Consider the following 72,089-nt stretch of genomic DNA (forward strand, 5'->3'; position numbering starts at 1 on the left):
ATTCCTAAAAAGGCATGGAGTGGCAAGAATCCCCCTTACTCTCATTTGTGTATATTTGGGTGTGAGGCATATACACATGTGCCAAAAGAGCTTCGGAAGAAGCTAGATCCTAAGTCTAGAAAATGCATCTTTCTGGGTTATCAGAGATGGGCTATCGTCTCTGGGATCCAAAAGCAAAGAAGGATCAAGCACTTCTATAATGCAATTTGTTAATTGCTCTAATTATCCCCTCTCACTTGATGCACTCTATAGGCATGAGATGCTTCACAAAGACAAAAAACTTCAAAGAAGGAAATGGAGAGCTCCATATCTCTTATTAAAATTATCGTTGAGCAAAAGTTTTAAGATAGCAACCTTATTAAGAATAAGACAACAAAAGGCTAAAGTAGTAGCTATGGATGATAGTAAAAGGAAAGCTTTATGACATAAAACAAGGAGGCACTATGGCAAGAGAGGTAGACGTACTATGGCTTTGATACCACATTAAAATATTGAGGGGAGAGAGAGAGAGAGAGAGAGAGAGAGAGAGAGAGAGAGAGAGAGAGATCATACAAGTCTAGGAATGGCACTCAATTAAAGTTATACACAAAAATCTGTTACGAGATCTATTAGGCTCTTCATACTTTGTACTTAAGCCTTTCTTTTCTAGCCTATTTGAGTACAATTGTCCATGTATGCACATAGTTTGATTCACATCTTCAACAATAAAGTATCCCTTACCCTTGCCCCTTCTCTCTATCCCCTTCTTTCTCTAATACACAAAGGGTATATTCCTAGGATGCGAATGTAAAATACAAAAGAAAGAACGAAATTGCAAGATGAATATCAATCAATATTACATATGCAAGCTTAGCATTACTATAGATTAACAAGAATTTTTACACAATATCAAAACTATGGAAGCTAATATATACAATGTTTTCAAACGACTAAATCTAGCACCACTTTCACTTGCACATGTTTTAAAGAATTATTTAAGGGAATCTTAAAACACACATCAATATTATGTACCCAAAAAGAAAGATTGTATTGTGTAACAACCATGATGACATACCTATCTTAAGACTTGTGGACAATTTGGGTCAAGGAAGGCACCTGCCAACTCAAAATATATTGCGGTTAGAAGCCAAAACTACCAGCTCCCATGGGGCCTAAAGTCTGCTGCCACATGTTCCACTTTCCTTCGGGTAGCTGCCTCCACTCCATGATATCCATGCACAACTCATTTTAGTTAAAAGTTATGTGTTTGAATTCGTACTTGTCTTTGTCAACATTTAGGGTTAAGAGAATAACCATAAAGGGGACACTACATAGATTGGTCTACATAAACTAGATAAATATGACTTCATTCATCAAACCGATCAAACTGGCAAGACAACGGCAAAAAACTAGACAAAGTTGTCGAAATTGCCCAACGAGTTAGACGACATTATGAAAACTGTTGAGAAAGTATCTCTGACAACTCCTGCTCCCCTACCTGTTGCACCCGGTGGTAGTCATTGACAATAGTTCGGAGACTCAGTCGTAGTTATTGACAATAGTTTGGAGACCCATGGACCAACCAGTTCCAAGTTTCACCTGCTTTTTACCGTAGAATGTCAATGACTTGGGTCAGTGGAGAATCCATCTGCACCATTCGATCAAGCTAGATCTGTAATGGTACTTTATAAAGATTGACTGGTAGATTGGCTACTTAACAAAGACTGATCAGTACATTGGTAGCAATTGATAGAGCAAAAGCTTTAGTAGTAGAGATTGATAGCCGCTCATACCCGTTGGGCGCAACTTGCGACACGATGATGAAACCTATACCATTAGATGTATCTAGATCTAATGGTCAAACAATATCGATGTTCCAACACCGTTTGATCTCAATGTTGATTATACAAACGAGAAACAGCACTGATCGAGTGCCGTTAGATCAACATTTTGATGGTAGGGTTGAAAATATAGTCTTTGCATCCACACGTTGAGATCAATTTTGGGATTTCAATCCATTGAGGGATGCACACCAAGTGTCGTGCTGTCTCCCTGAGTTGTTGTGAATTGCTAGAAATCTACGCTGGTGGGTTGGGTTCCCATCGGAAACTTGGGAAACTGGCTGCGACTTGGTCTCGCCGGTTTGACCGAGGTAAGGGCCACCCTTGGCTACTCCTAGTCAGCTCAAGAATCCGACTAGAACTCATTGCAACTCATCTTTGAAAACTCTTTCATTTAAATTTCATTCATTGAAAATTCTGTCATTCCAACTCCTCTTTGAAAACTCTTTCATTCAACTCATCTTTGAAAATTCTATCATTCCGGGAAATCCCAGCATGGAGAAGGTTGCTCGCATGCAGGACATTCTCAGAATCACCAGTCAGTCAGCCTCCTCGATCATTTCCTGTACATGATTCACATTTTACGATCAAATGCTGTTATCCCACTCCATTTTGTTCTGTACCTTTACGCAAATTCCTTTCGTAGATTCCTGGGAAGATTGCTGGTCGAAGGATGTCACCCCGTGGGATATCGGTGGAGTAACCCCAATCGTCACCGATCTCGTGCAAAAGAATGATCTTCCCATTGGCCCCGCACTTGTTCCTGGATGTGGCTCGGTACTGGTTTGCTCAAAGTACTCTCTCCAAACGATCGGTGCAGAAATTGTCTCTAATTTCTGCCGTATATCCGTCCAGGGTTATGATGTCGTTGCTTTGGCTTCTCCAGAGAGGCAAGTTGTGGGGTTAGACATATCCTCGACCGCGATTGAACGGGCTCGTCAGGTATGAAGGCGTCTTTGCTATGGGACGGTGTGCCCTTGCTACATTTTCAAATTGCTTATGTTGCTTCCTGCGTAAGTTTTACAGGTTGTGACAGAATTCAATAAAGCGAATTGGGTGGATTTTGTCTGCGGGGACTTTTTCACATACAGACCTGCCATTCCGTTTAATCTCATCTTGGATTACACGTGAGTACTTACTGTCGCATGCTTTGACCATCGTAGTAACAATTACCGCAGGATACCTTGATGGGCTCCTTACGTATGCACCCTTCGATCTCGTCTTGGATTACGCGCGACTAATTACTGTCCAATGCTGCATGCTTTGGTCATCGTAGTAACAATAATTGCAATCTTCTTAAAAATGTTGAGCTAACTCTTTAGACGTTTTGGCCTGGATGAGCCGAAAAGGTGCGATTAAGTACTCCGAGGGCTAAATCAAAGTCCTTAAACGCCCCTTATGCAAGCCATTTTCAATGGAAAAAGAGATATCAAGGCCTCATTAAAGGCCCATTTGGTTATTTTAAAAGCATGCTAGTGGTCGATAGATCCTCCTCTAGCAGGCTTTAAAAATTATTCTCAATTAGTGGGAAGATTATGCTCTAGAATCTCATTATGTCCAGTTATTGGGACTCTCTTTGAGCCCATGAAAGGAATAAAATAGGCTCTAGGAAGAGCAAAAAATATGACCAAATAGGGCTCTCAGGAGGCTGCTTTTTGTCATATTTTTTGCTCTGCATTGGCTAGCCATGCAAGGTGTCCTATTTGCTCTGAAGTCCCTAATGCCATATTTGCTCTGAACGCCCTAATCAAAGTACAATGATGTAAGTGCATTAGTGTCCTTATTGGGAGCCAAAAAATTGACCATACAGAGCGTGCAAGAGGACATGACATGGCGGCCTCTTGCACACCCTATTTGCTCATTGTTTTGCTCTGATAAGGGGTGCCAATGTAGAGAGCTTTGCACTTATTAAGCTTTAGTATTCGAGCATAATAATCCAGATGGATACCCTCAATTTTTAAACTGAAAGTTCTTTTCCAGTGGCCAGATGGGTGGTGAGTCATGGGGTTGACTGTGAACCTTTTGCATGGGTAATCTGCCATGTTACGGAGAATTTCAAGAACTCAAAACAAAACTTGAAGCTTGCAAAACGAGCAGCATAGGGGCCAGAAACCTAGCTTTGTGACATTGTGTGTACTTCACAATCTTTCACTCGTAAATGCAAACAAAACAAGAACATGACGTACACATTTGCATACAAGATAACTGTCATGCAATGCAGGTATAAATCAAGACAAAGACATGATGTTGGCTTGATCTCATCCTGACTTAGAATCTTGTCCTCAATCCAATCACAATCATAGTGCAAGCGCCTCGATCCTCCTGACCACCCCCGAGCACGTGGGCTACAGCTCGACTCATCCATAGGCCCATATCTAACCCAGGTGTCCCATACCACCTGAGCCCGTCCAGAGGACCTTTGATACACCACCTATGATTCGCCATGTAGATGGCCAGAGTTCCGGCCTGGGTCCAAGCCCCATCCATTAATTGAGGAGCGCTCAACTGATCTACACAATAGCATTGGCCCTCACTCTATATAGAAGGAAACCCGCTATACATAGCACAATGCTATGAATAACTCCCTCCATATAAAGCGAGCACTGTATATGAATCAATCTCTATATATAGCAATCTCGGCCAAATATAGCCGTCCAGCCCTATGCTATCCCGTAACCCACGTTCACCTGCTATCCAACCCTAGGTACACCATGCACATGACATACTCCCCTTCCTCTAAGAACTCACAGCTGAGTTCACCAGAAAGCCCGAAAACTCTCTATGAAGATGAGTCAATGCGAATAACTATACTCTGACTATCAGTTGGAGTGTGCTATACTTTCCATGAGATTTAAATCAAAGAGAATCTAAGGCCAAAGCTAACAAGCTTTGATAACCAACCCAAGGAAAGTAAATCTCTCAATCTAAACAAGGTTACGTGTCGTCGAGTATCCTCCTCCAGAAATCAAGTAACGCCTGAATCCACAAAGTTAGTTCCGTTGACATATCTGTACACAAGCATGGTAAAATCCGTACTTGAAGGTAAATGATTCTATCAACCTTATCTATTGAGTTCTAACAGGGAATTCACGAAAAAATATTCATCATGCTGAATACCGTTGAACTCAAAAATCTTAGGTTGAGATAGAGGAATCATTGTTCAAACAACCCCATCAATTGAGCCCTCGAGGTCAATTTCTGGGTTGCAATTTCTATCAACCCTAATCTCCTGAATTACTTAGTATTTCGAAAATCCCTCAACAGAATACCCTTGTAATTCAAACTCTTGGGTTGAAATACATGATAGACTTTCCATCGCAGAACAATTAGGTATTCGTTCATAACTCATGATGGAAGAATCTTCATGGAAGTATCAATGGGCAAAATTCTGACCAAAGATATGGTCCCCTGATTTATCCTCGGAATGCCCTACATGAGGAGAATCAGTAAAAATTCAGTTGGCTATATCCAGTCAATGGTACTATTCTAGACATGTTAATAGTCAACCAACATAGGAGTAACATCCTACGTGATCCAAAGAGTACGGAAATATACAATCTGAAATCTCTTAAAACAAGATCCACGATCAGATATGCTGTATAAACTTGTGCACAGTAAACCGCTCCTATCACAGGATGATCCAGTTTTTAGGTCTCTTATTGACACATCCCAGCACTCCTGAAACCCCTGATCTGCAAAATAACCACACACAACATCAGAACCGAGCAGGCTGCTCACCACCCAACCGTGACATCTACGGGATGTGATCCCGAATCAGAAGATGTCCCCCCGAGCCACGAGTTGAGCTACCGGCACGAACTCCCAATCAGATCCAAACCAGCCTGGTGTCCCATACCACCAGGTGGCGCTGTGAAGCCCTGGATCTGCCACTGGGCCTTGGGCTACGCTAAGATGCAGGCGCGCGTCCGCGACACAATCCAGGATCAGACCTAGCACCTGGGAACGAGACTTGCTCCCAACTGCGCACCGAGAACTGAACCCCCTGGGCCTCTTTTATAGACTCGGGCCCCGGCGCCAAAAATAGCGAAGACCTATAAATAGTTCGTACCCTTGCCACTCAACCCGAGAATCAAGCCTGCCTAGCTCTAAGCCTCCCCAGGCTAACCTGAGCTAGTTCTGTGTAACTAGTACACGTCAGATACCAATCCGTGCACATGACATACTCCCCCTCCTCTAAGAACTCACTCCTGAGTTCGCTAAGAAATCTGGAAATGTTCTTTGGATCCTTCCACTTAATCTTGTATTCCGTGATAGTACGATTTCGAATCTGTCTTTCACGGAATTCAAGAATAGATTCAGGTTCGTGAGGAATAAAAGTTAAATCTGTAACTTCTATAATCTCATGAGGAGAAACAATTTGATCATCTGCACCCAATACTTCTTTCAGTCTACTGACATGAAAGACTGGATGTACTTTAACATCAGGAGGCAATTCTAGTCGATATGCAACTGGTCCAATTCTTTTAATGACCTTGAATGGGCCACAGTATCTGGGGGATAATTTCGGAACCAAACCAGTACTTAGGCTCTTGGATTCCTTAGGAATTCTCAAATATACCATCGTTCCTTCAGAGAACTCTCTAGGTGAACGATGTCTATTAGCATAAAATCTGTCCCGATCTTGGGCACTTCTAATAGACTCCTTGGCAAACTGCAACATTTCCTGCATGTCTTGCAAGAAGTTCTTAGCAGCATCATTTTGAATCCCTTTTAATCCAACCATAACTGGTGACTTAGGTTGAAACCCGTACATAAGCATAAAAGGACTATAACCTGTACTAGAATGCTTTGCACTGTTGTAAGCAAATTCAATCATGGGTAGATAATCTTCCCATGAAGACTGTCTCTTAGATACATATGCCCGAAGCATGTCTTCAACCAAGTGGTTGACCTTTTCTGTACTGCCATCAGATTGTGCATGATCTGAGGAACTCATACTTAGAGTAGTTTCCAACTTCTCAAATACAAGTGTCCAGAAGTGGCTTGTAAACTTTGAGTCCCTGTCACTGACTATGTCAGATGGCAAACCATACAGCTTGAACATAGTTCTCTACGAATGCACGCATCTTAGGCCAATAAAAGGTATGCTTCACAAGAGACAGAGTCCTATGTATACCTGGATGTCCCGCACTAGGAGCATCATGACACTCCCAGAGAATCTTGGATTTTAGGTCCAGAACATCAGGCACACAAATCTTTTCATTCCGGAACAGCAAGCTGTTCCTAATCATCCACTGACCTCCCGCCGCCTGTATCCTAGGTGGCACAATCCCTGAGTCCTGGTCAACCATGGAATTCCCATTCTGGACTCTCTGCCAATAAGAACTGAAATGACTATCAGTTGCGTATAGCCCTCTCAAGGATTGAAATAGGTCTGAGGATATTTCCGTAAATGACAAAGCATTTACAAACTTAACTCGACTTAAGGCATCCGCCACACTATTCAACGAACCCTTACGATAACGTATTTCGAAATCAAAATCCTGCATTAACTCTGCCCATCTAGCTTTCCTTCCTCTCAAGTCTGATCCATCACACACATACTTAATTGACTGGTGCAGTCAATACAAGGAACTTTGAACCATACAAGTAGTGTCTCCAAACCTTGAGAGCATACACTACTGCATAAAGTTCCTTCTCAAGTGTGGGCCAACGATACTGAGTGTCGTCTAGCTTCTTACTCTCAAAAGCTACAGGTCTGCCCTCTTGGAATAGAGCTGCCCCAATCGCATAATCACTCGCATCGGCCTCTAAAACATAAGGCCGGGTAGGATCGGGTAATGCAAGAACGGGTGCTTCCTTGATAGATAACTTCAAGGTTTCAAAAGCCTTGTTCATTGCATCATTCCAAGGGATCGGCTGAGTAGACCTGCGTCCACGACCTTTCAATATGTTGGTCAAGGGTACCGTGATTTGTGAATAATCACGGATTGACTTCCGAAGAAATACCGTAAATCCTAGGAAAGAGCGAAGTTGTTTCACAGTCTGAGGGATAGGCCATTCTAAAACCTTCTGGATACGATCCAGATCAATGCTAATACCTTCAGAAGAAATCTTGTGTCCTAAGTAAATGATCTCCTTCATAAAGAAGTCACATTTACTCATCTTGGCATAAAGCTTATGCTGTCTTAGAACAAGTAAGACAACCCGGAGGTGTCCTATATGATCCTCAAGCGTTTTACTATATACCAAGATGTCGTCTAAGAACACTACAACAAATTTGCCCAGATAATCTCTGAACAAATCGTTCATCATCTGCTGAAAAGTAGCAGGAGCATTGGTCAAACCAAAAGGTAATACGAGGAACTCGTAATGACCATACCTAGTCCGGAATGCGGTCCTATCTATGTGTTTAGCATAGATACGGATTTGGTGATAACCCGTACGCAAATCAATCTTAGTGAAATACTTCGCTCCGGCCAAACGGTCTATCAAATCATCAGAACGAGGTAAAGGATAGCGGTTCTTAATTGTAACTTTATTTAATCGTTTATAATCTATACACATCCTCCAGGAAGAATCCTTCTTCTTTCTTAAGAGGACAGGTGCACCCCAAGGAGATTTACTTGGGCGGATATAGCCCATATTCAGGTAATCCTGAAGCTGGATAGCTAACTCATCCTCCTCTACCTGGCTCATCCTATACGGTGGTACACTGATAGGTTGAGCCCCTGGGACTAAGTCTATGCGATGATCTACTGCCCTTTCTGGAGGTAAACCTTTCGGCAGTTGAGCTGGGAATACGTCCTTAAAATTATCTAACAACGTTCTCAATTCTCGGTGTTCAAACACACTTAATTCATTTTTGTTAATTACCGAAACAATAAATGAAGAAAGTGGAATCAAAACACACTGATAGACATCATAATGAGAAGTGTTCAATATATTCCGAAGCTGCATCGCAGATACAATAGGCCCCTGAGAAGGGGAAATCTTATCACACTGAATACAAAATTGGGTGTCCTTGTCTACAAAAGAAAGCGTATGCTCCGTCCATCCGATCTGGATATTGTGGGTTTTAAACCACTCTATCCCGATCAGCAAGTCTACATGCTCTAGATGCATAACATAACATGTGAGAGCTCCTGTGTAGGCTTGAATCCGGATGGGAAGCGCTTTAACCTTGCGATCCCAAAACTGCTTCCCTGATGGAAGCTGCACCTCGTAGGTGTGGTCGCTAGGTACTGTGGACAGCCCCATCTTCTGCACAAATTTGTAATTAACAAAATTGTGAGAGCTGCCCGGATCAAAGAGAATGTGAACCTGTTGGTCCCTAACTTCTCCATAAACTCGGAAAAGATCATGGGAACCAAACAACGAAGTATTAAAGGTACAATTACAAGAAAGGGGGCAGGTAATGACATTTACTGAAATACCTGTCATCGTAACTTGGTTGGCTCCCTTGGCTGCGGTTCGTGGACCCGCCTGGAGCTTCGGTCCTAGCACCAACTTTTGGTTCTTCCGCTTAGGACACTCATTCTTCGTGTGGCCCCGCTCCTCGCAATAAAAACACCGGCCCTCTTTCTTGAGCCTGAGAGTGCGAAGGAAACGGGCCTTACCATTCGTCGCAGGAGTTAAGCTTTTCCTGGAGGCGTTGTCCGTAGACTTCGTCTCCCCAATGCCAGTCGCATGCTGAAAGAACTTGCGTTTGTTCTTTTCGCTGGTCTCGGTAACTGTGGTTGCCTTGGTACCGGCCATGGTATCATCATATATGCGCGCATACGTCATGGCCTCCTGCAATGTTGTGCACTTGTTATTCTTAATGTGTAACTTATAGGAGTCTGGCAAACCATCCACGAAAAAACCTAACAAGGTTACAGGATCCATTTTAGTGGCTCTGGTTTGCAGATCCCTAAATCTTTGAAGATAGACTTCAAAAGTTAGATTCAATTTTGACATATCGAGGGCCTTGAGCTTGCCGACGATATCGTAGTCATCTTCCTTCTTCAGGAACTCCTTCCTGAAGATACCCTCAAATTCTGTCCAAGTATCAGGCTTAGGCTGAAGTTCTTTCCACCAAAGCAAGGCTTTACCTGACATAAACCCTGCTGCCAGCTGAATCTTTTTCTCGTCTGGATAGGGGTGAAATTGGAAGTGTACTTGCCACTTGTGCAACCAAGTGTCAACCACCTCCTTTGTTCTTGATTTCTGGTCACCTGGAAAGGGATCCGGAGTGATATTCGGGCCTAGCACGGAGGCCATGGCATCCACATGCGTGAGTGCGTGAACCGTGCTAGCCAGAAGAGTCAAAGTAGCTTGTATCCCTTGGAGTTGCTGTGTCAACCCCGATTGATTAGCGTTGACCTGCTCAAATTTACCATCCAGAGCAGTCGTGAACTCACTGAAGGCTTTCTTAGTGATCAGGTCGTCATAGAGACCCTGATCATCCTCTCCCACTGGAGTGTAATCTAAGTCCTGCTCTCCCATAGTGAACTCGGGATTTGGAGCATCAGACATGGCTGAAATCTGATTTGATTACAAACGGAGAGAAATAACTGACTGAAACGAAGCACGGAGGGAGATGGAGCAGAAGAAAACCGTCCCAGATAAATCTGACAGAAGAGATGCTGAAATCTGGAAGACCACGAGTCGTGGTGCCTCCCCGAATCTGCTAACCGGATGCGCAGTCTGCAATAGGAGCTGTGCGGACTGCTGACGTGGCCTGTACGGCTGCTGACGCAGGCCGTACGGTGGCTGCTGGTGCTGATGCAACTGCTGTTCGGTACAGCAGCAGATACAAAAACAGGCAGGACAGTCCGTACAGGCTGTACGGCTGTTGCTGGAGCTATACGGCTGGTTCGGCAGCTTCGGGAGTTGCGCAGGGCTATCGCAGGCAAGGGCGGATGCAGGAAAGCTGTTCGAACAGGGCGCGGCTGAAGGGCGAAGCTGGCTGGCACAACTTTCGAGGTAGCTTCTCGAATCTTGGGCTGCTTGTGGGTTGCCTAGCACCCAGCCCCCACCTATATAGGGTGCAGGGCTGCCTGATTTGGAAGCTAGGCTTCCAAAAAAGGCTAAGCCCCTCCAGCTTTGGAGGGGTGCTTTTTCGAAAAAAGCACCTGAGCCCCTCCAACTTTGGAGGGGTGCTTTTTCGAAAAAAGCACCTGAGCCCCTCCAACTTTGGAGGGGTGCTTTTTCGAAAAAAGCACCCTGTTTCAGCGCAGGCTGCTCGCAGCCCTAGGCGCAGGCTGTTCGCAGCCTGTTGCGTTGGCTGTGGACAGCCTTTTACACAGGCTGTCCCGCCACACTGCCTCGCCTACAGCGCCCCTTCCTACGCTCCGCATCCCCTACTCCCTGGCTGTCTATTTCCTGCACTGCTCTCCTACTCCTCCCTCAAAACTTCTCTCCATAGCCTTCAGAAATCTCGATTCTATTTCACTCCTCTTCTTCTTCCTTTTCCAGATATTTCTTCACCCCTTCTACCCCAGGTAGACAGCAAAAACGCAGCAGGAAATCTCGAATTTTAGGGCATACCTGGAAGAGAAATCCGTCAAATTTCTCGCATCAGAAGTTCCTACCTCAGGAGTTGGCTCTGATACCAACTGACACATCCCAGCACTCCTGAAACCCCTGATCTGCAAAATAACCACACACAACATCAGAACCGAGCAGGCTGCTCACCACCCAACCGTGACATCTACGGGATGTAATCCCGAATCAGAAGATGTCCCCCCGAGCCACGAGTTGAGCTACCGGCACGAACTCCCAATCAGATCCAAACCAGCCTGGTGTCCCATACCACCAGGTGGCGCTGTGAAGCCCTGGATCTGCCACTGGGCCTTGGGCTACGCTAAGATGCACGCGCGTCCGCGACACAATCTAGGATCAGACCTAGCACCTGGGAACGAGACTTGCTCCCAACTGCGCACCGAGAACTGAATCCCCTGGGCCTCTTTTATAGACTCGGGCCCCGGCGCCAAAAATAGCGAAGACCTATAAATAGTTCGTACCCTTGCCACTCAACCCGAGAATCAAGCCTGCCTAGCTCTAAGCCTCCCCAGGCTAACCTGAGCTAGTTCTGTGTAACTAGTACACGTCAGATACCAATCCGTGCACATGACACTTATCTAGGAACACCAAGTTCCAAACAAGGCACTGACAGACCATCATCAAAAGAGATGTGGACCCTCCTTGAGATTGAGTCTAGACTATGGAGCTCCAGGGTTGAACCCAAAAAATACATGGCTTCTCTCAAGGGAAAGAATCTTAGTCAACCCCCTCCTAAAAAATCTAATCAGGTTGCCCCCAATTCAATTCGGCCTACTTGTACTTCACCCAAGAGGTCCTTGGGTATTGTTTCACGTTGGATTATACTACCACATCAGAGAATCTTAAATATAACATACCTTAGTAAACATACCTTAGTGTCCCATACCACCAAAGTATAGTGCAAATAAAAAACTCAGTGGACAATATGAGTGAATCAGGGTAGCCAATCCCTCTTTACTCAGACCATCCCAGATTGAGTTAGGGTGGCAAATCCGTTCTCAATCCTTTTCTTAATGTGATTATATTATCCCCTTGTGTTACAATACCCCAACCAATAGGTCAAAGAAGAAAACAAGCAGGTAGCATCCCTAACAACTCTTGAATCTTGACTATCCATGACCTCGGGCTAACAGAGTGAGAATCAGAATGACCCCGCCTTTGGACATGATTCAAAAAAGGTATCCATCAAGACTCATCCTAGTCTAATCAATAAGAACCTTCATATGTCCAAACGGTAACTCGAAGAAACGTCATAACTCACAATCACATCGAGATCAAAACTTCAAATAGAAACCAACAGGAATCTATGCATCAAGATTCGAGAAAGGGAAATCCAATTGACTTAGTTAAGTCCAGTTTAAGATGTAACAAAGAATCAAGCATCCTTAATGTAGCATATATAAAAAAAACTTCAAGATATATGGAACAAAAGTACACGTAATATAATTTGAAAAAACCAATGAAATTATAAATGCCACTTAGTTACAAATCAAAACCAAATTAAGCAAAACCCTATCAATTTAATAACAAGACAATTTAGAACATAGTTCATACAAAATTGGGGAGCTTCTTGAACCAAGAGTGGTTCAAAAGATCCAGTCAAGTAAAAAATAATTGGGTGTTGGTCAGAACTGAGGATGTCAACCTCTTCATCGCTTCTCAATAACTCAGAAGCGGTATAAAGACTCTAAACCAAGCTGTCTACATTTAGAGCAGCATGAGCCTTCTTCAATATATTTCTGGTACTGAGGGTTTTTATAGTAGTGAAGAGCTGCCCAGAGTTCATCCATCAAGGAATCCATCTCTTATAGCAGGTCATGAGGTTTACGAGGAATAATCTTCCATGTAGCCTCGTTCTCCATCTCAATAAAGAAATAGTCCAGCAATGGAGTTTGATTGCTTTGATGGCCTTCCATAGGAATAGCGAACCAGGTGTGAAGAGCAACGAATGAGGAAAGATAATGAAGAGGGTGAAGGGGAAATCGGGGTAAATAGAGCAAGGGTGGGAGTCTTATAAAGGTGAGAATCCCAAAAGCCTAATGGTTTGAATCAAAAAACACATGGGCTTTTAGGAAAAGCTCATTCACACTTTTCCAAAAGCATGCTGCCAAAAACACTGTTGCTTTTCTATTCTTGGCCGAATTAGATCAAATAGTGAAGCGTTGTGTGATGATCTCAAAAGCCACGGTCCCCTAAATGCCAGGCTCACATCGCCCATCTCCTACGTAGTAATCCATGCAACACACGCATGTCCATGTTGTTGCGCTAATACCTTGAAGAAGAAAGGCGCTCTTGGCGCATCAAATAGAGATGATCAAAACAGGGCGTTTGGACGAGATGTTAGAAAGCGTTGCTTTTTGTATCCAATCCTTGCGTTTAGCCCAAACAAGGAAATCAAAGCTATGCTGTGGTAGATCATAAAAAAAGCATCGCAGCCCACGAAAATTAGCAGTGAATTACTCCTTTGTCCCAATTCGTCAGCCCAATCCAGCCTTGGATAATCGCACCCGGCTTCTCCAATCCTATATGGCATAATCCTCCCCTTTTATCATCCCCATCGCAAGAGCTTACCTAGCGCTCATGGAATCGCATCATCCATCAGCCTCATCGAATCTCCTATGTTAGGTATCTTCCTCAAACAACTAGCTGATCAATGATTCCAAATTCTCATACAATAATCGAGCATCAAATTCCTTCTCTAAAGGCGAACACACAGGAATCCCAACTAGTCAAAGAAATCCAACGATTTCACTAGTTACCAGCGTAATTGCCAACCCCATATGTTCGTCTTGAACAGAAGAGAATATGGAAAATCCTACGCAGATATGAGAACATTCTCGGAAATCTCTTGTGCTACTTCACCTCTCGACCTAACGTGAAAGGGCGGCTCTGATACCCAATGACACGACCCCGCAAGATCTAACCCTATCACTGGCCTAGAATCTCGTCCTCAATCCAACTAGAATCATAGTGTAGGCGCCTCAATCCTCCCGACCCCCCCCGAGCACGTGGGCTATAGCTCGATTCATTCATAGGCCCGTATCTAACCCAGGTGTCCCATACCACCTGAGCCCGTCCAGAGGACCTTCGATACACCACCTATGATCCGCCATGTAGATGATCAGAGTTCTGGCCTGGGTCCAAGCTCCATCCATCAGTTGAGGAGCGCTCAATTGATCTACACAATAGCACTGGCCCTCCCTCTATATAGAAGGAAACCCCCTATAGATAGCACAATGCTATGAATAGCTCCCTCCATATAAAGCTAGCACTATATATGAATCAATCTCTATATATAGCAATCTCGGCTAAATATAGCCATCCAGCCCTATGCTATCCCGTAATCCAGGTTCACCTGCTATCCAACCCTAGGTACACCATGCACATGACAATAAGACCAACGCTGCTACTATCCTATATCGCTGATACCTTTTAGCCTAGCCTATTGAGAGTTTATGCATGGTGGTTCAACAAGTTGCTATCCCATGCAATCTGCCAGCGCAACCAATCAGCCACATCAGCCACCTCAAATGATGAAGTGCCACACTTCCACCCAATTGACTCACCACCATGCCAATGAGATGAAGCATGCATTGATGGTACCATCCTCAAATTGACAAATGTTCACTTGTTCGTTCCTTTGTGAAAGGAGCCAAAACCAGCCAAGCAGATCGCCCTGTGGTTATCAACTTGAAGAACCATCGGCCCTGACAAAACCCAACCTCACCACCAAAACAATGGAGCCGCACAGCTTCTTTCGCAGCATAAATAAGCTCCACATACTCAGACTTTACCTTGTGAAGTTTTTGTCTATGTTGCGGTTTATTGAAATTGCGATATATTCTTTCTATTTTAAGCGGTGGGTTGCCCTATTAGCTAGGTTGTCTAAGCATTTTTGGCTTAGAAATGCTCGTTTAGGAGGGACTAATGAAATTGCAGTCTTCACAAGTAGTTGTAGCTTGAATGAAGAGAATGTGGACTACTTTTTGATTACCCTTCTCCTTCAGTGCTAGCCTTTGTCACTGCTGAGTCTACCCTTCATCTTTGGAGTGTTGACAGAAAGTACGGATGCTCGAGCATGTGTGGGTGTATTGATATGTATGTGTGAGAGCATATGTTATACTATGGTCCACACCCACCGTTGGGCGGTGATGATTCCAATGGGGATGTCATAGTAAGAGAACTTGAAGCCTCTCCACTCGAGTCTAATCTGCCTCTGATAGGTCGGGCCCCCAGCAAGGACTTCCATACATACCCCGCATGTCAAAGTTTTTGGTGGTTCTAAGATGAAGATTAGTTTCCATTTTGATGTGCTTTCTAAGTTAGGAATGTAATTTTGCATCTTTCTAGGAAGCGTTACGTAAGTGTAAGTGGTTCCTTTAGTTTTTAATGTTTTAAGTAATTCATTCTTTCTGTAATTCTTTCTTTCATTCTTACACGCGAGAGAGAGAGAGAGAGAGAGAGAGAGAGAGAGAGAGAGAGAGAGTTTATTCGTGTTTTTGGTCGATTTTGTTCCTTGATTTGTTTGTTTATTTTTGCTTAGTCACCTTCTTCCTCTCTTTATTTCTATAGAGAGAGAGAGAGAGAGAGAGAGAGAGAGAGAGTTTATTTGTGTTTTTGGTCGATTTTGTTCCTTGATTTGTTTGTTTATTTTTGCTTAGTCACCTTCTTCCTCTCTTTATTTCTTGTTTCTTTCTCTTTTGTTTAATTGACGTATTTTAGTAAGCACTGGGTTTGCCCAAGAGACTCCGTGGGTCTTTAGAAACTCAGTATAGAGCTATCCTGTTGTGAATCTGTTGTATCATTACTAGACCTCATTGAATGCAAGAACAGGAAATGTGGTTGAGTTTGAAAGACTATCCTTGTCAAAATTCACACCGCTGAGCACAGATGATACAGCCGATACCCCTTCGAGTCCTTAGAATATCCTACAAAAATGCATTCAACACTTTAGTTTCTAGTTTGATCCAGTGCTCATTAGGCATATGAGAAAAAGTTTTACAGCCTAAGATCTGGAAGTACCTATGTTGGGTTTGCAACTAGGCCATATCTCTCCTGACGAGGCAATGGCCATTCCAATGATACTTTGTCATGAGATAATTTATTACATCTGCAGCTGTAGTGATTGCCTCTTCCCAAAAATCATTTGCATCGGATAACATACATCTTCCCATATCACTCAATGTGCGATTCTTTCTCTGCTATTTATATTCTTGGGCGAAATGCAGGAGTTAACTAATTTGTATATACCTTTCTGTTGACAATTATGGGGGTTAAAGGTCACTGTGCCTTTACCCCGGTTATGTACAATACTCAAACACATATATAAATGAATGAAAAAAGAAGATTAGGGTGGTTCTGCACCCACCAAACATGTGTGGCTCTCTGTCTCTCTCTCTCTCTCCTTTCGTTCTTGCTTCCGTTGAGAGCACTCTCAATTGGTATCAGAGCCCGGGTGATCTAGCTGAGCGTGCGTGAATGCTTGAAGCTCAGCAGCTCTGTGGGAGGAGGAGAAGCTCTGTGGGAAGCTCTGTGGGTGACTTTACTTGCATCCGAGTGTGCAGAGACCTTGGAGGAACCTTTGGAAAAGTCACTTTGGCTTTGCGAAGTGGTTTTGAGAGCCTGTTAAGTGGTTTTAAAGAAAGTCGTTTTTTGAGCTTTTTCCTGTTCCGTTTGATGACAGAGACTCCGTATTGACTTGTAGAGGCAACTATTGCTTGCTTTTAGTGTCCACTTCACTTCAGGAGCTTGGAAACACCTTCATTCTTGAATCTGGGGTCATTTCATTGGATTTCTGACTCACTGTGTCAATTCCTACGTTTTTCTGTCCGGGTATTGGAACTCAAGTTTGGAGCAACCATTTGCAGATCTGTCAGTTTCAATGAACTCAGGAGGTCCTAAAACTTCTATGTTGCTCATCATTCGCACTCCGGTGGAGTTTACAAACAGCTCTGTTTCAAAAAACGTTTTTTAGCCCGTGTGTTGGATCCAGTGATTGAGACCACGGTTTTTAAAACCGTCTGTCCCATTGCGTTTCGGACGCCCAAAAACCCCTACCTATCAGTTCTTGCGCGGTTCGGTGGAGGATTTTCAGAGTTATAGATCTCTGTGTATTCGATTTCATCTCTTTGTTATGCATTTTTCATTCTAAGGTTTTGAAACCTTAGATTTATGCCACATGGCAGTGGATAAGTGTTGATTCCCATTTCTCACTTATCGGTTGGGATTTTGGAGTTCAGGCAGAAGAGAGATATTTGCAGATTTTCTTGCTGAGTCCGATTATGCAATGGTACCCATGTTTTGAGGCATCTTAGGTTCTATTTCAGTAGTGGTCATTACCGTGGGACCATGATTTCTTGAGCATACCTTATGCAGATCACTCTGGTTGCAGTTTGAGCAGTGTGTGCGCTCATTCGTGGTGTGCATTTGGTTGCAGTGTGGATGATTTATAGGCCATTTGGATGCATTGCGGTCCTTATTGGATGCGCTGATAGGCCCAAATTGCCTTGTGGAATGCTATTTTTATGGACGCTTTGCACATGGATGCTATTTTATGCTGAGGGACAGCTTTGACACATTGCAGGTGATGCACTGATAGTGCTATGCTCTCTTGGATGAGATATTATTGATGCATATATCAGTGGACGGTGTTTATGCTTGAGTCATTTGGCACTTATTGGCATTTTGGATTGCCATTGCAGTTGGCATTTTCTTTTAGGCCAGATTTGCTCATATGGATGCATAGTATATGCACATGAGTCAGATGCATCTTTTGATGCTTTGAGCTTTGAGTTTTGGTGATATTTCACTCTATTGTGGCATACACATTTGGGTGCACTTGGTATTTGGTGTGATTCTCTCTTGCAGGCACTAGCATTTGGGATTTTGATTTATTTGCATTATGGCATCCTCTTCCATATCTGAAAAGAAGTTTTTCAACATTAAAAAGTTTGATGGGACAAACTTTTCTTTGTGGAAAGAACAGATAAGGGATGTGCTTATTCAAAAGAAGCAGATTAAACTCTTGGCAGGGATTGAAGCTAAGCTTGCAAATATGTCTGAGGATGATTGGAATGAGTTGGATGCATTAGCAAAGTCTACTATTAGACTTCATCTTGCACAGTCAGTTTATTTCACAGTAGTAAATGAGCAGACTAAATGAGCAGACTACAGAAGATTTGTGGAAGAAACTATGTGCCACTTATGAAAAGGAAATTGCCTCTAATAAAGTTTATCTCATGAAGAGGTTGTTTGAGCTGTAGATGAAGGAAGGGGTCTCCATTGCTTCTCACTTGAATGAATTCAATATTATTTTCAGCCTGCTTCAGGCTCAGAAGATGAATTTTGATGCAGAGACTAAGGCAATATTTCTCTTATGTTCATTGCCATCCTCATGGGATACCTTCCGTACAGCTGTCAGTAACTCTGCACCTGGTGGAGTACTGAAATTTGATGATGTTGTGGGTAGCTTGTTGGCCGAGGAGATTAGACACAAGTCTACGGACGGCAACAAGCAGGATGCAGCCTTAAATGTGTAAAGGGGCAGATCACAGTTCAGGGGGAAGTCCCAAGAAAAAGGGAAGTCTCGTAGCAAATCCAGGATATGGAACATTGAGTGTTACCACTGTAGCAAGAAGGGCCATATGAAAAAGGATTGGTACAAGCTGAAAAGAGAGCAAAAGGATAAGAAAAAGAATGCAAATTGGGGTGCAAATCAAAAGGAAGAGAGTCCAAGGGAGGACAAAGGAAAAGTGAAGATCGAGGAGATCAATGCAATCACACATGATAGTGACAATGATGTTCTCTTCATGTCTAGTTTATGTGCAGAGTTGCTTACCACTTCAGATGATGCATATTCCCAGGATTGGATTTTGGATTCTGGTGCTTCATTCTATGTTACTCCCCATAGGGAATGGTTCTCTACTTATGACAGTGGAAAGACAGGTTGTGTGCATCTTGGAAATGACTATGCATGTGACATAGTGGGAGTAGGTGACATAAAGTTTTCTTTTGCAAATGGGTCTGCATTTATTTTGAAACATGTGAGACATGTGCCTAAGTTGACCAAGAGTCTTATTTCAGTGGGTTAGCTAGATGATGCTGGTTTTTACACCACTTTTGGCTTTTAGAGCTGGAAAATTTAAAAGGACTCTATGCTTTTGGCCAGGGTTGCCAAGTGTGGGACTTTGTATCCCTTACATGTATCAGGGGTATTTGATCATGTTGTTGCAATAACCGAGCAGCCAAGCATTTCTTTGTGGCATTGTAGGTTGGGGCACATGAGCCAGAATGGAATGAAACTCTTACGCTGTTTGGGTTATGTACCGGATTTGAGTTTCTCTGATTTTGAATTTTGTGAGCATTGTCTCTATGGGAAGCAGACTAAATCAGCCCATAAAAGAAGGGGAAAGAAAGAGTTTGAAAAGCTTGATTTGGTGCATTGAGACGTATGTGGTTCCATGCTTACACGGTCATTAGGCGGGGGTGAATACTATATGACATTCATTGATGATGCAACTAGGAAAGTGTGGGCTTATGCTATAGCTCGAAAGAGTGATGTGTTCCAGGTATTTCAGAAATGGCTGGCCTTGGTTGAGAATCAGTCAGGTAGAACGCTTAAATGCCTACGGATTGATAATGGTGGAGAGTATCTCTCTCATGACTTTCAGCATTTCTGTGATACACGTGGGATTAAGAGGGAGCTCACATCCCCTCGTACTCCAGAGCAAAATCCAATTGCAGAAAAGATGAACCGTACCATTCAAGAAAGGTTGTAATGCATGCTTTCCATCACTCCTTCTAAAACTTTGGGACCGAATGAAAGCATCAAACTTCTGATACCATTCTCTAAAGTGCTTGCTTAAGACCATAGAGACTCTTCTTCAGCTTGCAAACTAAATACTCTTTGCCCTTTTCTTCAAAGCCTTCCGGCTGCACCATGTAAATTTCCTCATGCAAATCCCCATGCAAGAAAGCTGTCTTGACATCCATCTGCATAAGCTCCATATCCTCTGATGCCACTAGTCCAAGCATGCATCTAAGTGTGGTCATCCTCACAACCGGAGAGAATATCTCATCAAAGTCCACACCCTTCTCTTGCTTAAACCCTTTCGCAACCAAACGGGCCTTGTACCTAGGCATATCATCACTTGTGACCTTCATTTTATAGACTCATTTACATGGCAATGCTTTCTTTCCATGTGGCAAAGAAACCAAGTCCCAAGTCTTATTCTTCATAAGTGAACTCATCTCTGATTGCATAGCATACTCCCACTTGCGTTGATTCTCACGCATCATAGCCTCTCTGTAGCAAGAAGGCTCCCCGCAATCAGTAAGCATCACATAGTCTACCCCTGGAACAAACCTATCAGGCGGTCTAGATACTCTAAATGATCTTCTCAAGGGCATTTCAGCTTGCTGTCCCACCTGCATATCAGCCACATTTGGCTCATCAATTCTACCAATAGATGATCCATCATCTACCCTTGATTGTATACCTGTGGGAGTACTTGGTGGTACCATTTCTTGCACATTTGGTTCATGGACAGCTTGCTGTCTATCAACATATGTGGGTGCATTCACATCCTGGAAAGTGATTCTCCTTATTTCCACATCCCTCATGGGTGCCTTATGCATCTTCTTCTCATTGAAGACTACATCATGGCTGCGTATGATCTTCTTTGCTTCTGAATCCCAGAGACAATAGTCCATCTCTCCACTTTCACCATAACCCAGAAAGATGCATTTCCTAGACTTAGGATCTAGCTTCCTTCGAAGCTCTTTTGGCACGTGTGCATATGCCTCACACCCAAATATATGCAAATGAGAGTAAGAGGGCTTCTTGCCACTCCATGCCTCTTCAGGAATACCACCATCCAAATTCTTACTAGGTGATCTATTGATCACATGCACTGCAGTCTTCATTGCCTCAGCCCATAAACCACCAGAAAGACTTGCATTCACTGCCTCTACACTAAAAGAGCTAAGGATAATAGCCTGATAATCTTGGCACTATATGTGGATGATATGCTATTGGCTAGCAAGAATACTTATGAGCTAGATGCATTAAAGGCCAAGTTGCATGAGGCCTTTGATAGGAAGGATTTGGGATTTGCAGGTCATATTCTTGGTATGCGCATCACGCGTGATCGGAGTAAGAAACTCCTTTGGCTTTCACAAAAAGAGTATGTTACAAAAGTATTGCAGCGTTTCAATATGGAGAGGGGGAAGGCAGTGAGTACTTCATTGCCTCCATATATGAAACCGAGTCATACAGATAGTCTCAAATGAGATGAGGAAAGGGCCATGATGGCCAAGGTTGCTTATGCATCAGTAGTTGGGAGTCTTATGTATGCTATGATAGCTACTAGACCAGACATTGCATTTGCAGTGGGAGTTATTAGCCGGTATATGGCTAATTTAGGAAAGAGGCATTGGGAGGCAGTTAAGTGCATCATGAGATACATGAAGGGTACCAAGGAGATGTGCATCTACTTTGGTAGAGGAGACATGCGTGTACTTGGGTATACAGATTCAGACTATGCAGGGCATGTGGACAGTAGGAGATCCACTTCTGGTTATGTGTTCACCTTTGCAGGTGGTGCAGTGTCGTGGATGTCTCGCGCACAGAAGTGCGTTGCTTTGTCTACCACAGAGGCTGAGTATGTTGCAGCCACAGAGGGTTGCAAGGAGGCTATATGGCTTGATCGGCTAGTGGGAGATTTGGGGATTCATACAGGTGTACCGACATTGCATAGTGATTCCACGAGTGCTATTCAGCTAGCACGGAATCCGGTCTTTCATGTGAAGACCAAACACATTGAGGTCAGGTACCATTTCATCAGGGAGATACTTGAGGACAAGCGCATAGAGCTTGTCAAGGTTCATACAGATGATAACCTTGCAGATATGTTGACGAAGAGTCTACCTAGTCTGCGGTTTGAGTATTGTCGTGTATTGATGGGTATTGGATAGTATGCTCACTGGTTGTTCTCTCTTAAAAGCACATTGTCTTTTAAGTGGGAGGTTGTGGGGGTTAAAGGTCACTGTGCCTTTACCCCGGTTATGTACAATACTCAAACACATATATAAATGAATGAAAAAAGAAGATTAGGGTGGTTCTGTACCCACCAAACTTGTGTGGCTCTCTGTCTCTCTCTCTCTCCTTCTTCCGTTCTTGCTTCCGTTGTGAGCACTCTCAACAATAGGCATTAAATTCTCTGAGCGATTCTCCCCAGTGGCCAGCCTTTCAGACTGAATTGCTATTGTTTTTTTTCAGTCAGGTGTTTTGCCATAGCTTTGAAAATCTTGAAAGTTTCAAAAACATCTGTTTTAAAAAAAGCAGAATACAAAAAGTTTGTCAACAGAAGTTATCTTCCCTTTTTGAAAACTGTCATCTCACGTATATCAGAACAGACTAGTTCAATTTCTTACTGTACTTCCTTCAGACCAGTAATATGAATCTCAGGCTTGCTTGCCCTCCCTGCATATTCTGCACACACGATTTGGGTTACAAAAACACAGCTATGTAAACCACACGATATGCCTTTTTGTTGCCAACTCTGCTTCTTCAACTCTTCATCAGTTGATACCATCAGTGAAGCTTTATTGACAAATCACCAAGGTTTCCAGCTTTATAAGCATATTTTATCAAACTATTTACTGCATCATAGATTCTGCATACATCCCTGGCAAATGTCTTTGATCAAATTTTCTCAGCTAGCTTCCCAACTAAATCAAATTTCTTTGTGCAAGTATAATTGTTTGGCCATTAATTGGCAGAATCCTTACTTTACCAAAATCCAAACTTCTATCAAATTGGCATCTTCCATCATCTCCTCCTTGAACAGCGGATTGTCATAAATATGGACACCATGAGGTGTCATATGCTTTGTAGCTTGGAAATCTAAATACCACCAACAGGTCTTCTATAGTTAGAACACCTTCTTTATCATCAATTATTATTCGATGAGCAAAATCATGCTTTCTCTTCTCACTTGCAGACAATATGCTTGAATTCATTGCTTTCAAAACACTGGACGTTTGATATGTCATGCTTATAGGGCCTCATTGACATATCCATCTTTTGCATACCTTGTTGGCATTGATTTATATCAGAACTCTCCTTTTTTTGGTGTGGTGTCTTTTCCTTCTCTTGAGACACATAATACCACTATCAAAACTCGTTTGCCCAAAGTGACTACTTGCATCTCAAAATCATTAGTGTCACTATTTCAAAAAGCTGAAACTTGATCTTCTTCATCCACCAAACAATCAACCCCAGCCAGTTCATAAAATATGGCTTTCACCTTTTCAGCATGCTTTGAAACAGTCTCCCTTGTTGTCATCTTAACGTTTGCTAATTGCACTTTAAAGTTCCATCTGTAAATAATAGATTTGTGTTCATAAATGCCACGTAGTTTTCCCCATATTTCTCTGGCCTTCTTGAAACCCCCTACCTGACAGGCAGGACCATGAGCTAAGGCCTTACAGATGATTGATTTGGCACGGTTATCTTTCTCCAGGGCTTGTCCTTCATCCAAACTTACCCTATATCTTGTTGGCCTGCCCTCAGGGGAAGGTCTAATTGGAGGTACTTCTTCTTCTTCCCTCTCTCTCTCAGCTTGCAATTCGCCCCCTTTTCTGCGCACCATCTTGGGCAGGCCACATGAATGGAATTCATCTTGTTTGTCATAGTCTACACTTCGTGGCGGATCCACAAGACCAGTAACATCATCCTAGAGTCCACATTCCTTAAGGTGAAGACTCATTCGCCACTTCCACTTGTAGAAGTCATTTCCCCTAAACTCCTTAATCGACTTCTGCTCCACAGTGGCTGCGGTACTGTTGGATGCCAGCATGCTCACAACGCAAACCTTACATACTCCCCTAATCACACGAACAGTGATTTCATACAACTGACCCTAGTCCATTCTCAACTGGTGAGCAAGTCAACTCTCTCCCTGATGCTCCCTTCCACAGACATAAGCCCCTTAAAATACACACTACACTCACTACATGATCACTCATTACTCTTTGTTTCCTTGTTGTAATCAATAGACTTTCACTCGTAAATGCAAGAAAACATACCCAGCATATAATCACACACACACACAGGCACACAAGATTACTCTCATGCATGCGAATCAAGTTATGAGTAGAGTACAGGCATAAATCAATACAAAGCCACCAATCTCAGCTTGATCTCATCTTGACCAGAAGGAATGAGACTGACACTGCAGCTTCTAACCTAGCCTACTGAAAGTATCCTTTAGTTTATGCATTGCGGTTTCAGAAGTTGGTTTGCCATGCAAACTGCAAGCATGACGAACTGGCCCCATCAACCACATCAATTGATGTGCCCTCCATTGATAAGGTTAAGCTAAATTTGCCGATTTACTTTTGGGCAAAGTTTGACTATTCTTGGTTTGTTTCTTACCAGGATTGGGGCTTCGAGCTCCTCCCTATAAAGCTGTGTTTCTGTCATGGCAGAGTTTCTTGTGTGCTTTAGTTAGAGGCTTCCATACGTGAAACACCATTCTCTTGTACTAGTCATCTATTGCTTTAAAGCTTTCATCACTGAATTCTGCATGCAGTCTCTATATCCATTGCTGTTTTCTGCAAGAACTCTTATTTCTCTCATTGTAGAATTTGGGGAGAGAGCCATGGCAGTTAATCTGGAACAAGGGTCCTGTAATTTAACACTCAAGGGTATGCATGATTTGCCCAGCTCCACTGGGTATCCTTTGAACTTAAGAAGTATTTTGTGCAAAGGCAGTGTTGACTGCTGAATAACATTTGTTGGACTTTGAACAGATCTACGTAAACTATATATATATATGTGAGAGAGAGAGAGAGAGAGAGAGAGAGAGAGAGAGAGAGAGTAATCGTTATGTACGCATGCAGGTTCTTTTGTGCATTAGAGCCTTCATTGAGGCCCATGTGGGCGTCAAAAATAGCAGAATTGCTTGCACTTGATGGTGAGCTGATCACAATCATGTTTCCAGTAAGCTCTGCTCCACCATTTTTTATGGAAAGTAACAAGAGGATTATATTCAATCATTCCGCCTTTCTCTTTTTTCTGCATGTTAATAAATCTCTTACATCTTACACATTGACATACACCTGAGAGGTTTCAAATACTGGCTCGAGCTTCTAGCATGATCCTTGGTCTACTTGTCAGGCAGGTTAAATAAGATAGAGTTTATTCCCTTTGTTCAGACTTGTTTTGTATCATCTGAATAACGTTGTTTTGTCTTCTGCCATAAGTATACACTGGAAACCTAGATGATGTGCAGCTTTTGCGGCAGCATTGAATAGAGAAGCAATGTAAAATTTTGTGCTGCCTCACCAAGTTAACCATGTCCTTTGGTATCTTCACAAGCATAGGTAGAGAAGAATCTAAGTAATGAGATTCTATTAATCTCTTGTCTCGGGAGTCTTGGTGAAACTGATAACTTTGTATAAATGTAGCTGCTTATGTGTGTTTTAGTATGTGAATATGCATTATGTGTGAGAGCATATGGTCATGAACTGGATATCTGGAATCTCTGAAGGGAAGCTATGTGTACTGATGAGGCCACAAAATTTTGAAGATCAAACACTTTTGATTCTAATTTTGAGTCTGTTCGGTGTCCTTATATAAACTCTCTTTCTTTTTCACCTCTCTCTTGTTACTCTTTCTTTCTTGTTTTCCAGGAATTCTCAAAGTTCAACATTGGATATATGATAGTTATGATAATATCTGCAATTAAGTAAACTGAGCCTTGTGAAGGCAAATTTAGGTCATGAATTTAATGATATATTTGACAGTGATGATTAAAATTGAGGGCAGATGTCACTTTATCCTCACAACTGCAGAAACCATCAGTGTTTTCTGACGTGGGGCTTGCATGTCTAATGCAACCCTAGCCGTACATTAGAAAGAACCTGCTGTTCTTAGTAATACTGAATTTGGCTGTATAATTGAGAACATTTATTATGTATTTTCTTGTACTTGAACCTAAGAGAAACTAGTGATGTTCTGCAGAGTGGACATGGGGAGGATGGTGAAGGAAGTGAATGGAGAGAGTGCGGGAGTGGGAGCAAGACATTGTCTTCCCGTTTAATCCTGAATGAGTTTTGCAATGGGGTGAGTCCCCTATGTACCATCGCAAATTACAACAAGTGAAAGGAAATGCAGATGTGCCCTTCGAGTGTCTCAAAGATTTTTTGCACAATTAGCACTAATGTACCCTGAAAACTAGTGAAATTCAAGTAGATGTAAAAGTTTCCCAAATGTTCAGCTGATGATTGCTACATCAGGAAATTTGTCTCTGGACAGAGTGAAGTGAGCATCATCCCTAAAAGAAAGAAAGAGATAGATAGACAAGGGTATGAATTCTCTTATCTTGTAAAATTACCAGTTTGACCAGCTTGTCTAAACAACTTAATCTCTTCAGTCCACAATTAATTTGAGCTCATAGGAAATTTACAGATGCAGACCCTTGGACATTTTGAGCAGTTGTGGATCTTGGATCTGCGTGGCATGTCCAACTCTTGTGCTACACCCTTGACTTATTTTTGGTTCATAAAATCTGTGGGCTACGCTTGGTCTTGGTGACTGCCCTTAACCATGCATACTTATTATGTATTCTCAAATGCACTCGAATTCTGTATCTCCTTTGCTCATCCGCTGGAAGCAGCTTGAGCCCAACATCTTAATGGACAAGGCTTTGCTATTGTTGTAGCAATATGCAGCAAGGCTGCTCTTTGGGCTTCATCGTAGATGACTACATCTCCACCCATTTGTTCACCTCCATATCCGAATAGAATAAGGATTTGGTATTCATAGCAAAATTCTGCAAGGTGAAGCAGCTCATGCATGGTCTTTGGGTTTCATCATAGCTGACTTCATCTGTGCCCATTTATTCACTTAGATTACCCATCTATATAGTATTGGGATGCTGTCAGTTGTGAGCTTTGCACCCACAATGGGGAAGAACTTCTATCAAACTTTCCCATCCATCTGTCACAAGCTCCTGTGGAAATTAGATATTTTAACAGATTGTGTATGAACTGCCAGGCAACTTAAGGTGCTGGAAACTGGACTTTGATGGGATTTCTTGGTTAGCCTATCTACCGTTTTGTATTTGCAATTCCATCCCTTGTTTATGAAGGGCAGTCCACTGATGAAATTCAGTGCTTTGTGTCTCCATTTGTCCTTAGAAAGGGAGAATGGATGTAATAAACCACCAGGAAACATGTCCATTTGTCTTGCTGGCATGGTAAGATTTTTGTATGGTACTTTAGAGCTGCGTCTACTTCGTGCCAGAGCACAAAGGTCAGGCTCACAGTTTCTTGTGACTGTCATGGGGATGGAGATGAAAAGACATGCCATGCTATTCAAGGGAGAATGAAGAAGGGCTGATTGTGATGGTTGATTGCCTCACTTATTAGAAGTACAACAACTTTTTCATAAAAGCTCTGGTGAACAAAATTCTCTATACTCAAAAGTAGGCCTCGAGTCTGTGTCACAACTTCGTCATTAAGGGTGGTAATTAACATTTGTCAGCGAAGCGCAATTGAGAGAATCCTCCCCCTCCCCCCCCCAACCTCTCTCTCTCTCTCTCTCTCTCTCTCTCTCTCTCTCTCTCTCGACGCTACGTGAGTATCGTCGACTGGTACGTAGAAAGAAACTAGATTTCACTCGTCAAAACGAGGAGGAACTACTAAAAATTTTGTTTAGTAACAACTCTAAGGACTTTTGGGGGAGATTTCTTGAGGGACACTCCCCCTCTCCACTCACTGACACTCAGGCCTGGTATAATTACGAACGCACTTTATATGCCATTCCAAATCAGCCAGTCCCTGACCTCTCACATTTGCCATGCCCCACTTCATGTACCCTCTTCACTAAGGGGGGAGTGAAGGACGTTGTAATGAAACTTCATAATGGCCGAGCGAAGGATCACGAGGGACTATGCATTGAGTTTATTGTATATGGGATTAACCTCCTAGCCCCGATCTTAGCAAAGCTTTTCAATGAAGCTGTTTGTTCGGGATTTCCACGCACGTGGCCTTGAAAACCATTTCACCCATCCACAAGGTAGGGGATCCCATGAGCCCGGAGAATTATAGGACCATTATGATTGGACATGTCATGTCTAAGATTTATGCATCAGTGGTTGATTTCGAGGTCAGCCAATTTGCAGAGCGGCGAGGACTTAGAGTAGCAGGACATGCAGGGTTTCGGCGTGATCATGGGACAATGGATCACATTCTCACGCTCAGATGTATCATCAAGGAGGCGCAGAGTTATGACCAGGACACGTCACAGGGTCACACCCGTGAGCGGCCGACAGCGCTCTATTGCCGCGTTCATGCCTCCATTGCCTCGTCCAGCCTGATGCACTGGACGATGTTGATGATGACGATGATGATGAGATTGATACGTAGTTGACCATTGGCGTGACTATGTTGTACTTAGTACTTAGTACTACCATTTTGCATTTTTTTGCATTCTGCATTGGTGTGGATGCTCGTTTTAGTAGCTCCACCCTCACAGTTTGTTTGTACCAGGATTTTCATAGTCTCATAGACCCATCAGTCTTTGGAAGACTTTAATAAACTTTCTCTCTCTCTCTCTCTCTCTCTCCCTGATGACTTCAGAATGACCAACTCAAGATGGTACTTTTCCTCACTGTGCTCTATGAGGTGGATTGGAGCCAACACTAGAATCTCCAATCCCAGTTCTAGACATATTAATAGGTTAGACTGACTCTACACAAAGGTTTTCATTCTGTGATCTGATCTGATGAAGGAAATGATTGCCAACCTGCCTCTATACTTATGTAGCAGTAGAGGGGTGGCCAGCAAGTTTTCCATTGCACAGTTAGCTCTCTACTGCATGTGAGAAAAATAGCCCTAGTTGTCGTGCAAAAAGTGACCCTAGTCAGTTTCTAGCATCCTGCAAGATCTACACCATTATCAACCTTTGACATTAGTGAAAGCAATATTAGCGATGCTAAAAAAGGCAGCCCTCTTGTTTGCCAGATTGCTGTGACAGATTTAGTGAGATTATTTAAATCCAAATATATGTTTAAAGCAGTAATAAAGACAGTGTCAAATGCCTGCCATTATTTAAGCTTTGTCCTGGTGGACACCTGAAGAGCTATTATACAATACATCCCATCTTCCTTCTTCTTGCAATGGTTAGGATACATTCAATTTGTGAAAGGCAGTTCTAGAACAGAAGTATTCAGTGCGTCTCTGGCTGAAGATCGGGTCTCTTGTTGTGGGAGGATAATTGCAAGTTATTGTTATACATAACAGAGAGTATGGTTAAGGGCCTCTTCAGAGAGTTTTATGACTTGTTCTTGGAATGCTTGTAGTAGCAAATGTAGGACAAAATGCTATTGCTCAACAGTACAGGTTTCACTATTTGCGCTGAAGTCTAGTTAGAAGACCAACGAAGCATGAAAACCCTTGTAATTCCTTTGAGTGCCTTGTTTCTGAAGCTTTTTTGCCACCACCATGCATTTCCAGCACCCATCTGGATGGTGCTTCTACGAAATTTTTTACTGGACATTGTCATTAGGCCTTCCTGATCAATACATCTATCTGCTTCTACCTAAAGGTGTGGCAGGAGAACTGGATCAAGTTTCAAAGCGATTATTTGCATAATGGGACTGTTAAGTGGAATACTGATTTGCTGTAGTTTATCTTGCTAGTAGATCAAATGACAGGAAGCTTGATCACAGTTTCAAAGCAATCTTGGATATAATCGACCTTGACTATCCATTAGTATTCTTGTTGAAAGACGGAAAATTAAACAATCTCTGGAATCAAATTCAGGATAAAATTTGTTAAGCGGCAATGTTATTCGTTGATTGTTTAGCTTGCACTATTTATGATCTGAAAACCAATGATGGCGTGGCTGATTTTGGCAGGTAGATGACCATGAAGGCGGTCCTCCATATGCAGTCTCTCTGGAAGTGTGAGCTCTCTCAAAGATTGCATCAAAGAAGAAACTTTTAGATGCATTATGAAGATTCTTTCTGTCTTTCGTTGCTTATTTGGACTAGAATGAAGACACCAGCCAGCGCCTGATTGCTTTTCAATCTAAATGGGAGCTTGCAGTTATGAGGAGGTACTTCACCCGCAGGGTTTTAGAAGCACATTTGTTGGGGAAAATCTCCTTGCTGCTGATGGACGTAAGGTAAATTTTGCAGTATGCTGGTTAGGCGCCACATCATATACTTACCTACAATATATATTGATAGTTACACTCCCGCTGCACACATTCTCATGCATGTCTACACACACACACATGCATGTGCGCGCGAGCACACACAGTTCATCTATCCAGATGTACGTCACACCCCTGCCCACCCGCATGCAGGCTTGCCCAAGCTCATGCACACATGGTGTGCATGCATACTTTGCCTCTCTTATTCTCCGATTTCGAAATAACACCCCAGTTCTAGGCTCTTTTTGGAGCTTCATTCCTGTTATGTTGTGTATTCGCTTTGAATTAGGCTGCTTCTTTTAAAGTCTTGTTCAACTTTCTTTCCATGTTTGAAATATGAATTCTGCAACATGGGTCTTCGATGCCTATGAGCAGGGTCGAGAATTTTTGGGAAGGTGGAGAAAAACCTTAGCAAAGTTGTAGAGAAACAAGTTTTTGGGTGGTCGAGAATTTTTGGGAAGGTGGAGAAAAACCATAGCAAAGTTGTAGAGAAACAAGTTTTTGGGTGGTCAGAATGTTCCAGCATTGCTGCATCGGATGAACCCTCCATCAAGAACTCCAACAATTTTTGATGTATCACAAGGGAATAACATATTTTACCTGTCGAAAATATATATTTTTGCTTAGTTTTGTTCTTATTTGGTGGTAATGATTATATTGTTTTCATTTTGGAGGTCTATCTCTTTACTATGATGAAATCAAGTAACCTTCTTGCAGTGCTCTGATATATAGGAAGCTTTGGAGTGAGATTGGAGACTATTGTATAGAACCTTTTGGAATGTCTGAATCATGTCTCTCTCTTCCCCTTACATGCACAAGATAGCATATGCGTATTGAATAGTGGGGAGTGTCGTGATGTGGCATAGGAAATCAAATTAGCACAGGAAGAATGTTAAAGGGGAGATATCATAATGACTTGATGATCACAGCTCCCTAAAGCTTGTATCAATGTCTATTTCTGACTCTCAGTTTTTATTTTTTATTTTTCTCATTTACTCATAATCTTGTTTTGAAGTCACTTACTGTTATGCCAACTATAATACCGAGACACCACGGTGTAAGGGGGAAACTGATAGGCTTGATAGTGCTTACAGCAATAAGGGGTAAGTCCTAAGAGTATCCCTATGTATAGGCACTAAGGGAAGGGTGAAAAGGTAGGCCCATGAGGGGCTAGGACACATGGCATCATGAGATTTAACAAGGTGTGAGCACTGTGCTTGGAGGGAAGGTTCTAGAAAGAACTCCAACTTGGAGGATAAAAAGAAGGAACTCGACAGAGTTTATGTAGAGTAAGAAAGCTGGGGAGCTCTCTAGGGACCCGCAGCTGGGTGGTAAGCAAAATAAAGCCGCTGATTTGCTTGATGTGATACTGGTATCAGGGTAGGTGTGACATTCAAAATTGGCTGTAAGGTTCTTTGATAAAGATGAACATCTGTGTAAGGTTTTGAGAACCAAGTTCTAGCTTTGTAGCTCTATGTGCACAGTTCTAGAAAGAACTCCAACTTGGAGGATAAAAAGAAGGAACTCGACAGAGTAAGAAAGCTGGGGAGCTTTCTAGGGACCCGCAGCTGGGTGGTAAGCAAAATAAAGCCGCTGATTTGCTTGACGTGATACTGGTATCAGGGTAGGTGCGACATTCAAAATCGGCTGTAAGGTTCTTTGATAAAGATGAACATCTGTGTGAGGTTTTGAGAACCAAGTTCTAGCTTTGTAGCTCTATGTGCACAGCTTGCAATCATTTAGTAAAGATAGGTTAGTGGTCTCCTCTCATGGAAGAAACTGATCAATCATCTACTTCAGACTTTAGTGCACCCAAATTTTGATGCTGAACAAAGGTTGAGCAACAATTTTTCTTCAATTTACTGTCTTGCGACTGCTACAGCCTTCCCTGATATATTCTTCCATCTAAGCGATTGTGTTTATCCACCGTTCAACCTCTTGTTATCAAGTAGCAAAGTGTGGGAGAGGAGAGCCTTCTCTTAGGCATAAGCTGAGATAGGGTGCCTGTGGGCATAATCGCATGTATATACAGACCAAGATCAACAAAGAAATAAGAGCCATGTCATACAAAGTTTTGAAACTTTGTATTAAAAAAGCCACATCAAAAGTTCTTTTATACTCCTTTTCCTCTCCAAGATCCCCTCTCTCTTCTATATTCCAACCCTTTCAAGCTCCCAACCTCTTTGACTTTAAAGAAAAGGATTAGCACATGGAAGATTGACATTGAGAGGACCAGAGATCCGGATTCGATGAACTGACCTTGAAGAGCGAATCGAAGAATAAAGTTGCACATTTACAGGAGATTGAATGGAGTCCAAAGTTGAATTGCAAGACCTCTAACATTATGACGATTATGGAATTCCTTTTTTGGAATTCACAAATTAGAAAACTCATCAAGTGGCAATGGAGACATGGTTGAAGTACGATAGGTCTCCCTATTGCATGGCCATATTTGCGAAGAATTCTCTTAAGGATGACATAGGGATTGTCCCTCATTGTGAGTCCCCTCATCATGTATGTCTCATCATAGCATAGTTTCTTGCTTGTGGGGATACTCAAGCAAGATGAACACAAATGTGTATAAGGACACATTCCGGGTTTATCAATAGCAATAGAAATACAAATTCAAAGGCAAATGTTTGTTATGTATTTTCCCCTGTTTTACCACCTATTTTAAGGTAACATTAGTCAGGATTGCGGGGTCAAACAATTAAGATCACAAGCATTTTAACACATTTTTAAAGTATATTGTAGTTATAACGCATTTTTAAGGTATATTCTAGTTATATTAAGATTGAAGTGCATGTAAAAGGCAATGTACATGGAACAAATGCATGCTTATTTTAAGGAAAGAGCTTGTAATTCTATATCATAAATGCTTCAAATAAAATAGAAAATTCACTAAAGAAAGGTAAGAAATACGCACACTTGGGGTTGAATTGGGAGAACCACAACCCAAGGGGACTAGATTCCTAACTTTCACATAGATACACATCAATTGGTCTCAATAGAGATCATTGTGCTCACCAAATATTCCACTCGACTAACATGAAGAGGTAATCAAATGGCAGTTCTTGTATTACCATTACCTATTCTCATTGATTCTTCCTCTTTAAATGTAGTAAGGGGAAAGGAAGAGGATTAAATGAGGCAAATCGGAGGAAGATGTAGGCACTTCTAGGTAGCAACTAGGCAAAAGAAGTAAGAAGATGAAGCTTTCATAGACAGGGATGGAAAGAATTCAAGAGAAGTGGACATGGAGGAAATGTTTAGGTGTGGCACATGGACAAAACCACACAAACAATAGTGCCCATAAGCAAGGAAGAGGGGCAACTTGGTAGGAGGACCACAAAATTGGTGGCTAGAGCATAGTGGAGCTTGCTTAGTCCTCAACTTATACAAGCCATGCCCAATTACATGTGAACTAAGTTATTCCCTTATTTCCTTTAGTTCTTGTTGGTTTCATTGAGTGTTCAAGATTTTGAGAGTTTTTCATCCATGATATTATTTAGCCCATGGTTTTATGAAACCGTGGTTTTGATGGAATAGGGTTTTGAGCAATCCATGGTTTCACTACATGATGTAATGACGCCTCCCTCCAAGCTCAGTGCTTACACCTTGTTTAATCTCAAGGTGTGCCAAGTGTCTTACAAAGGACCTTATTACATTAGCCCTCTCAAGGGCCTACATATGCACCCTTCCATTAGTGCCTAGAAATAGAAATACTCATAGGTCTTAGCCGTTATTATTGCAAGCAATGTTGAGCCCTCTTGGTTTCCCCCTTATATTGTGGTCTCAGTATTATAGTTGACATAACTTTCCCTTCCCATTAAGACATGTTTATGTCCTTGAAAATAAAACTAGGAAATGTCTTTTGTGGAGATTCCTTACCCTTGCCAATGTTGAACTCTCTTCAGGCCTATCCTTTCACTTTGACTAGACACTCTTTATATACTATATGTCTTGTCTATCTAAATTTTTTTGGGTTCATGTGGTAAAGATGCACGTTCAATGTGTTCACCAAGATTTCATTTCCAATGAGATTGTCATCATCTCTTGATTTCTTTTTACGCCTACTTACATGAAAACTGAATGTACTTTACATGCTTGTGGTAAGGCTAATCTGTAAGCAAGTTCTCTAATTCTCTTAAGTATTAGGAATGCTCCACAATATCTAGGAGATTAGGTTCTAAATGTTTTGCGACCAAGATAGATTTTCCTTATGTGTTCATCTTCCTAGAGGATCCCACATCACACTAAGTGGCTAGTCCTGTGATCGCATGTGATAGGGGGATGTCAGGTCAGATCGATGTTGTGATGTGACAAAATGTCACGAGTATCTTCTGACTTGGGAAAAATACTATGCGGCATGAATTTCTTCTCACTTAGGAAGACTACTATGCGCCATGAAATTTGTGTATTCTATCCCACGTCTACCTCTCCTCCCCACTTAAGATGAAAACATAATGAGGGCACGAGAACCCCAATACAAACTCTTGCATCCTTGAATAGCTCCCATGCCATGACTATAGGGATTTATGTCGATAAGGGTATGGTAATAGGAAGCTCAAACCATAGTCGTATCACGCCATGATAGTTTGAGCTAGGAGAATGACCCAAGGTTGGTGGGATTAGGGAGGGCTCCAACCCCAAGTCATGATATTTTTGTATAAGGTGCATAATACATTGGACCTATGATCATTTTAAGTTTTTTCAACTTGATATAGAACTTTCTGTCTAAATAGGTTGAAGGTTTAAATTTTTTTCTACTTGCTCAAAATGGAGCGTTACTGAGCTCTGAGGTTTGATGAAGTTCATTTTCCACTAGATGAAATAACTTCATTAAGACGAGTTACTCTATAGAGACCTAAAATCATACTATTTGATATGCATTAACAACCCATTGAAATGTTGATTTTGGAATCTTTAGTATTTATGAACATTAAAGGACATGACTCAAGTTCTACACTACTATCAGAGCCATGCTTGATTGCAGTGGTTTCTTTGACAAGGTCGATCCTAAGGGAGTTTGTGAATTGTAATGCTGTATATGAAGTTGAAAGTATCCCTAGTGAATGTATGGAAGATTGCTATCAGATCTCCAATAACATGCAAATCATATGGAAGAATCCTAAAACAAGAGACGGATGATAATTGCCCAAGGTGCAGAGTTACTTATGACATCTGCGACCCCATCATAGAAGTGTATGCGTTGGTTACACAACCAAGAAAGAAAAATCCCTGAGCTATGGTTGAAAAACACGTCACGATGGATCAAAAACAAACATAGGATAGACTTCACGGCTTAAGATTTCTAGATTCGTACTTATGGCATGCAAACATGATAAGCATTATTCCTTTGGACCTTTGGTAGCGTATTATTCCACATTGAAGAAGATTAAAAGCTAGCACATAATAACCCTCTTTTTTCTACTCCTTACACATGTACCAATGGTTAGAACATGATTCACATCTCAAAATTTTGCTAGAATTGCATGGCTTTTTTCCAATGGTTAAATTGTAAATTGTGAACTTTTGGTATGAGTCAAGGGATTTAACTCTACATTATGAGTTATGTATGTTGAAAGAAATTAACGTTTATGATATGATACGAGGACGCAAAATTATCCCTCAAAGAAAAGGTTTATTTATCCTTGAGTTGATCTATCAAAAGTTTGATATTTTGGAGAGGCATACTTGAAGAATTTTCACTATGGACGTGTGTAAAGTTGTAAAAGGTTAGTACACATAACCAAGATAATATAAGGGTTGCAATACCTTTTTGCATGAAAATGAAGGGTCATGGTATGATACCTTAATTTGCTAATGATGGTGAGTCTTTTTGGAAAATAATGCATAACCCTTGTATTTTTAGTAAAAGTTCAATATATTAACTATCAATGATATGAGATTTTTGAGATATGTTTGGCAATTAACAAACATCCAATTATAACATCTCGACTAGGAAGGTTCTCTCCTTTGAGCTGGAAATGTAACCCTCCTAATAATTATCCTGAGACTCATAATTAGGGAAAGAAACAAAGAGAGTTTCCAGCACTAATAATTTGTCGAGTTTATGAAAATATATAAAGATTTTGCATTCTCTTATATGATCTAAAAAAATGTATTCATTGAGAAGGAAAATATATGAGTGCTTGATTGCATGATAGGAACTTTGGCAAAATCCAACCATTCTTGTAATGCTAACCATGACTATTGAAAATGCGTGATTGAGATCATTGTAGATTTAAATGAAGGTCAAGGTTATAACATCTCAAACTTGAGAAATTGATTTTTTTTTGAAATATCAACCTTTAAATCTACATATTCCATTTATAAGAAAAATATTTTCATAATGTTTATTTTGAAAGGGGTAAAAACACAACCATGATTTTGACGTTTGGAGGATGTTTTGTAGCATTCAATGACTCAACCATAAGGTAACTCAAAAAACTTATTAAGTACCACATGAACAAACTTTCCTTTTGATAGAGAAAAATGAAATTCCTTTTTTTTGGTAGTATTTAGTCCTTTATGCTTTTGATGCATGAGAACACAAGCTCAAGCAAGTGCCATGGTGCTTTGTTGTAAAGAAGAGGTTAATGGAGCCACTAACGTCAATGAAGAGGAGGGACATGCAGCATTCCCAGTTTGTAAACTAGGGAAAGGTGGACGTACTAGGTTATTAACTCTAGGGATAAGGATCATCAACTTCATTCCCCAACACTTGGTAGAGATGATTGAGAGAGAGAGAGAGAGAGAGAGAGAGAGAGAAGAGAACAAAAGAAATGAGTGTAATACGGGACCTGTAATTGCCATCCACCCACTATCTACTAAGCTAGCAGTAACCACGTTAGAGGTGATCCTTAGACAATATGTTCTAGGTTGGGGCTCCTCCATTCTCTAAATCTTAATGAGTAGGCAGATCTAATAGAATGAGGTTAGCAACCCACCACATCTTCTTACCCATCCACATGTAGTTTCTCTCAGTTGTTGCCAATAACAAGAAATATGTGAATACGGAACCTTTTTCCTCCCAATACAAATTCTATCCCCATTGAGATATAATCTCCCACTAGGAAACCATAGAGAGGTGAGGCTATTGTAGTCACTATAGTGGTGTAGGGTGGTGGTCCATAATCTAGTTAACTTATGACCACCTTAGCCACTCGCTTTATACATGAAACAAACTAAAAAATTTCAAAACTCTTTCATGTACACATAACCAACAACACAATAATGAAGGATAAATAATTGTTGCAAACCGTCATGATGGCTTTCTCCAATACCTTATGGAATGTCATCATGCGCCTCCAAAGATAGGCTATCCACAATAGTCTCCACACATACAAACATCATCCTTCCTCGTTTTTCATAATGCCTTGAAGAAAATTTAAAACGAACACTTGTTAAACAAGTCAACACTTGCCCTCTGCAGCATTTATTGGATTCTTTGGTTAGCAACCGTACTTCCCCTTGGATTCTCTTTGCCCAAATCCACCTACATTTTTGAAGAATGCACTTTGAACAAATCCCTCTCCCTGGTGAGGATTTTGAGAGATCTCAACAACAGAAGCAGAATGGAAGAAGGTGAGAGAGAGGGAAAGCCAGAAGAGAGAGCCACACAAGTTTTGGTGGGTGCAGAACACCCTAATCTTCTATGTCATCCATATATATATGTGTTTGAGTATTGTACGTAACCGGGATTAAGGAACAATGGCCTTTAACCCCCACAATCTCCCTTTTAAAGGCCAATATGCCTTAAGGGAGAGGTACACCTATATGGACCCCCACAACAAGAAGAGATAATGTCACAAGTGAAGGAACTCTTGGAAAAGGAATTAATACAGCCAAGTAACTCTCCTTACTGTTCCCCTGGTGTTGCTTGTGCAAAAGAAGGATGGCAGTTGGAGAATGTGTATTGATTATAGGGCTTTGAATAAAGTCACAATTAAGAAACGTTTTCCAATTCCATGCATTGATGATATATTGGATCCGTTGGAAGGTTCCCACTAGCCGATCAAGCCATATAGCCTCCTTGCAACCCTCTATGGTTGCAAAATACTCGGCCTCTGTGGTAGACAACGCAATGCAATTCTGTGCACGAGGCATCCATGACACTACACCACCTACAAAGGTGAACACATAACCAGAAGTGGATCTCCTGCTATCCACATGCCCTGCATAATCTGAATCTGTGTACCCAAATACATGCACCTCTCCTCTGCCAAAGCAGATACACATCTCCTCGGTACCCTTCATGTACCTCATGATGCACTTAACTGCCTCCCAATGCCTCTTTCTTGGATTAGACATATACCGGCTAACCACTCCCACTACAAATGCAATGTATGGTCCAGGAGCTATCATAGCATACATAAGACTCCCAACCGCTGATGCATAAGGAACCTTGCCCATCATGGCCCTCTCCTCATCTGATTTGGGACTATCTTCTTGACTCACTTTCACATATGGAGGCAATGGAGTACTTATTGCCTTCCCCCCTTCATATTGAAATGCTGCAACACTTTTGTAACATACACTTCTGTGAAAGCCAAAGGAGTTTCCTACTCCAGTTATGTGTGATGTGCATACCAAAAATATGACCTGCAGGTCCCAAATCCTTCATGTCAAAGGCCTCATGCAACTTGGACTTCAATGCATCTAGTTCATAAGTGTTCTTGCTAGCCAATAGCATATCATCCACATAAAGTGCCAGGAGTATCAGGCTATTATCCTTATCCCCTTTAGTGTAGAGGTAGTGATCAATCTCACTTCTTTTGAAACCCTAGGACCAAAAGAAAGTATCAAACTTCTGATACCATTCTCTAGGCACTTGCTTAAGGCCATAGATACTCTTTTTCAACTTGCAAACCAAATGTTCTTTGTCTTTTTCTTTAAAGCCTTCCAGTTGTACCATGTAAATTTTCTCATGTAGATCCCTGTGCAAGAAAGCTGTCTTGACATACATCTGCATAAGCTCCATATCCTCTACTACCACAAGTCCAAGTACACATCTAATTGTGGTCATCTTCACAACAACTGGAGAGAATATCTCATCAAAGTCCACATCCCTCTCTTGCTTGAACCCTTTAGCAACCAAATGGGCCTTATACTTAGGCATATCATCACCTGTGACCTTCATCTTATAGACCCATTTGCATGGTAATGCTTTCCAAGTCCCAAGTCTTATTTTTCATGAGTGAATTCATCTTTGATTGCATAGCATACTCCCACTTGCACTGATCCTCGTGCATCATAGTCTCTTTGTAGCAAAAAGGCTCCCTGCAATTAGTAAGCATCACATAGTCTGCCCCTGGAACAAATCTCTCAGGCGGCGGTCTTGACACTCTAGCTGATCTTCTGAGGGGCATTTTAGCTTGTTGTCCCACCTGCATATCAGCCACATTTGGCTCATCATTTTCACCAATAGATGATTCATCATCTGCCCTTGATTGTGTACCTATGGGAGTACCTAGTGGCACCATTTCTTGCACATTTGGTGCATGGACAACTTGCTGTCTATCAACATATGTGGGTGGATTCGCATCCTAGAAAGTGATTCTCCTCATTTCCACATCCCTCATGGGTGTCTTATGCATCTTCTTCTCATTGAAGGGCACATCATGGCTTCATGATGGGACTTTCACATAGTTGCCATTTTGAAAATTTTTAAAAGATTCCCTTGAAAAACTAAGAAATAATGCCATTTTATCAAAAAACCCAAAATTCGCACAACCTAACATGCAAAGCAAACTAAAATTTAGACTTTAAAAAAAATTTAGTGTGCAAACAGTACAAGGAAAAAATCTAGCGAGAAAACAAAAAAAGGTATTGGTTGTGGAAAGATAGCCTCTTGTTGCTAAAGAAGATCAAACTCATGTTTTCAAAAATCATAGGTTTGAATGTTAAGACCTATCCATTGATGGTACACCAACAAAAAACATTTATTACGCATGAACGTTACAGCTAACTTGTAATGGTAAAAGCTTTATCATTTTGCAGTTTCACCAAAAGTAGGTTCATCAAGCCCAATAGTCCAACAAGAATTGCCCTATTTATTTCCTCGAGATTTTCGTTGTCCTATATATCTCTTTTAGGTGTTGGGAATCACAATCGTGCATCCATTGAAGCAAGAAAAGGTGTTGAAGATGCATGGATGCTAAGCCCATGTGTCAATGCTGGTATAGAAGAACCAATAATACTTTAGATAGCCTGATGTTAAAATGTGTATTAGTTGGTGTGGAAATGGGATTAAAGCTCAAGTAGATTTGGGTGTTGTCCTTATTCTCATCTCTTCTTGTTTTACAGCTTGTTAATCTGTTCCAAAAGCAATCTTTTGGCATAGATGCAAGAATTGAAGCTGGCGTATGTTGGGGAATTGTCCCAATTCTCATCCTTTTGTGTCCCACAAGTTGTCAACCTTTTCTAAATGCAAACTTTTGGTATGGAAGTGGGATTAGATTCTAACTTTTAGTGTGGAAGCAAGAGTTGAAGCTCAATTAGGTTAGGTTCTTATCCCAATTCTCACCCCTCTTTGTCCAATAAGTTGTCAACCTCTTTCACAAGCAAGCTTTGTACATGCCATGATTTGTAGAAAGAATCAATTGCGTGTTACATTCAAGGACATGAAAGCTAGCACTAAGCAAAAACTAGCACTATAAATGTGAATTTTTTTTAAAGACACTTGTTATATTCCATCTTAAAATTACAAGGTAGTAGCAAGTAAGACAAGAATTAGAGCAAATTATGAAAGATACTAGAAGCATTGATTTGTGATAAAAACCATTCAAAAAAATAATGCATAACGCTAATGTTTACATCTCCCAAAACATATCTGACCAAAATCTTATGTGTATATTGTGAATGCTAGTGTAAATTGAACTATTCTAGAGAGGAGTATAAGGGGATAGGAACACACTGTCGCCCTAACCCACCCAATCTTCTAACATGATATCAGAGCCTATGTACTCTATTGTTCGTAGAGAGAGTGACAAGTCCTTCCTTTTGCAAAGGCACAAGCCCTCCCCTTGAGGCATTTTCATCTTTTGTAGAGCTTTTCCTCATCTTCATCTTGAGTCAAAAAGATTTTGATCATGTCGTTTGGAGCTCCAAATATGTTCTTTTGTTTGTTGGGATTCATTCTTTGAGTTTTTTTTGTGGTTCATACAAGAGAGAGACACCTCCTATTGTGGCCTTCCTCGGCAATAAAGAAAAAGATAAATCCTTCATTGTTTATTGGGTCATTCAAAGGTTTGTATGGTTGCCAAAGTTGCATTCACGCTTTGAGTCTTGGCTAGCTCCAACACAACCCATAACAACACACAAATTGAGGGCCATCCCTCAATCTACTCTATTTTCTCTTCCCTTGCACACATGATAGTGCACAAAAGCTAAGGCCAACCTCTGGCTACTCAAGTCTCTACAAACACCCTTCATCAACTATGCGACCTCAACTCGTGCACCCTCGCCCTTGATGAAATGACTAGTTAAGATCCAACCACTCACTATGTTATGTGGAGGACCGGGTCAAGAAATTGAGCATCCTAGCCACCATTTGTTGCAATGTGGAAAGAATCATATGGAGACACATGGAATGAGCATGCAATATTGCCAACAGAGAGAGGGTAAGGGGAAAATGGATGTGTATTAATATAAAGTGGGGGGTGGGTGGGGGGCTCAAAGCCTATTCACAAACAAGCCTAGCTACGTGATTTCATGTGCATACCACAATGTTCTGAATACAAGTAATGGAAGTACTTGGTTTCACAACTAGCTCTTGCCCTTGCTTTAGTATCTACACCAACCAGCTCTTCATCATTGTTGTGCCTTATATAAGAGACTTTGTTGGCACATATTGCTTCTTGTTCTTCTTGGCTTTTCTATATTGCATGTTCATGGCATGACTCTATGCCTAGAGGACTTTCTCTTCACCATCACATGGTAGGTAGTGCTTAAAAACAACATAGATGCAAATGGGGAGGTTGTTTTCACTTCCTTCTCTCTATTCAACATCTTCTTCTTCCTCTTGAATATTGATCCTTATTGCTCCTTCTTCCCTCTTTCTACCGTGGGAGCTTCCCATAATAGAGGAGGTGACCTCCTTGATAGCGAAATGATGAGTTCTCTTCTGACGATGTATCCCCTCAACAATAGGCACACTCTACCCCTCCCTTCTCCTCCCTCTCCTTCCATTCCCCCTTGCCTCAACCTCGGTGCCCTTTGCCTCTTCGACAAAAACCTTGCTTTCCTCCCATCCCATCATGCCAAGCTCTACCGCCACCTAGGCAGTAATACCCCAAAGGCTCAGTGGGTCATCTCGAGCAAGGCCATTGCATTAGCTTTCATCGAGGAGGGCGAGGAAGATGGTGCGCATGAGGAGCAGGAGGGTCCGATGGGCTCGCATGGGGACTCTAAATTAGGTCAAAATCTTTAAAGGAGTGTCCCTAGTGATTGCATGGGGACCGACTCTTTGACACCCCTCCTCAAGCCACAATTTGGCCTTGGGGGTTTCAATGGTCTAGTGAGCCTTGTTCGCCTAGAAAGGGTCTAGGGACCCATGCCCACCAGTTATGGAGTTCACATGTCCTGCTTGCCCAATCTTTTCAAGTTGTTTGATTGGTGATGGATAGTGTGCCGAAGGTGTGGGCGGGAGTGTGTGGCATGCCAAAGTCTCTCGTGAGCTATCTCTTTAGTGTTGCTTGGGCTTGAGGTACTGTGTGAGCGATCAAGTCCAGTTGCATCTACCCAAGAATGGGTTGCCACTAGGCTCTTGTGAACCCAATCTAGTTTTTCACTAGCACTCCTTTGAGGCTGAGTCCACACCACTCAGCAACCAAGGTTACAATAGGGGCATCCGACACAGGTGGAATTAATCCATTGGTTGGTGAGTTGGGTGCTGGAAGAGAAGGATGTTTCAACACCCCCCTCTCGCCCCCCCTCGCTTGCCTTGGCGAGTTTTGATGGCCAATACACTAGGCTGTTAGGAGATTGGTGTGAACACTCACACCCCGACGGACTATTTCGACGAAGCCTTAGTCTGGATTGCGACACCCGCGAAAATTGAGGGAGCAACCGTCCGGGGTGGAAGAAGCATTAAGATGGAGGATGTCCGTGCTCCCTTTCACAAAGGGCGGATGCATATGTAAATATGTATTGAATGTGCACTTTCTATTAATTACACTGTATCTCAGGATGAAGCGGATTGGTGAATTCTTGCTTGATGTTGAGCTTATCGGCTACAATTCGCAAGACTTCTGACTTGAAGTTGGAACCGTGATCTGAAAGAATGTATTTCGGACACCCATGCTGCATTATGACATTATCAAGCAAGAACTTTGCAATATCGGAAGCACGAGCAAATGTCAAGGGTTGAGCGATTGCCCATCGAGTCATGTAATCAGTGAGAACGACAATATATGAATTGCCAGACTCAAAAAAAGGAAAGGGGGTCTTATTTCTTTCGCTTTCTGCTGCTGATCAGACCATTGATGGTATTCGTTGAGATTATCAAACTGGTTTAACCACATGTATCTACATCTTCATCTTGAGAGCCAGTGAATGCCTTTGGACGAACCTTGGAATCGTTTACCAGCTGAAAACGTCGAACGTGAAGCCAAATTAGCCACATTAATATTCGATTGGACCAATTCTGTCAAGAGTGCGCCAAAATTTCAGATGTGAAATGAAAACCAGCATTCTACTGTGCGTGTTCTCCCCAATCAGTGTCATGCTCCATCTGATCCATCCCGATGTCTCCACCAAAACGTAACACGTTAAATAGTCAAGCAAACAAAGCAAACGGGTGAGGCTGCACAACGAAGAGCCGAGAGATGCGACGGTTTGAAGATGCAAAAGCGTGCCCTCATTGAGCACCAGAACGTCTTTGTTGAACCAGACTCCCAACCGTCCACAATCGTCAGATTTAACCCAATCACGATCATGTGATTTACAATTGACCCGATTACAATGAAACTAACAATCACGATCATGTGATTTACAGTCGACCCAGTTACAAACAAACTAAGTCAAAGTGTACAACTACGTCGATTATCCACGTCACGATATCAACGTGGGTGCTACATTGTCAGTGGCATGGGGGAAGGCTGTAAACGCAGCCCTAGTTTCTCGCTACTATGAGAGAGGGTAGAGGATCACGTGATAGGAGTTGGGGTCACGTGATGGGAGTTGGGATGAGGATGGATCATGGGAGGGGAGGTTGTTTTCCCTCCAAGTAATTTGAATTTGAATTGCATCTCATTTTCTTCTTCTTCTTCTTCTTCTTCTTGCAGTTTTGCTCCTCTTTCCTGCTTTCCTTGAAGCTTTGCCGCCATGGGAGCTTCCCATAGCAGAGAAGGCGACCTCCTCGACAGCGATGACGAATTCTCTTCCGACAATGGCTCCCCTCAACACCTCCACCCTCCCTCCTCCTCCCCCTCCTCCTTCCATTCCCCCTCCCTTTCCTTGCATTCCCCCCTTTCCCTCAACCTCTCTTCCCTCTCCCTCTCCAACAACACCCCCCCTCCCCCCTCCTCCCTCCATGCCAAGCTCTTCCACCACCTCGGTGGTAGTACCCCTTCTGCTCAGTGGGTCGTCTCCGACAAGTCCGCTTCGTGGGCGTTCGTCAGAGACGGCGAGGAAGATGGTGATTGCGAGGACGATGACCGTAGGCGCTTCCCGAGCTGGTTCTTGTCCATTGGAAGCAGTGTTCAAGCTCGAGTCGACGCCCGGTTGCAGATGAAGCTGTTTGAGCACCAGCTTCGAGTTGATTTCGTTCATCAGGGTGTCTGGGCTCTCAAGTTCTCTAACCTGGAAGGTTATAAGAGTTTTGTTGCGCAGTACCAGAACTGTACGTTCGAGAACACGTACTTGCTCAAGGCGACAGAGGAGAACAAGATCAAGGTCTTCGGAAAGGATTTCATGGGTTGGGCAAAGCCGGAGGAAGCCGATGATTCTGCGTGGGAAGATGCAGAGGATGCATTCGAGCCGCCTCCCTCCCGGCGAGATCTGAAAGAAGCTTTCAACGAACCTGCAAGCGGAGGGATTCAAAGCCTCACGATGGGAGCTCTGGGTCACAGTTTTCTTGTAAGCGACTCAGGCGTCGAAGCTGTGAAGAATATGTCGTCTGGAGTCCACGGCAAGGGTATTGCCGTTCAGTTTGGCGAGAGTTTAGGGGGTTCGGATCCCTTCGCTACTCCAAAAAAGGCTATGCTCATTAGAGGGGAGAGCAACATGCTGCTTTTGAGTCCAGTCACGGATAAGCTGCATTCCTCGGGAGTTCATCAGCTGGATATCGGGACGGGTAAAGTGGTAGCAGAGTGGAAATTTGCCAAGGATGGGACTCCCATCACCATGAGGGATGTGACCAACGAGAGCAAGGGAGCGCAATTAGATCCGTCTGGCTCTACTTTTCTGGGTTTGGATGATAACCGGCTGTGCAGGTGGGATATGAGGGATCGCCATGGGGTAGTCCAGGACCTTGTGAGTCCCGTCTTGAATTGGACAGAAGGCCACCAATTTTCCAGAGGCACTAGTTTCCAGTGCTTTGCTACCACAGGCGATGGGGGTGTGGTGGTCGGATCCAAGGATGGTAAGGTGCGTTTGTATGGGACAAGCTCCATGAGGATGGCCAAGACAGCCTTTCCGGGATTGGGATCCCCCATCACGCATGTCGATGCCACGTTTGACGGGAAGTGGGTACTTGCCACCTCCGACACTTACCTGATTCTTATCAGCACAGTGTTCAAAGACAAAGATGGCAAGACCAAGACTGGCTTCAGTGGGCGAGCAGCCAACAAGTTTGCTGCTCCTAGGCTTCTGAAGCTGACTCCTCTCGATGCGCATCTTGCAGGAAAGAATTACAAACTAAGAGGTGGCCAATTCTCATGGGTAAGAAACTTTGTCTTTGCCCCGTCGTCACACAGAGAGAGAGAGAGAGAGAGAGAGAGAGAGAGAGATTTCCTCTATGGCACAGAATGTCTTCTAGGATTTTGGGCCTTCATTGCACTTGCATTTTTCTACAGGTCACGGAGAGTGGGAAGCAGGAGCGCAATCTTGTAGCTACTGCTGGCACTTTCAGTATCATTTGGAATTTTCGGCGTGTCAAGGAGAGTAATCATGAATGCTACAGGCATGCAGAGGGGTTGAAGAGCTGCTATTGCTATAAAATTGTCCCAAGAGACGAGTCTGTTGTTGACAGCAAGTTCATGCATGATAATTACACTACTAACTCACCTGAAGCACCTCTGGTCGTAGCCACACCCAAGAATGTGAGCTCCTTCAATGTGTGGAAAGAGTAACTATTTTGATTGGTTAGATTTGAGGGTTGACGTTCAAAGTTTCACTTCTATGTTTGCAATTGGTCATGTTCTGTGTGGGATCTACTGGTTATATTATCTGATCAATAGTGCAACAGTAGATGTCCACCACCACTGCAAGCAATTCTTTAAATGATTCAAGAATAACTCTTGCCCTGTTTCTGAATGCATATGCAAGAGCATGCTTTGACTTAAACCTGTGGCTTCCTTTTGCAACCATCTTGGCACTTAAATCTGTATAGAGGATACAGTAAACCCATTTTTCTCCCAAGGGAAACCTCCAGGAAACAATATCTGAAAATATAGCCTCTGATATTAGTTCTTTTAATGGCAACAGTAGTTACTCTCTTAAACTTCTTTTAAAAAGTTTTCTCTCTTGTATCACATTGTATTGTAATTTGAGGGATCATGCTTTTTTTGTCCTTCCAGCTCTTTCGGAATGTTAGGGCTTAAGAGTGTAACCTGGTATAAATTTTGCTTGCTGCTGTCATATGGATCAGAAGAAAATGGGTACAATGATATATAGGTGATGCTTTTTTGAAGGAATAAGCTTTGGATAAAGGGGCAACACTAGAGTATTTGCCATCATTGGATCAAAATACTTGAATCTCTCTAATTGTCAGTTCTCTTAACGACTTGTGTAGACTTTCCCAGTTTACAGTTTGGTTTCTTATCTTGTCTTTGGAGAAACAAATTGCTTTGTCCATCTAAGGCATTTGCCTTCCTATTTGCTCCTCAGGTCACTGCATTAATAACGTGAAGTGGCATCCTGTATGTGAATATATTTGCTTTGCTGGTGGTTGATAAGCATTTCATGCTCCCTGGCATAAAGCATATACATGACGGAGCCAAAGCTCTCACAGTTGGCTCTAATGGAGCTGCATAACAGGCTTGTTGCCTTCTCATCGGCAAAAGTCTTTGCTTTGTTGTTATTGTTGCTGTTGTTGTAAGGACAATTCTTTAGCTTTGAGAAAATTAGCACAGCTTAAACTCGTAGTAGTGATTGTTTAGTAGAATTGCCCTTTCCTAAGAAGCATGGGAAGAGCATGTCCTTGTGCTTTCCTTTTAGACAATATCTTTGCGAGATTTCCAAATACTGTTTGCTCAACTAGCGTGAAGGCATAATCTGAGTAAGCGAACATTTTTTACCTGTGCCTTTTTTCATTTGACGTACAAACTTCCTGGCGATGTTTTTTTGGTTGTACTTTGCTCTCTTGTAATCACAATGCCCCAAGGTTCTCCATTGAAGATCCCACTCAAAAAAGAATAAATTAATAAGTTGGAGGGACATGACATTCATATAATGTTAGTATTCAGCATGTACTGTGGCCAGTCCTTTGGAATAATGTTACTTGAGGTTAATCCTAACCATTGATTTTGCTGGAATTGAATTAGAGTCGAATTTGCAATGCTGCTTGACTTCCAGTTGTGAAGACTTCTTCTAAGGAAGCTAACTTTGGGCATTTTCCACTTGCAATACCATTTTCTCACACTTTTATTGAACCTTTTGCATCCTCTTGAATCAAGCCTCTTCAGCTCAACAAAATTTTGGGAAAGAAATCTTGGAATGCTTATCACGTTTAACACAATTTATCTTTTGCTCCATCTTTCAATGTATGAGTAATTTGACCCGTCTATGATGGGCTAGAGACTTGCTTTGTTGGGTCTCAAAGTTGTGATCATCTAATGCATTTTTGCAATTGCACCATCACCATTATCACCATCATCTTGAATGGATGATGCTAGAGCCTTGCAATTGCATCGACACCATTTTGTCGGCATCCAAGCCATAGTTTTGGACAAAGAAGCTAATTGAGCGGTTGTGGTAGATAGAAGTCTCCTTTGATCAATCACTCTCACTCTAGTTTATGTGTCTCCCTCTCTCACAACATGTAAGTGTCCCCAATGTTGAATGTTAGAAATAAAATCCCACCAGAGGGTACCTTGTAGGTGAAAGATTGATAGCACATCCCTAGGAATGACACATGGAAAGTCTTTCCCTATGGAATCAAAACTTCTTTACCTTATGTGTATCTCTCTCTCTCTCTCTCTATGTCTCCCTCTTTGTCTCTCTCTTTGACTCTCTCTACATCTCTCTCTCTCTCTCTCTCTACATCTCCCTCCCTCTCTCTCTCTCTCTCCCTCTCTCTCTCTCTCTCTCTCTCTCTCTCTCTCTCTCTCCATTCTTTCTAAAGATGAATAATTGTTACCTCCAATGGTTTATAGTTCGAGATCCAAAGAGATCATGAAGGTGAGCATAGGTGACCCATCAGGAAGACAATCAACTCGTGGACTTGTATTCTATTTTGATGAGAAACTACTTTGCTTACCATTGTAGATTTTCTAGCAACCCTCAACCCTCCCCATCATTGTGGGAACACTTTGAGCACAAATATTTGCATACGTATCCTATTGTGTTAGAATAAATGGATTCAAGAACTATTTGCACTATTTGCATTCGTCAAAGAAGCCTCAAGCAGTACCTCTTTGGCCTCTATGGGATACATAATCCAACTTGGCTAGAGATATTGAGTAAGAAATAGGACTCTCTCTCTCTCTCTCTCTCTCTCTCTCTCTCTCCCTCTCCCTCTCCCTCTCCCTCTCCCTCTCTCTCTCTCTCTCATGGCCTTTTCTCCTGTAGATTCCCCTCCCCTTGTGCGTTGCCTAATGGCATGATGCCACATATTACCCTTGCCCTATGCCGTTGAAGTTTGTTGTGTTGTTTGCTTGTGCTTGCCATCACCTCGTGGTTCGTGCCACATCATTTTGCACCTTGTGGCACATCTTCTTTGCTTGTCATGCACAGGTGATAGGTTGCATTTACTCCCATTGCGTTGTTTCGAGCCATGTGGTCAGTCTGTATGAGGACAACACTACAACAGACACATGAGTAGTAGCACACACGTAGGAAGCATAATCATTTATTGTTAGGTGTCGGATGAGGAGTTGCCACTTGTGCGCTACGTGGCCATGTGGTGCTTTGTCGTATGCATTTAGTAGCCTTTAATGAAAGCGCCGTCGTGCACATGTTGCCATACTATGCCTTTGCCGCCTCTGCCTCCCTCCACGTGGTGGCCTCTCCCTCCACTCCCCAAACCTCTCATTCTCTCCCTGAGGGCTCGAGCCTCATCCCAGTTGCTCCTTTCCCTGAACCTCCTCGTGCTAACCCCCTTCGAACCTATGCGATGCAACCCCCTCTCCAATGGTGTAGAAGATGCCTCCACTCCTCTCCACTCCTTTTGAACCTGTAGAATTCCTCCACTGGACCTCCTGTGAACCTCCCTCCTCTCATGTACGGGATTAGCCGCTGCAAGTAATATAAGAGAAGAGATGCTCAGTCTCCTATAACAGTTCCTTCAGTATGGTGTTTCAAGCTCAAGTTTTTAAGTGCATTTGTGCCACATGTCTTATAGAACTTTCATATTTCCTATGTGATATGCACTTTAGTTTCTTATATTGCCCTCTTTAGGTCTTCGTATCAACTTCTTTAGGCTACATATGGTTGGCCTGTGAATGAGTTTTCATATCCACGGACACTTGGAAGACTTCGGCTCAAAGTTCTGAGAGTTGTTCAGCATTGCGTGAAAACCTTTTAGGATCCACTCCACTAGGGATGAACTGTGGGTTGCCATCTAAACATTGTGAGTCGTGACCATTGAGGAGTGATGGCTAATGTGCGACAAGAACCTGGTCGGATCTAAAGTAATGTCTACTACTCTAGAACCCACCATGTGAAATACAATTTGGAGCCAACAATGACCCATCTCAAAAAGTTGGTAATAAATGTAAGCTCTTACATGAAGGACGGACTAAGCTGGGGTCTTTTGTCACTTGTCGCATAGAGGCAACTTGTGGCTATCAGAGAAAAAGCTATAGGTAGCAACATGAAAAGCTAGTTGTCTTACAATTAGCAACATAGCGTATAATAACATGTAAAATATGGAAAGCTTAACTCATGGTGTTTCATAGCTTCTTCGTGTTATTAGACACTCTTTTCATTGACAGTGAAACCAGTCAAGGAATTACATTTTTGTGAAGGATGTTTAACCTTAGGGACATTCAATTTAGTTTTCCCTTTTGAAAAATACATTATAAATGGTTTACGTATTCAATTCAGTTTACATATTCCGTGGCCATTAATTTTTTTGAAAAATACATTTTAGATGGTTTACGACTCCACTCTTCTACTCCTATTTGTGATATATGAATTGTTTTCATTCTATTCTATAATTATCCAAAGGATAATCTTCAATTTAAAAAACAAGTGATGCGTGCTATGATCCACAAGCTTCTATTTTAGTAATGTTGCCCAAATGTATATGTTAATAAGTCTTCATGTCTTTCAAATCTAAGGTTTACACATGAATACAATGCAAAATAGTGATTTTGGTTTATACTTGTTTAAGAAGTGATATTCTTCAATGTTACACTTCATCCATGAATTATTGCTGAAATGCTTGAAAACATAACATGTTCATTGAGCATAATATTTTTGAAATTCCTCGGTTATCAAAATAGACCTTGGGTATGTTTCTCTTTATATATATGGTTATTTTTAAAGATTTGTAAAGCTTTTTATGTTTTTGACATGAAGGGTATGGGAACCTCCTTTATTTTCTTGGCATTAATATGGAGAAATGAATATAGAATCATGTTGACGCAAGGAAGTATATGCCTAAAGTATTTAAAGCATGATTGCAAGCCCTTGTCAACTCTCATGAAATCAAACACTAAGCTTTGTCAAGGAACATCTAAGAGAGCAATTTGTTTAAAATATTGGGACTTTAGTTGAAACATCAAAGCAATTGGAAATGAGAGATCTAGCACATTTGATTTTCCACATATGGAGGAGCACTTCTATCCCAATCAAGAATAATAAGAAGATAATCAATTGCTTACATCATGCTAGCCCTCATAAATTATTAATAAGTTGAATCCATGTTATTCCTATTCCTCTACCAAGATTGTGCAGATGACAATGTGTATAAAGACTATCTACTCAAAGGATTGATCCACTTTTGTGGATGTTCACATTAAATTGAATTTTGAAACAAGAGCCCATTTGCATTTTTAGGATACATTAGGAAAACATCTATGCTCCTATCTCCTATAAAAACTTGTAGGGTAGCTGGCACATGGTAGCCTACCACTGGCAGTGCCAAGTATGGGGGGTCCCACTCCCCTGTCTCCTATCCAGGCTCAGCCTCCTTCAGCCCCTAGCAAAACGACGGGACTGAAGGAGACTCTACTCTCTTTCCTTATTATATACCAAGGTCCCTTCATGATCCCATTGTATATGGGATTTCTCCCTTTGATATCCATGTGTCACCACCTGCGCATCAAGGGGGCCTCAAGACCCCTCTAATTCCCATATATTACCAAGGTTCCATCGAAGGGGGTTAGGACCACACACCTTCCAACAAAACTTACCAAGATTTAACCCATTGCCCAATTTATAAAATCCCTCTTATAGACTAAAAATTGAAATCTCCTAAAAGATCAATGGAATACCCCACTTTCATATCCATATGCAAATAGGACCCCCCAGTGTGAAAAATTGATTAATTAGTTTGTGGTGGTCGGGGGGGGGGGGGAGTGAATTAACCTATGCAAATTAGATCGATTAGTGGCTTCTTCGATAAGCCACCGCCATGCACCATTGAGAAGGTTCTCCAATGAGCTTAAAAGTAGGAGGGGGGGTAGAATGCAGGCAGCGAAAGGGGGTTGTGAAAGCCTCCCAAATAAGTAGTAAAAGGAAGGGAGAAGAGTGGGAGAAATAAGAGAGGAGGGAGGGAGAAGGGGGTAGGAGGGAGGGAGGGAGGAGAAGGGGAAGGGGTTGAAGGAGAAGAGTGGGGCTGAGGGAGGAGATAGAGAGGGAGGAAGCTACAGGGGGCAGTGGAGGAGGAAGGAGGATGGACGGAGGGAAGGAGGCAAAAAGGAGGAGGGGGTAGTTTGTGCATTCATCTTTGAAGATGGCTCAGAATCAGAATCAAAATCTAGGAGATGTGCTTAGATCTTTGGGCTAGGAGGATAATTTGGATGGCGCCAATTATTCCTCATGGGGTGTTATGGTGAAGAATCTCTTAGTTGCTAAGAATCTATTGGGCTTTGTCACAGGTGATGAGGTTTGTTTAGTAGAGATGTTATTATTGCTCCAATATATGTATTGCAAGGAGGTAATGTACAAGGTAGGTAGCAAGCTCCAAAAAAATTGACTGGACCTACTGCTCCTACTTAGAATGAAAGGAGATGGGATGCTAGGGATGCCTAGGCTATGTCGGTTATTGCCTTTTCTGTGAAGAGTTTCATTATACCTCATATGTAGAAGCTGAAACAAAATCGATTGAGCCAATAAACATAGGCGTCTATTTGCTTTTGCTATGATTTTAGGAAGATACCAACTCAAATCACCTCCCATTGTGGCCACAATTTTGGAATAGTAAGAAATCCTCCAAATTGGATCTTTTTTTTTTTCAAAAAAGAGATTTCTGTTAAGAATGAATGAAACTCCAAGAGCAAAGCTCAAGGGACAAATACATGCTATGATGTGTGAAATAACAAAATAAAATCAGGCTGATGTAGTAAAAGAGCTAGAAAATAACTAAGGTTCAGGTGATAGTGCCACCTCAACCCTGTGGGAGGTTCAAGGAATAAATGGGAGCTGCTCCATTCCCTGAAGAAAAAATTCCTCCTGGTAGAATCTACTCATGAAGGTCTCTGTAGAGGCCCCCAAATGGCTATTAGAGTGTGTATTGTGTTTGTCTAGATAGTAGCCATGTATCGTGTCTATCTATGTATTGTGTCTATCTAGATACTAGCCATTGTGTGATTTGGGTAGTCCTTGGAACCATCCAAACCGTCTGAACATCTAGATCTCCAAATATGCCATGTTGCTATACTTCCATAATATCCCTTGAAGTATCCATAGAAGCATAGGCATGACTATATATAGACCTAGCAACATCGTCCAAAGAACATCAATTAACCACATGTCACTGAATCAAAAAAGCCCAAGAAGAGTCATGTCTTTGGTGAAATACCTAAGGCCCCAAAAGAGAGAGCCATGCTCCCGAGCCCCAGGTCATGAAGAAATGAGAATGCATAAAAGTGCTCAAATTCTAGCGATCTCCTTCCAAACGATCCTCGCTCGTCCCGCTATCCCATAGGTAGTGTTGAATAGACTCATCAATAGAAAGGCAACAAAGATAACATGAATTTGGCCCAAACATCAACCTCCACTAGTTCACTGCAATACCTCCGTGAATCGAGAGCAAAAAGAAAAGACTAATTTTTCTATTCCTAAGGGATTTCTAGAGCCTCTTCCAAAAGTGTTTTTGCAATTGGTGGGAATATGAAAACTTTCCCAATGAGGAGCTCTAGTGGGCTCTAGCCTCTAAGGATGACTTGGAACCTCTTGGAATTACTAACGGTGTATCAAAAAGGGAGGCTCTTCTCTTGATGCCTTGCATCAATCTATTCCCATTCCCTTGGGTTCCACTACAAAAAATTTAACCGCATCTAAAGATCCTCCAAGGACCTAGAGAGACCTCTCTCCCATGAGGACCACTACATATAGTCAGAGGCACCAAGTGGTTTGCCATGCTCATCAAGTATACAATCATTCCACATGATAGGCTACCTATCGAGATGAAGGGGGGAGTCTTTGAAGAGTGCTCCTGAAACTAGCCCAAGATTTCAAGATAGTAGCCAGAAGAGGAGAGGAAGGCACTATGAGATGGGCTGATGTAAAGATCCATCTGGTGCTATCATGCAATCTCCACCAGTGGAAGAGTGCAAGACTATATGCATCTAATAAAGAAATCCTTCCAAGCTTCCTACCTTGGCAGTAGTCCTCTGACCACCACCTTGCATAATAAAGCTCTGCTTTGCAAGTCTAGATATATTTGTTGAGTCCACTTTGCAATTTGGGTAAGATCAAAGTCTCCCAAGCCACCTAGGTTTAGGATACATTGAACCATCTAAACCACTCCAAATAATCTTCCTTATCGATCTAGACCATCTAGACCACTCCAAATAATCTTCCTTATCGATCTTTTGGACTGAGTGATGTAGTCCCTAAACTACCACCAACAAGAACAAACATACCAAGCCATGGCTAGCAATACTTGGTTGAACACTAGTACCCTGGAGGTGAGGTCAACTTTTCCTGAGCTTCAAAAAAGAAGCTTCCTCTTGAGAGATGCCCACACCGACCTGGAAGCCCAAGTATCTGATAGGAATACCCCTCTCAATCCAAGTAAAACAAAAATTAGCCCTCTAGGTTGGAGTGTCCTTCAATAATCCAAAAGCCATTGGATTCGTTCCTATTGATGTGTGTACCTATTGCAATACAAAACATATCCAAGGATTATTTAAAGGAAATGAGGTTGTGGGTGTTGGCATCCAAAAAAACAATAGTATTGTCAGCCAACTCATTGTCCAAGAGCTCCTCATCCTATCTAAGAGGGAGTATCAACTCAATAACATCCACGTTGGATCTTAAAAACCTGCTCATTGCTTTAGCCACAAATAAATACAAGAAAGGGCGAGAGGGCATCCTTGATGAAGTGATTTGGAAATCTAAAACCTCTTTCCCCTCTCTCCTCAGATAAGCACCTAGTTGTGGGTTGATCTGTATAAGGAGGAGCCCCTCTGATCCATGTATCTAAGAATCCAAAGCATGCAAGGGTACCTTCCAAAAAACTCCAAGCTACTCTGTCATATGCCTTTTCAAAATCCAAGGATAGAATGGTGAGGCATTAGCCACTCTACATAGCCCAATTTGAAGCTTTCTAAAATGAAAAGATATTATAAAAGAATATTCTACCATGCAAAACATGTCTGCAAATCATGAATGAGATCAACAAGAATAGGTTGCAAATGTAGACTGATTGCTTTGGCAAAAATATTGTAAAATGTTCCTAGTAAAGTGATGGGTCTCCATTCGGAGATGATAATTTTGCAACACTCTTTTGGGATAAGATGAATGAGACCCTGGTAAGTGAATCACGCATAGTACTAGAGCCCCAAATGTCCTGCAAGGTTGAGGTAACATGGTGCCCAATCATGTTCCAAAAGCAATGAAATATGGAGGTGTCAGTCCATCTAAGCTAGGGCATCTACTCTTGAATTCCATATTGCTAAAAGGGGCATCAGGTAAATCCATCATATAGGGTTTCATTCATACTAGAATACTCTCCCAAACCATATGTCTGGCATAGTTTTTGGCAAATGATTGAGGAATCTATAGAAATACAGATGATGACATCATGATTAGTATGCAAAACCCCGACAGAGTCAACAAGCTGGGATACACTCTCTCTATTATGTGTTATGCTGAAAGTAGAAAATTTTTTAAATCGACTCTTTCGCCCATCTGGATCTAGAAGGATTCTCATGCATGAAAGGCATAGTCTACTCTGTGATCTAGTAAAGTTGGCATATGAGCCCTTACTTATAGAAAGGCGATCCTGAATCCAAGCATCTGTAGGCCTTTTCTACTATTCCATCTGAAGTGTTGTTCACTGTTGAAAGAGGCCCCTCTCTTGCCTAGGAAGCTCATTTCTCCTAGTGTTAGCAATATTGTGATAAACAATCACTAGCACCAAAAAGGGATGCTGCAATATGTGAACGGGAAGACACTCCACTCTACAAATGAGAAACCCAAATTTGTTGAACATCCTCTTTGAGTCTCCCCTCTGCATACAATGCATTTGGAATCCTGATACTAGTAGAGCGGTGCCTCAAAAAACATTAGAACCACTGGAAAGTGATCCAAAGTGGTAACCCTTGGTGCAATGCATACTGAACCTCCTCTGTCAAGTGACCAATCATCAACATAAAGTTTGTCTATCTGTTCATGGATTGAACCTCCTCTGCTGTCAAGTGCCCAATGATCAACATAAAGTTTGTCTATCTGTTCATGGATTGAACCTCTTGTTCGACCAAGAGAAGTGAGAAAATGTGGTAGGGTGTGACAAGCATCATCTGTCCAAGCGTCTCTACCATCGTACTAAAAGAGAAAGGCATCCCACCAAGTTGCTCTCTCTAGAGAGCTTCTCTCCCTCCATTTTTGTCTGATGGCATCTCAACCATGTTGAAGTCACCTCTAATAATCATAAGAATCTGCAAGGGGGGCCCAAGAGCAAAGTTTGTTTCAGAAAAGGACACAGTCCCCTCTATTGTTATGTCGACCAATTAACAACATAATCCACTGTGGTCTAGAGGGAAAAAAGATGTTGTGTCCAACCACAATGGAAAAAAATAAGCCTAAAATTGAAATGCATGTGCCCCCTCGATCTTGAAGAGACCAAAAAGTATGACTCAAAAACTAGACTTTGAGCAATCTTTGGCACCTAGTTTGTGTTCCTAAAGAAAAAGTATATCAATGGTGCCCCCACTAAAACCTGGATGAAGTCGATTGTGGATCGGCTACTTGCAATAATGATGAGGCACACCATCGAGGCCCTGACTGTTCAAGCTAACAATCCTCATTGTCAGCAAGATGAAGTAGGATGGAGCAACTTACCTAACCTAGTGGCAAAAACAAACCCCTCTGAGGTGGTAGGCCTCTTAGCATATGCATGAGCCAGGGTAGGGTGGTCCTCAGGGGGGGGGAAAGACCCAAGGAGACAATCTGTCGACTGAAAAGCCAACAACTACATACTAAAAATTGGAGGGAACAAAATCCCTATCACCATAATCTACCAAGGGAAAAAAAGAGTCTCATGAAACATGCCTGGCATCATAGTGCATAAAATCCCTGCATGCAAAGAATGTAGATAGGCAGAAACACCTTCCTTCCCATAAGCAATGAAAAGAGTTTAGAGAATAGGTGAGGAAAGGGGATGCTTGGATGTGGGGCTAGGACTTCGAGCAATAACTGCACGTGAACTATCACTAGTGCTATCCAAAATGAATCCAGTCTAGCATTGGCCCCCATGATCTGAGGAGAAACTAGAGCCTCACTAGGGACGGCCGTATCCAAGGATGGATGTGAAGCACCTAACCCATGCAAGGCCCATGACCACATCAAACAAATATTCAACCCGAGGGGGAACCATCATCCGGACCGACTTGCCATTTGTCAATGTAGACATATGCAGGGGGTTCTATATCTCAGAACTGTTGCAAGCAGCTAAAGTGGCATGGTTGTTTGAGTTGAATATCCTTCCACGGCTTTCTCCATGATGGTTTGAAAGCTTTGCCTCATGAGACACTCTTTGGCATAGTTACCACCTAAGCAAATGAAGCATGTAGCCTTTTAAACCCTGCTGCTCACATCAATTTGAAGTGAGCCACTTATGCTCTTGGCACTCCAAGCAACCACTTTCCTTTTCCTTTTACATCTTTTGGTGTGGATGTTCAGGTGAGTTGCTCAATCCTTGCAGCAACTTGATGCTTCATCTTCTTCCTTCTTTCATGATGCAAGGGTTACCGATTCCATTTCTCCTTCCTCACAGAGAAAGAACTACTAGGGGTCCTTTGGGTATGCACTGTCCAGTTGAAGCTAGAACCTTCTCATCCTCCTTTGAATTTGTAAACCTGCATATAGCCTCCAAGGATTCTGAAGAGGTTGCACATTCTGACACACTAGATCATCATGTGCCATTGATTCATGAAGGAGAAGAACCAGTCTTGGTCATTCGTGTTGGTGATCACCAAAACATGAGGGATGTGTGAGATTTAATGTACTTCCTGATAGATCTGGTGTGCCTAAGGTCATCCAAAGTTTGAAATATTTCCACTTTGCACTCAAGGGGAGAAATTGCCTTTGTAAAATAGTTTTCATCTCAATTCAACTATTCACCATGAAAGAGATTTTGGTTTTTGGCTTTGATAGAAGAATGATCAATCTATGCTTCATTAGGTATAGGATGTTATGATTGTGGTTTGATATCATGCCCTTCCGACACTCTTATATTATATGCTTGGCATTCCATTGTTACCTTACAAATTTATATGCATTTGGATTTTCTTATTCTTATAACTTTGAAAATCTAGTTCACTGCTAGCTTAGCTAGCCACAAAGTAATATTGAGAAGGATGGGAATGCACAACATGCGTGCCATTGATGGTGAGTAGAGAAGAATTTGGCATACAAGAATAGATCCAAATGTAAGTACTTTGTGTAGGCTCCTTCTAGCCTTTGCACTAGTCTTTTAATTATTTTGTTTAAGGATCCATGATATCTTCTCAAAGATTTCTAAAAGGGCTAACTTAGCCACTTGAATGCATGAGAAAGACAATACAATTAAACAACTATGGACATCAATAAATATGAACCAATGAGAAGGTAGTAGTCATAGATCATAGTGGGTAGATCTAAAATTAAAAAAGAGACCTCTACTCCAATCTTAGGTTTGAGCATGCATATATATATATATATATATATATAGGCATGTTCTATTATAATATTTCTCATATGGATGTGACAAGGATCCCTATTGTAGAAGTGAATCTTGAGAGGTTATTACATTGCATGAATGAAGAGGATAGGATAAACGTGATGCTCATGAGCTCCATTGAAGAGAGTTGGAAACAAACTTTGAGTCTCATCAGGCTGTCTCACATAACTTGAAGCTTGGAGTGCAACTCAGCCCTAGTGCAACTCAGCCTTCGTGTAACTCCACGAGAGCTTGTAGGCATACTTGACACACAAAGAATGGCCATCTCAACATCATGACTATCCAAGTGTCTTGTTGTTGTTATACTTGGACAGCGAGGAAGAATCCCAAAGCAAATACCTATTATCTTGTAAACTCTCATCCTCACCATGTGAGATTTTTGATGGCATGCAACCCACATCATCAGCCTTGAGCCAGTCTTTGTAGCTCTCTCATCACCTCCTTCATACTCGGTCTCTCCCTTGACCTCATTGCCAAGCAATGTACTGCCAACCTCCCCATGCTCAAAATTGATTCCTTAGATTTAGAATTGTATGCCTCTACAAGAATTGGATCAAGTAACCCCTCTAAATCCCCACTGTTGATGTGAGGAACTACACATTACCAATTGTAAACATCACTTTTATCATTGATTTGGAAGCTGGTATAATATTCCGAATCTATGTATCCGATAGTGCCTTGGATGGCAATAGTTGAGATTTGAGTAGCCTCTAGAGAAGCAAGCCTGGAGATTCCTAAATCTGCTACCTTGGCATTTAGGTATTTGTCCAAGAGAATATTTGCAAATTTAATGTCCCTATGGTATATTGGAGGATTGGCTATGCTGAATGAAGATAGGCTAGGGCATCTATAGTTTGAATAGTGATGCGAAGGTGTTGTCTCCAATTCAATGCGGCTTGCCCCTCCTTCACTTGAAGATGGCCTAGTAGTGTGCCATTCGAGATGAATTCGAAGACAAGCACAACGATCTTATTTTCCAAGCAACATCCCAAAAGCTTCATAAGGTGCCGGTGATTCAACTGCAAATGGATCCTTACTCGGTTTAGGAAATTTTGTTTGTCTTGTGGTGATCCTGCCTACTTGCACCTTTTAATGGAAATTGCAACTCTATCACTGAGTTTCCATGTACAGAATGTCTCAAAACCTCCCACTCCTATCTGGGAGCTCTCAGTGAAATTGGTTGTGGCTTTTTGGAGCTCCTCAAGAGGCATCAATGTGGCGGTGTCTTTGTCTTGTGGTGATCCTACCCACTTGCACATTTTAAAGGAAACTGCAGCTCAATCACTGAGTTTCCCTGTATAGAATGTCTCAAAACCTCCCACTCTTATCTGGGAGCTCTCAGCGAAATTGGTTGTGGCTTTTTGGAGCTCTTGAAGAGGCATCAATGTGGCGGTGTCTTTGTTCATGAGTGTTTGTATCAAATATGCACCTTGCCGATGCTTTCTAGACTACATACTCCATCACCATCCAAGGAGAAAACAACTCCTGACATATACGAGATAGATGTAACAACTACTGTCAAGAGTTGACAATGCAAGTCACATACAAATATAAAGGAGTGACTTGCACAAGAAGGTGAAAGAGGGCCACCACAAAGTGCACGATTGTGAGAAAAGAAGGCGGCATTCCAAAGATTGGGAGGTAACAGTGCAGGAAGTTCCCCGGAGAGACTATTGTAAGAGACGTCGAGATATGTCAAGTTGAGCATACCAATGAAGCCAGCAGGAACTTGCCCCCGCTGAGATGATTGTTGGATAAATTTAAGAAGGTCAAGGAAGGTAGGGAGGCAAAGTTGAAGAGGTCAGGTGGCAATCCTCCGTCTCAATTGATGTCACTCAAATCCAGGACTTCTAGGGAGAGAAAATTTGTCAAGAGGTAGGGTGAGGCCCCTCAGATTGTTTCCCACCAACAGCAGTTCCTGGAATGTAAAGTTTTGGAGAAGACGTGGTATTCCGACGTGCTGCTCATGTTGAGATGGTTGTAACTAAGGTCCAAGGTAAAAGGCCGATCAGTACCATATTGGCATGTCACATCTAGCATTCCCGCAATGTCACCAGTAAACATATTGCCTGCGAGTTGAATGTTGGCTGTGCCTGCGAGTCGAATGTTGGCTATGCCTATGAAGTGCGCGTTAAAAATATGCTGGATTTCACCTGATATATGGTTGTTTTGAAGCCACAGCTTGAAGGCATAGGGAATTGGCACTGGGAGTCGATTCTCAAAGGGAAACCGATCGAATCAATGACCAATTGGTAGGCCAGGAGCTGATTTGCCTAGTTTTCGATCGGGATCCACTGATGACTATCGACATCGATTGTTGTCAACATTGGTGGCCTAGGGGAGGCAAGACCCGTTGACATGGCGGGACACAGAGAGAATACGTGGCAAGATGTGGAGAGAATATGGGGCGAGATGCGACGTTTGCAGTGACGGGTGGTGTTACCATGGACACGTGGTGTTTTTTCATTTGTCTATTTGGATGTGGTTGGCTTGGCTTGTGAGTGCGTGCCATGTGTATGTTGTGGTGTTACTTGTGTATTGGTTGCATGTTGCGTTCAAGGATTTTTGTTGTGAACTGTCGGATTTGTTTTCATCGTGTGGTTGGGTTTTATTAACAATTAAATGCAATTGTGGACCGTCTGATTGGGTTTAATCGTGTGGTTGGGGTTCATTTTATTTGAACCACATGTATTTCGTTGTTGCTGAGCATTGTTTTAGTTATGGGTTCATCTAAATTGTGTTGGATGATCAACACGAGAAAGACAGAGTTTTGGATTGAGTGGTCGGGATTGTGCAAGTTTGTTGAGGCTAGGTTGTGGGTATTTTGAATTTTGTTTATCACGGCTGTGGAAGTTTTTTATCGGTGTTTTAAAGATGGTACTCATGGTGTGGGTGTGTGTTCTGCATTTTGCGATGGAGGAGGAGGTTGGTCCATCCTTTAGCCTTGGTCCTTCTCATATTCTGATGGAGGTTTCTATTGGGGCTTCTGGCAGAAAGGTGTCCGGTAATGTGGGTGAGGTGGTCATCATTCCTGTTTCGATTTCTGCAGGTGGTGGTACTACTGGGAGTGTTCCGTTTCTTGTTGTGGATGAGGAAGAAGAGAGGATTGTCAGGGAGTGTGGGAGAAATCGGAGTCTAAGTAAGGTTGAGTGGGCGTAGAAAAGGTTTGATGTGTGGAGGAATTTGTAGGGGTATGGGAGCGATGTTAAGTTGGAGTGCTTGGATTATCATCTTTTAAACGATATGCTATCTTAGTTCTTTTTTCAGGTTGTGAAGCTGGATGGGTCCTTATATCTGCCGAAGAGCTTAATGGGCATGTTTAGGTGCTTTGGTAGGATGTTGCACCATGAGTAGGATGTGTGTTGTTGCCAGGTCTAGTATGGTTGAAGTGCCAGTTGATATTGTGAAGAGCCCGCTTTTCAAGTCGAGTCAGTGTGCTTTGGTGACGGCAATGAATTGTTCAGTGAAGAAGGGTTTTGCATGCAACGGTGATAAAGATAAAGATTGTGCTGTCGACTTTGGCGAGGAGAGGAGGATATTGATTTTCAATGTATCATCCTCATGGGGTACAAAAGCGATTTGCCTACTATTGTTTGAGCAGATTCTGTATTCGGGGTGGTAGGGAGCTTCACAATGTTTTGCGGGCGGATTTGTTGGAGGGTTCGGATGAGTTGGGACAGTTTGTGGAGTAAGTTTGGTGTTTTTTTGTGTGTGTTGTTTTTGCAGGTGGAATGAAATGGTAAGGAAGATTTATGTGGTTTCTTTGTTTCTTACAGGTACAATAAAAGGCTAAGCAAGAATTATGTTGTTACTTTGACTCGGCTCTAGGAGACAGATCTTCGTTCGGCTGTTCATGTTCATGAGGTTGATGTTGTCAAGACCTATGAATAGTTGGTTCATCATTTGCCTCCAGTGGATGATAGCTTTCCTAACTCAAAATTCTTATTTGTGCAATGCATTAAGAACTTTTGCTCTCAGCTAAGTGTTTCTTGATTTTCGTGTTTGTGTGTGTTTGTTTCTTTGTGTTGTTTTTGAGTTAGTGGTATTGTTGCAGTTTGTGTAGGTGTGGTTTTATAATAACAAGGTAGCAAGAAGATGTTAAGCATGCTTATTAAATCTATGCTTGGAACAATTGGTGGTACCATTGCTAGTAAGAGCATGAACAAGAGCGTTCGTGCATCTATGGTGACGTGGCTTAGTTTGGGTCAGGTACTGGAGGAGGTAGGACAATTGGGTATGTGTCATCGTAGGGCATCTTCTTATCGGAAGTATGATAAGAGCAAGGCCATAAGAGTTGCTGTGGCTCAATCAATTCTTGCAATTCCTTATGATTAGTTTGGGAAATTGAGAAATTATTTCGATGTTCTGAATGAAGTGTCAAGATTTTTACTGAGAAGGTGGATGGACTCAAAGGTTCTGCTGATGTCGGAAGTCTTGATGGTGGTGGTCCTTTTCTTTGTTCTTCAGGTTGTTTTCGATGTGATCTAGTTAGTTTTAATTGTTGTTTTTGTTTTGTCTGCATGTGACTGTGTTTTTTTGTTGTGTTTATAGGTATGAATGTTGGAATCGTGGAAGGTTTTGGTGCTCCTGTTGCTATTTCGGAAGCTTCTTCAAGTGTTGATTTGGGATATGTTTTTTGTTTGTATTTTGCAGTTTGTAGTGGTTTATGTTTGCATAAAATTGTGGTCGCTAGTCGTGCTCAATCTTTGTTTATTGTAGTGATTGATGTTTCTAGTGTAGTAAGTGTTGGTGAGGTAAGTGTTACTGCTAGCGATGGACCGAAGTCTTCTATTGCTTTTGTGTTCACCATTTGGCATGTGGTACACATGGCAGTGTCGCATGCCATTTGCCCCCTCGCCATGTGGCACTCGATTTGGAGTTTGCTCCTCTTTCACTGTCCACTCCACTTCGTGCCGCATGGCACTCTGGCCTCTTTCTTATGCTAAGTTGTTAGGGAGTCATGACGACTACCACATGTTCCTTTAGCTACCCTCGTCATTGCATGCTTCTTGCCACAACTGCCCACTATCAAAGTGTGCTGCGCATCAAGAGAGTGCTACTGCTGTCGGTCAGACTTCTGTTAGCTTCCCGTCATAGACTGCTGTTAGCTACCTGTAAGTGTCTACTATTAGCTAGCTGCTCTCGTCAGAGTCTGGAATCTACTGTGCATCAGAGCCCATGATCAGACACATGGTGCTTGCAGCATGCCAACTTCACTGCTGCCACTGCCACTGCTAGAATAATCCCTCCGTCAGCCCCATCATTGCCACATGTTGCCTCATGCCTCCCAAAGTTTTCACTGAAGTCGCACTCGGCCTACTTCCCCCGAACCTCTTGTGAAGCTCCATCTTGCCCTCCATGAGCCTCCAGAATTGCACCACGAAAAAACCTCTCCTTAAAGAATAGAGAGAAGATGTGTACTAGTAAGTGGCACTGCTTACATTATAAGCAATGTGGACATGGGCCCAAGGGAAGAATAGATTTATTTAAAAAAAACAAAAAGAAAAATCTTGGCTATAAAATAAAGGGGACTTTTAATCTCAAAAAGCTAAAAACTTTAATTAATATATGCTAGCACAAACTTCCCTATTATAGTATTTATCCCAAAACCTTGACTAATTGTGTTAGTGCAACCCCGACCAAATGACCCTACTTGCCTTCATAAGCCCAAACCTACATCACTTGGCAAAACATCTTACAAAATTTGTGTGCACGCACATGCATTTGCATGTGTGTGTGTGTGTGTGTGTGTTTGTTTGTTTGTGCACGTGCATGCACGTGCACATGTGCATGTGTGTGTGCTCACACGTGCAAGAGCAAGGGTGTGTGTGTGGGCTCACCTTACCCTGTGTTAGTGACCCCCTTTCCCCATCCCCACCCTAGCCCCCTATTGTTACCATCCTTTGAAACCTATGTTAGTCTTAGAATCTGTGTCTATGTGGAGGAGAATATGAGAATCAAGCTCATGCAAGAGGGAGATGGTGTTATAAAATTGGTTAGCTTGCAGTCCTAAAAATTGTATGCTTTGAGGGTTGTTTATTTGACGCCCTAGGAAACTTCCTAGGAAAAAACATATTTTATAGCCATGTGCCAAAGCCTCCGTTGCTACAGTAACACTCTTTACCACATAAATTTAAATCTTTTCAACGAATGCAACTGCAATGCACTTTCTTTCCAATGCTACTTCATAAAGAAGGAGATATATCCAACCCACTATGGGTGCTCTATGACAAATCATTTCCCAGCCACTACACTAAGAGTGCTGATCTTACTTTATTACAAAATTGTCTCATAGTTGGCACATTAATAAAGCAATGCTAAGGGCTGCATTGTAACTATTTGGGTAATAATTGTCATATTGGCTTAATTCAATGAAAGTACAATTTCCAACCTAGGCAGTAGTTTATGTTCAAAGAAAAGAATCAAGTGGTAAAATTCCCACATTTTATAGGATTAACCAAATTGAGGAGTGTCCACTTTTCCAAACCATTCACCTAGTTAAGATGAAGAGTTAAAAAAGCATGTTGGTGGTACTGAGAAGGGGAACAAGATGGAGTAAATCTAGCCGACATGGCTCCAAGCATTCGCTTGCTCTACGAGGCATTTTTCCTAGTTGAGGAAGTGCTCTAGGAGTAGCCATGCACATGCCATGGGCTTCCCTTCCTCTGCCTACATCAACCACATTGTTACAATAGAGCTGAGATGTTAGCAGTTTTTACTTGCAACCAAATCAATTCAAGAAAGAATCTAAAGTAGGGGATGAGAGTAGGGTCGAGAAGGTTGCTGAGGAGCTGCTCCTGGGTGAATTTCTTACCAAACAACATCTCCATATCATTGGGCTTGGCACTAGAGTAGTTAACTTTGCCGACTTGAGGGAGACAAAGTGCTGAGGGGACCAACTTTGTATTAAGCACGTATTCCCTGGAGGTGACACAAAATACATTTCGTTGTTGTGGTTGTGCCATAATGCTATTGTCCTCAGGGTGAATGAGGATTGTGATCCATGGCAAGCTTGTTGCATCTCTTAGTTGTGTGTGGGGTGTTAAAGGTCAACAATTTAGTGTAAACCACCATGGTGGGAGCTAGAGGGATCTGAGGTAAAGTGCAAGGGAGTGCGAAGAGCAAGAACAACATAATCACGATAAACAAAGTTGCAAGTGACGAGGGGAATGAGTGGAAAAATGAGGAAGATGACAAAATATGAAGAGGGGAGAGGAGAAAGTGGAGATGAGGAGAGAGGGCATAGCTAGAGAGCACACCACAAATGACTAACTGTACACTAGACTTAGTTGAAAAAATAGAATATATACAAACCCATTTAGGGTTAGGGTTAGGGGATCTAGCCCTTTCATTTATAGCACTCTATAAGGTTAGTGCTATGCACATATGATCACATGATGGTGCTATGTACACATGATCACATGATGTTGAGCGTGAACTCTCAACACCTTCCCTCAAGATCAACATCATGAAGTAGGCCTTCCCTCAAGATGATGATTCTTGAGAATCGAAGAAGGATTGAGCATTACATTCCATCATGCCCCTTTAATGGGAATGTCCTTCCTCTGGGTCAAACAAGGAGCTAGTCGATGTTTCTGGAATAGCTCTTTACTGAGTGGTTTGGTAAGATGTCTGCAACATTTTCTTTGCTATCACAATGCTGCAGTGTGATGTCACCAAGTAACACTCTTTCTCTGATGAAGTGCTCTCTGACATCAATGTGCTTTGTCCTAGAGTGATATACTAGATTCTTGGCCAATGCTTGAGCTGATTGATTATCATAGTATATTGTTGTTGGCTTTGACTCATTAAAGTAGTCTATTTTCGACAATAGTCTTTTGAGCCATATAGCTTCACATGCACCTGTAGTGAGTGCTCTATATTTTGCTTCAGTCGAAAGACAAAGAAACAGTTGGCTGTTTGTTTGACAACCATGATATAGTAACTTGACCAAGGAAAAATGCATATCCTTGTGTCGATCTCCTAGTCTCATGATCTCCAGCATAATCACTGTCATAGTATCCATGCAACCGTGGATGACTTTCTCTGTATTCTATCCCAAACTGTCTTGTACCTCTAATGTATCTCAAGACTCTTTTGGCTCCATTCTAGTGAGATTGTTTAGGATTTGCCATAAACTATGCTAGTGAGCTTACTGCATAACAAATATCTGGTCGAGTGATAGTCAGATATATAAGAGATCTGATGAGCTGCCTGTAGTACCTGTCATTGACTGTAGGCTTTTTTGAATCTTTAGTAAGTTTCAAACTCTGTTCCATGGGAGTGGCTGCAATCTTGTAATCTACCATATGAAACTTCTTTAGGAGACTATCAACATACTTGAGCTAACTCATGAATGTGCTATTTGAATCTCTCTAGAACTCAATTCCAAGACAATAGTGCATGTCCAAGATCTTTCATATCAAACTCTACAGATAAGTCTTGTTTTAGTTTTCTGATGAAGCTATCCTTGCATCCTGTCACAATCAGATCATCTACGTATAAAAGTGCAATAGTAATGTCTTCCCCTTGAACTTTGTAGTACAGAGAATGATCTGCATTGGATTTCATGTATCCCAGGTTAGCAAAATACTTGTCAATTCTGTTGTACCAACTTTTTGGTACTTGCTTTAAGCCGTAGAGACTTTTCTTGAGATGGAAAACCTTATTCTCCTTTCCTAGTTCAACATAACTTGCTGGTTGTTGCATGTAGACTTCGTCGTCTAGGTAAGCATTAAGAAATGCATTCTTGACATCGAGCTGGTACACATTCCATCTGTTGAGTGTCGCTAGGGATATCAAGAACTATATGGAATCCATCTTTGCTACTGGAGCATAAGTCTCATCATAGTCTTGACCATATTGCTGTGCAAATCCTTTTGCAACTAGTCTGGCTTTGTATCTTTGAATACTTCCATTTGGATTGTACTTCACTTTGTATACCCATTTGTTTGTTATGGCCTTCTTTCCTGGTGGAAGGTCGCATAATTCCCAAGTATTATTCTTATACAAAGCATCCATTTCTTCATTCATAGCAGTTTGCCATTTTGGCTTGTCTAGTGTGTCTTCGAAGTACACTGGCTCTTCTGTAGCCACGATGGTAGTCACAAGAGCATAATTGGTGATTTCCGCTTGAATTGCTTTGCCTTTCTGAGCATATGTCAATCTGGTTGGTGGTTTGCTTTCCCTAGTAGACCATCTGAGCTGCTGTGGCTCTGCTTGGGGTGTTGCTAGCAATTCTTGCTCTTCTTCATCAACCTGTTCTATAGATGACTATGAAGTCGATGCTTCTATCTCTTGTGTAGGTGAGGTTTTCCATTTTAAAGATTACATCTCTGGAGATAATGACCTTGCGGTTGATGGGATCATACAACTTGTATGCTTTGCTTTCTTCACTATAGCTAACCATGATGTGTTTGTGTGACTTTGCATCCAATTTCTTGAGAGATGATCATCATGTATGTGGGCATATGCTATGCAACCAAATATGCGGAGATGCCCAATGTGTGGCTTGTGTCCAGTGAATGCTTCATAAGGAGTCATACCCTGTATCGGTTCGGTAGGAAGCTGATTAAGCAAATAGTTCGCAATGGCTATTGCTTCTACCCAATACTGATTCAGAAGATGCTTTTCACTAAGAATTGCTCTAGCACTATCTGTTAAAGTCCCATTATTCCTTTTTGCTCTTGCATTCTACTAAGGAGTATCTACATATGTGAATTGTCTTCGAATGCCATGACTTTTGCAAAAGTTCATGAATGCTGAAGACGTGTGTTTAGCTCCCTATCTGGTTTTCTACCATGGCTTTGAATTCTCGAAATCTAGAAAACACTTCAGATTTCTCTTTCAAAAATTAGACCCAACAATATTTATTGTAGTCATCGATGAAAGTCAAGTAGTAAAGTGAACCATTGATGCTGCAGGTTTGGGCATAACCCCATACATCTGTATGTATCAAATCAAGAATACCTCATGCACGAGAGGTACTTCTACCAAAGTTGGTTCGCTTTTGTTTGCCGAAGCAGCATGCTTCACAAACATTTCCAAGAAACTATAGCTTCGGAATCCCAATTGCCATATTCTGATTCCTGAGAGAGCCTATAGTTGCCTTGTTGAGCACAGAGGCTGAGTACAGGGGTGTAGCAATGGCTCCATGTGAGGCAGCTTGGTATCATAAGCTACTTTATGATATGCATCAGGGGCCACTTGTCATTTATTGTGACAACATGAGCAGTATATACTTGGCAAATAACCCAATCTATCCTGCTAGAACAAAGCACATTGGGGTGCATTATCACTATGTGCGGGAGAAGGTTCTAGTAGGTCTTATTGATCTAGTTTATGTCAGCACAGAGGATTAGGTAGCTAACATATTCACGAAGGCATTGGGTGTAGCAAGTACTTGAAATTGACATGACCATATCTCTTGTGCCATTTTGCAGATAGTGGCATATGTTGCGGTTGAGCTGACATGGCATGCTTATTTGGTACTATAGCTAGCATTTTGTATAAGCATCCTTCCTTGACACCTTTTACTACTAGCTGACATCTTTTGGATTTATCTCTAATAGTGCATTCATCACCATCGAAGATGACTCTATAGTTGTGTTCCGTCATTTGACCTACTGTGACAAGAGGTTCTTGCTGAGCTTCGAAACATAGAGCACATCTTTCACCAATCCTTTCGTACCAGTGAAATTGTTCATAGGGATAACACTTGTCCCTTGAAATAGATTCGATGTATTGTCTGCTGTGTAGATGACATTTTTGTGACCTTCTAATGGCTTCATTTGTGTGAACCATTCCTTACGATTTGTCATGTGAGATGATGCACCGCTGTCGATATACCAAGGATCCTGTTCCACTTGGTCGACTTGATAGCTATAATCCTCTTTGGGATTGAAATCAGAGTCTAGATACATTGTATCAGTCTGATGCATTTCCTCACTTGCAAGAAACGTGTTCCCATGTTCATTTGCAAAATGAATGTGACTAGAATGTCCACCACGATGATTTCCTCTGCCTTGAAAATTCCCTCGATTACTTGTGAATTGACCGCCTTGGTCGTACTACTTCTTGTGGCAATCTCTTTCATAGTGTCCAAACTTGTGATAGTAGTTGCATTGAATGTTTGACACATTGGTGGATGCATTCCCTCGTCCTTGAAATCTTCCTCGGTTGAAATGATGTCCTCTTTGCTGATTCTGATGTTGCTGAGGATGATGATGATGCTGATGTTGATGTTGATATTGACATTGATTTTATTGTTGATGATGACCACTTCTCTGATATGATCTACCTTTGCCTTTGCCTCATCCTCTGCTTCTGTCTGAAGCTGTGAATGCCTGATCATTAGAATGACATATTTGTGCTTGAATAGCTTGAGTCTTGAGTTCTTCACCAAGTAGAACTGACTGAAGTTCTTCCAGTGTTGGAATTTGCCGTTGGATGGCAATACTCTAGACTAGATTCTCATATCCCTCTCCTAGTCCATTTAGAATGACTTGAACCATTTTTGCAGAGTTCATAGTCTCTCCTGATGCTACAAATTGATTGTTGTAGTCTTTTATGCGGAGTACATAAGCATGACCAGTTTCACTACTGTTGCGGAAACTCTGGTTGATTTGGTTTCTCAGTGTGAGAATCCTAGATGTGTTCTTGGACTCGTAGAGAGCTGCAAACATATCCCATGCTTCTTTTGATGTCTTGACTGTGTTGAGCTATCCTAGCATGACATCTTGCACATTCTACTTGATCAAATGATAGGTGTACTTGTCTTTCTTATCCCATTCTGCTTGAGCTTGGGCAATGGCAGGATCTGCTACAGGTGTAGAAATTGTTTGTGTAGCTGTAGATCCCATTGATGGTGCTATGACAACAGATGGAGTAGAGCTTCTTGTGGCTAAATCATCAAATTGTCTAGGTGTAGAGCCATCGACATACTCCCATTTGTCCTAAAGTACAAGAATGGTCTCCATTCAGTATTTCCATGTACTTTAATTGGAGTTGTCTACCTTAGCAGATGCCTCCAGATTGAGGTTGCTAGTCGTAGACATGGTGCAAGAAATGTACTCAAAAGTGTCGTGAAAATCTCTGTATGAATCAACTGCAAATACACTGACTGTGGCAAGTGAAATCTCTAAACTGTCGGTGAAGATAGAACTGCAATATATAAAATCTGATCTGTATCACAAGGCTTGTGCCAATGATGCCGGGGATAGCCAAGAGGCTTTACAAGGCTAAAATGATGTGCACAATGTCGTGAAATAGCCGTGTAGGCTTTACAATGGTGGCATGTGTGTGTGAAATCAAATGCTATCTGCCCACTGAAACAATGTGCAATGCCTCTATACTCTCTGAAGTCTACTCACTAAACTGATGAACATAAGGTTTCAAGTAATGTAATGATGTGAAATCGTATGTGAGCATATGGACTGACTTTGAGTAGGTACTAGTTGAGAATTTTGGGCATGACTTAGATTGGCAACTTGGGGAAATTCAAAGCGTCCCCTCTATGGCAATCTAGTCTACTCTGATCTAGATCTATACCAACCGTCGATCGATGAAAGAACAACAAATAATTCCTTTTCTTTTGTTCTTTTTAAGTGCTGGGTCAGATGCGTCGATGTAGAGGTGAGTGGTCACATGAAGTGAATGTGAAGAGGTAACTGTGCCTGCAGTGGTCAATGCTGACTGGACAACTGTGTTGGCACTGTTGAGGTGGCACAGATGATGATGTCAATAGATGACATGGCAATGCTGATGTGGCAGATAATGTGTCAATCATGACGTGGTTGATGAGCTGGCAATG

General features: G+C 42.0%; 2 protein-coding genes across 6 annotated transcripts; both read left to right on the forward strand.

Moving 5' to 3' along the window:
• Positions 1-2,214: 2,214 nt before the first annotated feature.
• LOC147892105 (thiocyanate methyltransferase 1-like) lies at positions 2,215-31,232 on the forward strand. Of its 5 annotated transcripts, XM_087388651.1 has the most exons (8): positions 2,215-2,358; positions 2,467-2,597; positions 2,676-2,762; positions 2,847-2,947; positions 25,233-25,332; positions 30,257-30,303; positions 30,447-30,525; positions 30,931-31,232. In XM_087388651.1, exons 1-8 carry the CDS (start codon positions 2,316-2,318, stop codon positions 30,976-30,978), a joined length of 636 nt encoding a protein of 211 aa, XP_087244777.1. In that variant the 5' UTR covers positions 2,215-2,315; the 3' UTR covers positions 30,979-31,232. The 5 variants fall into 5 exon arrangements, with proteins under 5 accessions (XP_087244777.1, XP_087244774.1, XP_087244776.1 ...); XM_087388648.1 differs by having other exon boundaries at positions 30,447-31,232; XM_087388649.1 differs by lacking the exon at positions 2,215-2,358 and having other exon boundaries at positions 2,707-2,762; positions 30,447-31,232.
• Positions 31,233-44,860: 13,628 nt separating this feature from the next.
• On the forward strand, positions 44,861-46,958 carry LOC147892106 (protein CYPRO4-like). Its single transcript, XM_087388455.1, has 2 exons — positions 44,861-46,443; positions 46,578-46,958. Exons 1-2 carry the CDS (start codon positions 44,887-44,889, stop codon positions 46,851-46,853), a joined length of 1,833 nt encoding a protein of 610 aa, XP_087244581.1. The 5' UTR covers positions 44,861-44,886; the 3' UTR covers positions 46,854-46,958.
• Positions 46,959-72,089: the final 25,131 nt, after the last annotated feature.

The sequence above is a fragment of the Dipteris shenzhenensis genome, chromosome 17, assembly GCF_047967505.1.
Source record: "Dipteris shenzhenensis isolate YYH24624 ecotype China chromosome 17, Dip_SZ_1.0, whole genome shotgun sequence".
Lineage (NCBI taxonomy): Eukaryota > Viridiplantae > Streptophyta > Polypodiopsida > Gleicheniales > Dipteridaceae > Dipteris > Dipteris shenzhenensis.

What these genes read in the sequence shown, in the direction of transcription:
- LOC147892105 (XM_087388648.1), top strand. Translation starts at nt 2,316, where the DNA reads ATGGAGAAGGTTGCTCGCATGCAGGACATTCTCAGAATCACCA. An exon ending in GGACATTCTCAGAATCACCA is followed by an intron (nt 2,359 to 2,466) that starts GTCAGTCAGCCT and finishes TTCCTTTCGTAG; the next exon opens with ATTCCTGGGAAGATTGCTGG. An exon ending in TATGCAGTCTCTCTGGAAGT is followed by an intron (nt 30,304 to 30,446) that starts GTGAGCTCTCTC and finishes GGGAGCTTGCAG; the next exon opens with TTATGAGGAGGTACTTCACC.
- LOC147892106 (XM_087388455.1), top strand. Translation starts at nt 44,887, where the DNA reads ATGGGAGCTTCCCATAGCAGAGAAGGCGACCTCCTCGACAGCGATGAC. An exon ending in GAGGTGGCCAATTCTCATGG is followed by an intron (nt 46,444 to 46,577) that starts GTAAGAAACTTT and finishes ATTTTTCTACAG; the next exon opens with GTCACGGAGAGTGGGAAGCA.